At 42.4% G+C, this 71,696-nt stretch overlaps 2 protein-coding genes across 16 annotated transcripts; both read right to left on the reverse strand.

Moving 5' to 3' along the window:
• Positions 1-2,009: 2,009 nt before the first annotated feature.
• On the reverse strand, positions 2,010-49,165 carry tacc2 (transforming, acidic coiled-coil containing protein 2). 13 transcript variants are annotated; one of them, XM_085428469.1, is made up of 26 exons: positions 47,969-48,104; positions 46,496-46,596; positions 45,760-45,828; positions 41,645-41,889; positions 40,214-40,321; positions 32,787-38,873; positions 31,495-32,133; positions 27,614-27,892; positions 16,377-16,483; positions 14,087-15,488; positions 12,402-12,459; positions 12,089-12,296; positions 11,679-11,728; positions 11,406-11,515; positions 10,977-11,130; positions 10,412-10,558; positions 9,981-10,073; positions 9,100-9,159; positions 7,472-7,501; positions 6,698-6,838; positions 6,524-6,600; positions 5,528-5,571; positions 4,017-4,177; positions 3,814-3,920; positions 2,999-3,119; positions 2,010-2,911 (listed from the first exon to the last, which is right to left on the reverse strand). In XM_085428469.1, the coding sequence occupies exons 2-26, from the start codon at positions 46,526-46,528 to the stop codon at positions 2,846-2,848; spliced, it is 10,596 nt and encodes a 3,531-aa protein (XP_085284595.1). In that variant the 5' UTR covers positions 46,529-46,596; positions 47,969-48,104; the 3' UTR covers positions 2,010-2,845. The 13 variants fall into 13 exon arrangements, with proteins under 13 accessions (XP_085284595.1, XP_085284608.1, XP_085284596.1 ...); XM_085428482.1 differs by lacking the exons at positions 45,760-45,828; positions 46,496-46,596; positions 47,969-48,104 and adding an exon at positions 49,040-49,165; XM_085428470.1 differs by lacking the exons at positions 40,214-40,321; positions 41,645-41,889; positions 45,760-45,828; positions 46,496-46,596; positions 47,969-48,104 and having other exon boundaries at positions 14,087-15,485; positions 32,787-38,512.
• Positions 49,166-51,218: 2,053 nt separating this feature from the next.
• On the reverse strand, positions 51,219-57,411 carry nsmce4a (NSE4A component of SMC5/6 complex). 3 transcript variants are annotated; one of them, XM_085428503.1, is made up of 11 exons: positions 57,294-57,411; positions 55,967-56,218; positions 55,782-55,862; positions 55,564-55,694; positions 54,524-54,669; positions 53,050-53,149; positions 52,083-52,173; positions 51,897-51,991; positions 51,763-51,811; positions 51,580-51,665; positions 51,219-51,468 (listed from the first exon to the last, which is right to left on the reverse strand). In XM_085428503.1, exons 1-11 carry the CDS (start codon positions 57,409-57,411, stop codon positions 51,403-51,405), a joined length of 1,215 nt encoding a protein of 404 aa, XP_085284629.1. In that variant the 3' UTR covers positions 51,219-51,402. The 3 variants fall into 3 exon arrangements, with proteins under 3 accessions (XP_085284629.1, XP_085284631.1, XP_085284630.1); XM_085428505.1 differs by having other exon boundaries at positions 55,967-56,193; positions 57,294-57,390; XM_085428504.1 differs by lacking the exon at positions 57,294-57,411 and adding an exon at positions 56,279-56,798 and having other exon boundaries at positions 55,967-56,193.
• Positions 57,412-71,696: the final 14,285 nt, after the last annotated feature.

Genomic DNA, 71,696 nt, shown 5'->3' on the forward strand with positions numbered 1-71,696 from the left:
TGGCCACCATTGGTAAGTTTAAACCCATTTCAGGAGTGCTCAAGCACCACTAAAAATAACCATAACAGTAGCAATAGCATTACATGTTATTATTCTTTTTTTTTTTTTACATCATCTGTGTGCTTCACTAGCAGTGACTTATCATTATTAGAGAAGATTTGTGGTGCAGCAGCAGAAAGAAGAAGATGAAGAGATAATTTCCTGACACAAGTATGCTCAAAACACAGGTTACTGAAACATTAGGAAGCAAAAGGGAAACTTCTTCTGATAACACAGGGTCACTGATGTGACTTTAAAAAGTGCCTGTTTGTATATATTTGCTCTCTAAATAGCACCCAAAACATTAGCTAACATCAGCTAGCTCACCAGAGATTATTAGCTAATTTTAGCTTTCTTAGTCTGCTGGCACTATCACTAGTTGCCAGGCAAGGAGCCGATATTTACTGTCTAGTTTCGTTAAAGTTGCCTATTCTGGTCGAATTAGGCTTCTGTGTTTGATTACAGTACAGCTTCAGATCCAGGTGAGAGCAACTTAGATGGATGTTCCTGTACATGGCCAGCAGCACCCCACATTCAGTTTGAGTGTAGTTCTAAACGTTATTGAGGTTATAAATTCGGTTTCACTTTTACTTTGACCTTTTGGATTACAACACAAAGACAGAGACAGGAAGAGAAGGAGACACAGCAAAATGAAACACAATGGACGTATGGACAGTGGATGCAGTTAAAGTCAAGGTAATAAGTCAAAGTGACGTCATCAAACACACATCCCCAGCCTGCAATTAGAATCATTTAACTTAAATTATTTTTATGGCAATTTATTGATAAATATAATATGTTTATATGTGATTTTAGGTGCAAAAGAGGAGCGTGAAGAGAGTGACGACTGAGAGAAGAACAAAGTGAGCAGATTGCCAGAAGTTAGGAGGAAAAACTAAAGTTTAGCAAAATTAAAATAAAAAAAAATGATGCCCTGTGATGAGCCTGCACAAAGCGAGGGTTTGTATAAACTGGAGAAGCTTGATATAAAAGCAGCTCTCTTACCAGCTTGCTTCTTGTCCAGCGTGCATGGAGTAGCATTGTGATTGTTATGTGTCTGCTGAATGCTACTACTTACTTAATTGCTTTATAATTTGGTGGACTGCCTCTAAATGGTTAAGAGGCTAAAACAATGTTGTGCATCTTTCACCTCTTCCCTGCTTTACTAATTTAAGTATTTTCTCAACTTTCTGGAAAGTTGTAATCAACATGATTGATACTGTGTCTCAGATTTGATAACTATGGGGTCCACAGTTATCAAATCTGTGAGTATTCAATCTGATTTATTCTTAAGCATTACAACAAGTCATTCAACTAATTCTTTTGAATTTGAAAGTAAATTTGTAAAGTGTACATGATTTGAATTGAAGTTCACTATAGTGAAAAGGGTTGGATATGTTTGCATGCAGCATATTCTAATAGTGTTAATTGCAGGGCACTGTATGCATGACATTATGATTGGGGGCTAGTCCTATTCCATGTGCTTTTTGTTTTTTTAGTTAATTTGGGGGAGGTTTGGTTTATGTTTCACGTATAACAGAGCTCACTGGGAATCCAAAATCTCTGCTGTGTCTGCTTACCTACCACCTTACTAAACACTCAAGCCTGACTACTTCACGCTTACCATGTAGATCATGTTTATGACCATGTTTATGAGCACAGTGTAAACTTCTTCTCCTGTTCCCAACATGATAATGTGCCATTTGTCCCTAAATGGCCTCCAGTCACTAGATCTAAATCAGTAGGGCACCTTTGGGATGTGGTGTTATTGGAAGCACATCATGGATGTGCAGCCACCAAATCTGAGGCAACTGTGTGATGTTGTCATGTCAATATGGGCCAAAATCTCTAAAGGGAAAGAAGGGGTACAACATGGTACTATTAAGATGGGTGGATATCACATAGAGGAATATAAAAGATGTAAAAATGGGGGGGAAATGAGAAAAAAGAACCAAATTAAACTCAGCATGCTGTATTGCCATCTTTTATTGCACTTTGTAAGCAGATGCTGTACAGTAGCTGTGCAGAGAAGTTATTCCTCAGTGTGACAAACAACCATTGCAGGACTAGGACAGGTTCATCCAAAATTAAATTACTTCTGGTCACAACTGAACACAGTCACAATTAGTTTGCTTTTTATCAAAATAAAATCCCAAAAATAAAGTTCCACAATTTCATCAAAAAAGCTATGACAAGTATGACAAATATCTACAATGTTATGTGAGGGGAGTGGCTGAAGACAACAGAATAACTATCAAAAATGCACAAGTCTTGTTGTTTCCTACAGTATATACAAACATTAACATTACAAGTTCTTCTTTATCTCTCACATGCAAGAATCTATAGTGATCGCTTGTATTCTCTTAGTGGTGCATCACCATTTTATGGATAACTCTAACAATCTGGTTCTCACCTTCAAAGTCTATCTTTCTCTTTATTAAGAGGAGACAATAACAGGAGTGGGTAAACAGTCTTCTCCCTCAGTGGCTGTCATGGCAACATCATAATAGATAATTTAACCCATAAACAATGCTTGCACTTTCTCATTATCATACACGCACTCGCGCACACAGGCATACTCATTAGTGATATGATAAAACTTGAAAGCAGACCCCCTGATACAGTACGATACACTGAAACATCAAAAATATACAGAGTAATTAGGAGGAAGCCAATCCTGTGGATGATGTATACACATGGTCAGTAGGAAATACAACCCCAAGACCACTTTGGTCTTAGAGGTCCATCAATTTGAGAAGGAGTGCTTCTCTTCATTTTCTGCTTGGCTTCATTGTGATGTGGCCTGCTAACTCTTCCCCATCTTAGCAATTAGTTCATCACAGATCTTTGTTAACTCCTCGATCTCTTTATTCTGTAAAACAGTTAGCAACAAAAAATTATACACTTGGATAACTTTAGAAAATTTTAATTTAATATCTTCTTATATCCTAAAACTGACCTTCTGCTCTAAAGTGCGTTCCAGAGAGTCCACCTTCATCTGCTCCTTCCTCAGACTGGCCTGAGAGGCAGCTTGCTCCTGCTTGGCCTTGGCCCGCACCTGAGCTATCTCTGCGTTGGCCCTGGAGGCACACAAATGATACAAGAAATCACCTCTTCGCAACTCACAAAAGCCTATAAAATCTAAAAAGCAAATAAAAGTCAACAAAGAGTTAATATGGATCATATGTAATCTATAGAAATATGTTTCGATACGAGCCACTGTAAATACTGGTTTAGCTTCAGCTAGCAATGTTAGCTAGACTCATTGCTAGCTAGCTAGCTAGACTTGTTTCCAATTACACTGACTCATATACAAACATAATTCAGCTCAGACAATAAGTTATGCTGTACACAGTTTTTGGTACAGGAAACAGTTTTTGGTACAGGAAAGTACCAATGTTATGGAGACTCACTGCTAGCTAAACTTCAACACTGTTCTCAGTCCCACAAACGCTAGAAATCACATCACATATCGAGAAAAAATAAATAAATAAAATATGACTACAAAGAACTGAAATAAGCATTTAAACCAAAGTATTTGAAGTCAAAAATTTATATTGTTCATGAGCTTTTGTGCTCAGGAAGTAAGAAAAACTGAAATGCACATAGTGAAAAAATTAGCAGCTTTAAAAAGCACCAGCATTTACTTGCATTCACATAAGACACTGCATTACTGTACTACATTTACTGCATTTACAGTGTAGATAGTGTGGTGGCGAAAATAACACAGTTATTGCAGAAAATGTGACATAATAAGAATATGCACAGACTCACCGGTCTAGTTTCTCCTCTGCATGAATTTTCAGGGCTTGATATCGCTGTTCCTCCTTGCGAACCCTTGAAAGATACTCCTGAGCGCATTTCTTCAATACCTCTTCATTCTGTATGTGGGTGACACAAGGGGGCAAGTAAAAAAAATCTGAGATGACCAACCGAGATGTTCATATTGATAAAAACCTGGGAATAAATTGTGTTACTTTGCGAAAGCCCTCCAGCACATCTTTCATCTTCTCATAACGACGGAAGAGATCGGCAAGAGACTTCTCCACAGAGTTAAGGTCGGCCAGTGCCTGGTCCTTCTCCATGATGAGCTGCTGGATGGTGTGATGGGAAAGAGATTTCTCTTTCTGGTCATCCTCTGATGGACACACATAGAGAGGATGCAGATAAAGAGTCTACTAGGTGAAGAAACTGCTGTTATGGGTAAAAATACTGTTAAAAGACCCCAATCAGCACACAAACACACACACACACAAAAGACTTCTCTGACATTTTTCACAATATATCTAAATGTATTTGTGGTAGTATGATTCAACAAGATGTTTTACTGCACTATATGAGGATTTCTGATAAACCAGTGTAGCATGCAAAACACAAAAAGCTGAACAATGAGAAAAGAAAAACAGAGGAGAAACATCAGAGTGGCCTCAAGACCTTTCAGTGTTAAATATCAATGTGCCTACACTATTTCAGCCTACAAATATCCCTTTCATTTCCCATCGATGAGCAACTCGGTTAACTCACCAAATCTGCATGAATGACTTCACAGCCATCGCCAGTCATGGGTGAAGTGCACGTGTTCATGTACAGATTTACAGTGTGTATTACATCTGACTGAATATGTATAATATTGTACTTTACATGAACAATAACAACAACAAAGTCATTTTTTAAAACTCATTAGATTCAGTCCTGTCTCTCTTTTAAAAACTAGTCTCAGCCTACAGGGTGAAAGCCAAACCCCCCCCAAAAACCAAACAAATGAATGAATGGCTCTGAATGAGATGAAGAAATTGAGCACAGCTGCTCCCCTCTCTGATGGACGGATGGAGAGATGCGAGCTGACACAAACAAATGAAAGACAATTCCTCGTTACTCACCTGGCATGCCTGTCAGGGTTATCAAATAGTAAGGGGGGCAAAGATGGGAGCAGAACAGAAAAGAAGGGACTGTGTTAAGTCAAGCTGGGAGGGCAAGACACGTGACAGAGCCGAGTGTTAGACATTAGCAGAGGCAGACTGTTCCTGTGTGCGACAGTGCTTTAATGAGAGTAGGAAAAAGAAAAAGCCGGTCGCAGTGAAAGAAAAAAAATCAAATCTTCGGGGATGTTCAAAGGTGGAAAGGAAGATGTGGGTGAGAGCAGGAATAATGCAGGAGTGTGAGCCTGCGGTGAAATTTAACGAGTCCAGAGAAGCTGAACAAGAGTGGGCAAAGGAGAGTGCTGTCCCCTCCACTGACATGAGGATTCAGTTCACGTCATTCAAATATGAAAGCAAACACAGAGAAAAGCGAAATTTTGCAAAGGACAGAAAAAAAATTCAAATAAGATTCAAATATCTGTGATCAGTAGCACTGGGTAAGGCCTCACAAGGACCTTATAGCAGATCAGTTTGCAAATGAACAAGAGTAAAATAAAGTGGAAGAGTACGGGAAACAAAAATAGCAGCTTTAAAATGAAATTTGCGTGCTTATGGTTACGTGAACTCACCTATCATCTGGGCAATTGTCTTCTCATACTCAGCTACAATTCTCCTGTGGATGAGAAGTTGCAAATCTTCAGTATATGTCACATAAAAAGTCAAAAAAGAAGACTCCTCACATCGAATACCAAGAAGTCTATTTTTTCCAAAAATTCCCATCTCTCCCTCTGACATGTGCAGCCCTGCACCACCCGCCTGTTGCTCGAACCCTTCCAGCAAACACCTGTAAGCTACTTATCGCCGTCCAGGTTTACAGTAAATGCGCCGTATTTAGAGGAAATGGAGAATTTGCTTTGAATTAGCTCCAAAATTTACTGCACAACTTTTCAAAATCAAATTGAATTTCTGTTGTTTGAAGTGTCTCGACACAACTAGTAGAAAAGCAACAGGACCCAGTACGAAGCTTCGTCTTTTTAAAAGCAAGTTTCCAGAGGTAAGAGGATAGATTAGCCATGCCTTCCCCTTAGCCTCTTAGCCTCTCCTTATCCAAAGTCTAATCATTCAAATGAAGTAAGCTCCGACTTATCCACACTAACTGAGCAGCAGACAGCTGACACCCGCCACCTGCTGACACACAGTAAAGTTTCTTTACTGTACATCTTTCCCAAAACCCCAATTGGAAGCTATGAATTTAACCTAGACTGATCATCATGAAACAAGTGTAGCTACTGCTAGTTACGAGCTCAGTTGAGCATAACCTAGGATATTTTCTCACATATAACTTTTTAACAGTAAAACCTCTACATTTACATCACATGATCTCCATCTATTTATCTCTACTCCTTGCCAACAGGACGAGGTGTTGATTTTTTTAAATGGCTATCCAGTCTCCCGTTAATCATGGCCTTGTCTGACACCTTAAGCGAGATAAACCGCTTGAGAGGTTCGGCGGTTGATAATGGGCGGAGTCCGAAACACAGCTAGGTGTTAGATTCATGCTTCAGTGTCTGCGTGTGGGATCCTGGTGTATGAAAGCGATAACAACCCAAGGTGTCTCTTCTTACCTCATCTCCACCACTTCCTGTCGACTGTCTTCATACTTCCTCTGCCACTCCAGCACTTCTTTCTCCTTTGTCACAATCTGAGGATGGAGACAAAATCATTTCATTAAATGTGAGATGCAGACTTAAAGGAACAAACAATGACTTACGGAGGAACAAGAAATATTTTCAGGGCACCTCCTCTCGTGCAATTCCCAAAGAGTGGTCCAGTTCTCTGGGCAAGTGGGGACTCTCCCCTTCGATGTAGCTGGCCGTGGTCCTGGAGTACAGCGAGTTCTTGGACACGCCACTCTCTAGTGAAGATGACACGTCTCTGTGCTGCTTCCGGAAAGCAAAGGAGAGGAGAGAAAGGAACGCAAACATAACCTGTTACCAACGAGGCTGTGGCAACCGCAGGACACCCTCGCCCTCAGGGTCACTCGCACATTCTGGACTGAACCAAACTGCTAGGCAGCGTCAAACTATATCAAAATGTGCCACACAGCAAAAACAATACAAAATGAGGCAAGCCAGGGATGTTCTTGAAGACTTGGTCAGCTGCTACATGATTGGATGAAACAGTCTTCATTGCCACAGTATTAGCCGTGTTATTGGCTGATGCTGGCCCCAGCCGAGCAGTCCTGGTCAACTGCTCATTGAAAGAGCTTGAATGTGATTGGGTCCAAGCAAGACAGAGGGGAAGGTGGGCAGCAGCTGATAGTATACAGGAGAGGGAGGTTAGGGGGGGGGGCAGATTGGGCAGCAAGGGATAGATATGTTAGTCTAATGTTAAAGCATGTTAGAGCATAGTTAACAGGTCTTACCCGTTGTTCCTAGAATCACAGGATTTAACTCATTTTTTTACAGCTACAGAGACTGTAATGTGATGAGGGCTAAGGTGAATCAGAAAATCTTCAGGGTTAATCATTAGAAAGAGTCAGACTTTGGATCTAAAGTATAGACACTACAAACCCAAATGCATCTCCAAGTGTCCGTTGCAACCTATGACAAAATAAATAAAAGCCTCCTCACTTTATCATATTAAAATACAGTTGTTCTAGTACCACGTTTGGGTCCCTGAAAACTCTGAAAAGGATTTAGCTATCCTTGGTAGATAGGGATTACAGGAGGATTTGATGATGGGGGGTCACAGGAGACAAGGAGAGGTCTACCGCTACTTTGGAAAGAGTTAAGTGTTTGGTCCGGCTGTACAGCTAATTGCATTACTTCTCTGAACAGAAACGGTCAAGTACATATAACAACAAACATCAGTCAGATACTGATTAGGTTTTTATCTACCAATACAGAAAGGTTCAGGTTCAGAGACTTTAAGGAAACAAATCAAACCTGTGGTTCTTTGGTAAAGCTGCAGCAAGAATCCGCTAACAAAAAGCCCCTTTTAGTAAATCATCCTGAATCACATGTTAAATAAAGAGCTTTTTTCGTTTAGTAGTACTTCAGGCAAATGTCACAGACTTTTCATTAACAGCACTGACTGTACTGCATGGGACAAAACATGCAGGATTCAGATTTTTAACGATAACCTGCTTTGTATTTGTTTTGCGAGGAAAGACTCACGTCTATAAAGCCTCAATGATGCACCTGAGATACCATGCCAAATGCCATGAACTAAACACTCAAAATGTTCACTGTTGTTTATCTACTGAAGTGAGAGCCAGGTTTCAAGTTGGAGATGAGTTACCATGGTAACCCAACCTCAGCTGAGATGCACAAAGTAATGACTAAAAAATAGAAAAAGGAAAATAAACTGGATTGTTTAATTTCTGCTGCCTTACTCATCACTGAGCAATGTCTGTTATGTTGTGAGATGTGTTTTCTGCTGGCACACTCTAATAATCCTCCAGAAACAGTCTGCACGTCAGGTACTACATGTAATATACTACATGTACTACAGGTAATGCAAAGATGTTTTGGACTGGCTAAAAAACACACACATGATATCAGCATAATAAATAACACATTAGTACGCAATTTCAGACACAGACAAGGTGAGCACACTGAAATCTAACCTCTCTTTACACGAAATGCCTTAATTGTAGATTTAATGCTAACAAAAAAGACCCAAAAACACAAGTCGAAGCCACATCCCCCAAAGAGAGAGGACTGATTATTAGATGCACAAAGGCTACAACAGACATACTACATAGCTGTAACTGCACATAACAGCTCACAAAGAGCTTTTGGTAGGCAGCAAATTAATGGACTCTCTGTAACTTATGGATCTATTAGACTAGACAATCTAGTGGAGTCTGCAAGAATTTGGATGACAGTTTTGGCTTCACAGTCCATTACTAGGAGGCTAAAGTGCTGAATTTCAGCTATAATTGGAGTGCAATTACCTTCAAACTCTATGAATAATAGCGTTTATCGCCCTTATCTTGGTTTTACAAAAAAGTAAGCTATAATTCTTAACCAGTGCAGATGTGAACACCTTTAATCACCTTTAAAGCTTATATTCAGGACATTAATCTGGTCTGCTGACATACTGAGCCATTAAAACTATGTGTTTATAATGAAGTACTTGGACTGCGCTATGGGTGGACGTGAACACATCACAGGGGGAACTATGTTGCGCTTACTTTGAGTAAGGGTGAACCGTTGATATTCCACCGGCGAGTACTGGGTTTCTTGAGACGAGACTGTAAAATGCGTGGGACAACAGAATGAGACATGGAAGGAAAGACGTAGGTGGGAAGTGCGTGCCCTGCTCCAACTCTTGCAAGAGTTTAAGTTCAGCACCTGCCTCAGAATTTGGACCAGCAAATTCCCAGGTACTACTTACCCTGCCTAACGCTGTTTTGTTAGTACTGTTAGTCAAATAGATGGACCAAATCACAAAACAAGAATGTGACCTGGGATTTGGGGAGGTGATCATGAAACGTCAACAGATCTGCACCGTAATATGTAACTCCTCAGCTGCCGAGTCTAATGTGAGACATTCCCAGTCACATTCATGCTGACGTAAGTTTCTCATGAAACAGGCAACATGCATGTTGCCCAACATGCATCACAAAGGCAAGGGACTAAGACACAGCACTTGGTTCCTAAGGCTTAATGGAGCTCGCTGGTAGTCAGGGTGGGAGCTGGGACGCATCAAGCCATGTTAGAGTCCAATGTGGGGACGCGGAAGGTGGCGGGACTGTGGATGCAGCTGTACAGCCACCATGTTGATAAGGCCATGGATTCACAGTCACACTCAAAATGGTGTGTTTAAGGGGAGGGAGAGGCAGGCTGAGACACACTCATGCACACACACACACACACACACACACACACACACACACACACACACACACACACACACACACACACACACACACAGTCACGCACATGTGCATTTCACACACACCTGCGTTTCGCTAATCCCTCATTCAAGATGCATCTTTTGCTCTTGCAAACACACTTGTTCACCCACACACACACTTGCATACAGCAGGTGCAGGCTGACTCAGCGCAGTACCTGGGGGGTTACAGTGGAGAGGGAGGGGCACTGAGAGATGTTTTTGGCTACCTGCAGAGCCTCTATCCTCAGGGCAGCAAGCACCAGCTCCTCCTTGGCCGCACACATTGGGAGGGCCGAATTTCAGTGGTAAGGGAGGAGAGGTTGCAGCCCAAGAATGACAGAGTAAGAGGGAAACACATGAAATTTGAGTTGATCTGCCATCTACATTTTATGCACCAGTAATCTATTTTACCCAGCAAGCTAAAAAAAACCCTGCAACTTATGGAGGAGGAGGAGGAAAAAATGGGAAAATGAAAAGGCAGGATGTAACACAGTGACACAACGGGGAATAATGTTTTGTACAAAAACACACACAGAGACAAATATCAAGGCCCAAATATGGGTCGGCAAATTTATCAAGTAGGGTCTTGTGTGGTTTCTCAACACACCTGCAGTTTTTGGGCGAATGCTGTGGGGTTGGTCTCAGCCAGGTCAGGCTCCAGGTACTGCAGGGGGTCGTCACACTCAGACAGCCTGTCTAACAGGGGCATGGCCAGGGCTGGCGCAAGTGCCTCCACGGGGCCCTGGCTAGGGGGCTTCAAGGGCACCAGGAGGTATAGGCAGAAGGGGAGGGAGGAGGGGGCAGGGGGACAGCATGGCAAAGCAAGCGCTGAGATTTTTTTTTGAGTGGCAGCATTGGGAGGTGGTTTGCTGAATCTGAGCTGGGAACCTAGTGTGACTGACTGGCTTTTCATTATCAGTGACAAGGATTTAATAAGAATCCCTGTGACTGATGGTGTTCACTTTGGAGGGCTGAGTCACAGCCTATGACAAAGCATTTACAGCGTGGCACTGTCTCCCCCTTGTGACTAAACAACAGCATGGTGCAAATGCTCCGAAATCAAAAAACATGACAGTTTCCCCTTAAATGGTAATGACTAGACATGAGTGTAAATTACATTTATGCACAACAAATTACCTGTAATTAAATGTCCGCAAAGGCACTTGACTTACCTGCTCCTCCATCTCGGTGCTCTGTGTTCGACTGAGCACCTCGCTTTCTCTCTTCCTGCCCTTGTCTGCAGCAGAGCCCTCGGGGCCAGGCCGGGAGCTGAGCACCGGTGTCTTCATACCTGCTGTAATCTGGGCCTCCATCTCTTCAAAACTCCTGCACAGAATGAGAAAAACCCAACACGAGATGAGGCGGGGAAAGGCACGGCATGTAATGCATCGCAGATGATGGACGACAGCATTAATGAAAACATTGCTGAAGGAGCTGAAACGAATACATTATACATTATTTGTGGTGTACACTTAGCACACACGAGAATAAGAAAGGGACTTAAAAATGCAGTGTAAAACTCACATAGTATACGTTAACAAAACCATTACGTAGTACAGCAAAGAAACAAAGTTGCAAGCGTAACAAGTAAACTATTTTACCCTGTGCAGGGAGAGCTGGGTTCAGATCCATGCGCACATGTATTTTTGGTTAAGTTGTCAGATACTGAGTCCAACTTCAAGTACAAAGATGGCTTCTTTGCAGACGGAGGCTAAAAGACACACAAGGTTAAAAACAAGAACGAAGACTATCTACTTTTAAAAGCTAAAATATCATATAGCACACAAACAATGTAAAATAAATGCTATAAATACTAAAAGTAGTGACCATAAGACAAGCTCAAATACAATCTCTCTGTAATATTAAATACTCACTGGGGAAGAGGAGCCAATCTTCTCCATGTACTCAATTTCATAGTCTTGTACTGAGAGGGAAAGGCAAAACAAAGCATTAGATACAGTAAACAAAATGAAGAGACGCATCAGTGGTGTGCTGAGCTCTGGTTTGACGAGTTCAGAGGACGAAGCAGGACTGTTTGTTTTCCCATCTCTGACCCAGATGGGGTGAACCAGATAGCCTCTGGGAAGCGTTGGCTCTTGCGTAAGGTCAGAGGGTAGTACAGAATTGGGCCAGCAGACTTATATCGCTGCCACAAGAAAAATCAATAACACAGCAGTATGAATAAAAGCTAAAGTTTCTGATTCATATACAGTATGTAAGGATTTATCCAGACATAAGCTCTGAATTACCGAGAGTTACAGAGAGTCAGACAGTTATGCCTCACCTGGAGTCTCCTTAGGAAGGCTGTTCTCATTAACAAAGGATGTAAGGTCGCACGGTTGAGGAAAGTCTTGCTGGTCAGAGTTTAAATCTCCATCCATGTCGTGCAGGGCTGCCCACTTATGACTGGTGGAGGAGGCTAGTTTCTCCTCATCTGTGGCATGGTCATCCTGCTGGTGAAGGGAGGAAGGTTCATCTGCGGGTATAAGATCCTGCGACACAAAAAAAGGCGGCAGAGAGTGATGACACATGAAAGAGGGAGAAATGCACATAGATAAAGCGGGAGAGCCAAGCGAGATTGCATATCAGATACATACCTGTGATGGGTCAGATAAGGGTGATTTCTTTGGCGACCTCTTCACTCTGAAAGTATTACTGAGGGGATATAAAAAGATCCACCGTCAAACTCTAGAGTCAATCATTATCTGTATTTAATTCTGCATTTGCTGCACATTTATATAGCATTTGTGTAGTCGTAGATGCTAAAATATGAGCTAGTTGGAAAGACTGGATTTTGCATAAAATCATCATTGCAAAAAACATTAATTTGCATAGTTCATTTCCACATGTGCAACAGTGCTGCTTACTGTGTGTGGCTGAAATGGATAGAACAGTAAATGCTTCTGAAGAGGGCTGAATCTATAGTTAGTAACTGGACAGTGAAGAGTAATGGAAAATTAATATTATGTTATGAGCAGCTTGGTTTTCCAGGTTTAGTGATCATGATGATGAGGTAAACAATACTGTAGCTTAATTATTAGAACTTTGCAACAACCTTTAGAAGGAATTATCCAATTTTACACTTACTTACACTGTAAATACATACAGTCACGTGCAAAAACAAGTTTTCACACGGCTCTATGCAGTTTTCTTTTTTCTCAGACTTTATCAGTCTCTCACATTGTTGTGGAGGAATTTTGACCAACCTTTCTTTACAGTGCTGCTTCAGTGATGATCAGTTAATCAGGTGCATTAGCAGCACCTGGCTACTACTTACCCCCTTAATTTTTATCAAAGCAGTAATGATGTACTTAGTTTTTCACAGGACTGCATAGACCCTGTTGTTTTTATGCTCAGTGTTTAATGTGTAATGCATGCCTGAATTAATAAAAGGGTTATGTATCCCTGTAAAAATATATTAAATAGCAGTAGTATCAGATACAGTATGTGGTCTGAGCCAAATTTGCTCTAATTCACATGCAATAAAACATACTGTTGACATTGTACATGTTTTTTATGATATCTGGGTCCTTGATTAAATATTATCACTAAGTTGTAGTTCACTGCATTAAAAGAAAGGTAGCTTCTGGTCCAGCCTGTTTCAAACTGTATGTGATCCTGGCACACGCTGATACACTGTAGCTTTCGTTCTTTCCTCAATAGCAAACAATGAACACCAGAGGGGGCACCAGCACCTTCTTTGTTAAACACTTACAACTGGATACAAATGAACAAAATTATTGCAGATACTTCAGTGTAAAAAAGGAAAGCAAAATAACAAAAAACAAGAGAGTTTTTCACCACTATCCATCCATAAGTCAATAGAAATATAGCATTAATTTACTAACTGGATCTTCTATTGGAGGGATTATGGGTGATTTAAACTGGCATGGATACTCCAGTTAAAATGGGTACGTTTCTGATGAGTTTCAGTGATTTAATAGCGAGCGCAAATGATTTTGATGTTTCTGTTAATAGGGACAACAGGGCAACATGCTGGTTCAAAGAGGGCCAGATTGAATTAGAGGGCAAAAGGGTGGATGGCTGTATTGTCCCTGTACTTACAAAAAACAACATAGAGAAGACACACCCCTGGACTTCCTGTGACATATGAGAATACACAGACACAGGTGACAGACAGACAGACAGACAGACAGACAGAGGACACTGGCAAAACTGGCTAGAGAACCACATACAAACACAGACTAACCTAAAATCCTCACAGACTGATGCAGACTTTTCTGTGAATAGACAATCCTCTGGTAATACAGAGTGAACTTACGATTTGATGGGAGTTTTCTTCTTCTTGGCAGGTTTGTTCTGGTTCTGGTCCTCTAATTCCCCGAGGTTGTCATTTTCAGTATCATTGTCATTGGATGACAGTTCAAATGAGGCAGAAGTCTTAGGAGGGGAATTGGCCAACTTGTTGGAGCTTTTGAAAGGGTCTATGGAGTCATCAAAGTTATAAGGCGGCCTGGATAGTTTGGGGGAGTTGGTGATACTTTTCCTTGAAGTAAATGGATTCAAGTTTGGATCTTCATACTTGTCGAGTTCAAAGGTGTAAGATGCTTTAGTTGCCGGGATTTCATCCTCGTTGCTGTTGTGAGATGCCGGAGGAATGTTGTCCAGCTGCTCTGTCTGTGCTGGAGGCGCCTTTTTCAGCCCCAGCTTTGGTTTCCTCAGAGGCATCTTGGCACCTGGCTTCTTGCCTAGCTTCTTAGGTGGAGGAGAGGCCTGATGTGATGCCTCACCACTTTCCTCGGAGTAGTCAAACTCCAGTCTTAGTGACTGACGCTTGGGTATAATGGGCTGCTCCTCAGGATTCGTGACTGGCTCTCTAATAGGAGCGGGTGGACTGGGGTAATGTGGTTCCTCAGATGGGACGGGGGGACTCTCTAGAGGGGTGGAAATGGGGGCACACACAGGCTCCTTACGACCCAAAACAGGGGAATTGGCAATTTTACTACCTCCGGTTTTAAAGGGGTTGATGTTCTCAAAGTTGTCTGGATCCCATTTGTAGGAGCCACTGGGAGGGATGGGGGTTTCTTCTTTGTCTGCTTGACTTTCAGGGAGGGGTATCTCCTCCTGGCATAAAGGTAAGGCAGGAACAATAAGGCTCTCCTCTTGGGTGGTATGATTGGTCTCCTCTGGCAGGGGAGGAGGAGTCTCAACACGGGTCTTTCTGGCTTTTCGCTGCGTTCCTCCAGGACTCGGTGTTGCAGAGCCTCCTTCAGTTTCCTCCTGAGCCTGGAGAGGGCTGGCTGTTCGAGGTTTCGCCCGCTTCTTAATTTCTGGGGTGCTGCTGGATGAGTCTGGCCTTGGGCTCTCTGGGTTAGAGTTCTGTCTGAGAAGAGGCTTTTTCTTTACAGACCCAGGACGACCTTTCTTGGGCCTGCGGAGTGTCCCTGGGGCACTCTCAGTGCCTACACTGAAAGACTCGGAGTGTGGACGGAAACCTCCTGAAGGTGATCCGTCCAACAGAGCAGAACTATCTAGTTCTCCTCCCTGGAGGCTCAGAGAACGGGTTAGAGTGTGAGTCGTTGATTCTGCAGCAAAAAAGTCAATGTTATATGTACCACTGGCAGCGATGGGCTTGTTTTCATCAAAAGTATTTGACTCAGAATGGCATGGTAGTTCGGCTGCAGTGAAGTCAGATGTAGGATCAGTGATTGAGGTGTCTTCTACTGCAAAAGGAGATTGAAAGATGTGGAACATAAGACAAAGATTTCTAGAGTCTAACTAATCCAACCATTCAGTCGAACATAACATGCTTTTTCTTGCTTGTTTTTTTTTTCGAATCAGTGAAAAATACCAAAGATACAGTTATACATGCATGAAATCATATTTTTGCAAGGTGATTGCCAAAGAATAAAGTACAGTGAAGACCCTATCATTTTATGGGGAGGCGTTTTAGCCTTTTCTTGATAATCTTGTCAAAATTGATGGGATTTATGAATACAGAAAAATATGGTCAGATTTTGATCCACCATACAGTACCATCTGGTAAGCATCTGAATGGCAACAGCTTCATTTTTCAGCACGAAACCTTTGCTAAGAGTTCAGGCTGTGTTGAAAAATAAAGATGGTCATACCAAATATTGACTAAGCTCAGTAGAATTGTAAAAGCTTTATTTATTCCCATCTGTATTTGCACATATTTTAATAAACTGCTGGGCCTATTTCCTGCTTTTCTGAAAAATATAAAGAAATGAGGGGTGAAGTTTTGCACAGTACTGTAGATTATGGTAGAATTTAACTGCTGTGTGATTGTCTTTGTGTGACACTTTAAACTCTAGAGATGGATGTGTTATAAATAATTCAATGAATGTCCCAACTGGACAAAAAGGCATGAAAAAAAAAAACACATAAAAGAGAGAATAAAGTGTCCCCAGAGATGTAGCTCTGAGCGCTGTAGGCTGACACGGCAAAAAAAAAAAAGGCAGATTTAAATTACAACTTCATTCCACTAGGTGGTGTAACAATCCATCCAGTAACAACACTTTTTCAATAGTGAAACAGCTTAAATCGGTATAAAACTAAGCAAAGGTCATGAAATAATTGTCCTGCTGTACCTTTCTCGTCAGATGTTGTTTGCTTTATCTGAGGCTCAGCTGGAGAAACAGCCTTCACTGGAGTTGTAGATTCAGGGGTCTCAAAAGCGCCATCAGAGTCTGAGCTCCTACAATAAAAGATGAGGAAACATTAAGTGAAAGGTGCTGTGAAGCAGGCCGATACCCACTGGACTATAACGACCCATATCAGGCTCATTAACATAAATATCCATCCATCTCAAGAAAAAGGTGAAAGATAATATCATCACGAAGGACAGAATTATTTTCCAGTCGTGCAGCTCTAATGTTATTCTTTATGTCACGGTATGTTGGAGGTATTTTTAATCAGAGGCTACACAGTTTATTACACGCTTGCAGTACATCATGTGGGAACGGCAGTAAGAGTATTTCCTGTCATGTGTGATGGTTTAAAAAATTTAAAAAGCTCCAGGCTATGATGAGTTTATGTTTTCATTTCTAGGTGCTCCAATGAGAATGCTGAATCTGCAGTGAGGTGACAGATAACGACACGCCTGAGACAAAGCATTACCTTACACAGCACACACTAAGACTCAAATATACCAGAAAGCCTCAAGAGCCTTGATGAGATATGACAGCTATAAAATACAGGAAATACACAGGAAATACGGAAACACCTGAATTAAAACAATGAGAAATTAAAGCTTTCTGCGTGCAAATAAAGTCTGTACATCTGATCATTCTCAGCAAAACACACTCAAGTACACAAGTGGCAGCGAAGCTGGAAACATAGCCTGGCTACCCAGCTTAATGCTATGCTGATCAATGGATTATCTGACGGTATATGATTCCGGTCCCCCATCCTGTCTCACCTCTGTCTGACCGGTTCCCTGGCAGCCCTGATCATGCTGTCATGACGTGAGCCCCAGGAGAGACGGCGAAGGAGCCCCAGAGCCGGATCAGCGTCTGGGCTGTTCCCGTCTCCTGCCCCACCCAGCAGAGTGTCCCAGCCCCATCGAGCCCACTGCAGTGGAGACAGAGCCTGCCACGCACTCACTGCCATGGTTGCTGGTGGGTTGCACCTCTCCGCACCAAAGCTACTGCCTGACACACAGGTAGGAGCCCACAGATAGGATCCTGGATGCAGCCTTCCCTCTGCCTTGTCTCTTTCTCTCTGTCGTCTAGTATCCAGATCTCTTTGTCTCTAATCTACAGTCCTTTCATGCTGCTCTTCTTTGTCATCTGTAGCCATATCAGTTTGTCTCCACTCCTGTTCAGTAGGAAATGCTGTCTCCCAATCTAAATGCGACCGCCTGCAGAAGCCCACCTCCAGCAGTACACTATATTCTCTCTCGCTCTCTCTCGCTCTCTCACTCCTCCATCCCTCTACCCCTTCCTCCTTTTTTCCTGAAAATCTTTGCTATAACCACACTGCACAGGTCTAAAACACACCAGCCAGTTAAACCTCATTCTCTTGGATTGTATATTATACTGTACTGCAATAACACCATTTCAACTGGCATGTAATATATGTTACAGCACCCTTTAATCTTTTTCTATTCATACTGTCCATTCCTGCCTGAATTCAACAAATTTTGCTTTTCTTCAAGCAAAGACACACAGAGATTTACCCCCCAGGCAAATTCCAAAGCTTTCAATGGCTGAAATAAATGTGTACCATGAATGAGAAGGGTACATGGGACACCACTTAAGCCTTCAATGTGGTCAATAATAGAAACCAAGCAAGCTAGCAGTAATGTAGCATTACATTACAGCAACAGCAGATACTGCTGTAACAATATCGCATGCATCTAAAACATGAATGTTAATACACCAACAGCATATCAAATATTAGGTGGGCGTAATTAATACTTGTTTTTTTTATCTTAACTCTACAAAGGTGCTGTGATGCCAGATGAGACAGCACATGGTCTAGATGTGAGACAGAGCTGTAATCTCTGTGAGGGCCTAGTGTGTCCCAGCAGGATAAGACGGGTATGCCTACAAATCCATCTGGATCAGTCACTAGTAACTGCTTTGTACATTCAGGTGGTCAGGCAGGCAGTGACACAGACAGCTTCAAGGACAAGGACCCACTTACAGGGAGTAATATGCAAAGAGCAAATAAGCTTACAGACCACCGATCTAGGTTTACTGTACAAAATAAAGCCACTCAGTTAATTCATTGATAAAAAAGAAATTTAGCCGCCTAGTTAATGTTTATAAATTAAAAAAAAAAATCTCAAAAGCTTCTACTTTCCAGATGTATGCAAATAAAGCAAAAAGGCAATAACAAAGTAATTAGGGCTCATTTCAGAGCTCTGTTTATGTCCTTGTGGATAGCATTTTTCATGCAACTGCAAACACAGTGTTGCTATGGTAACTAGAGGTTGCTCGCGCCATATGTTCCACGAATACGGAAGAAAAAAAGCTGTCTGGATCCACGCTGTTGAAAATACACACACAACCTAAAAAGGCCCCCACAGCTGACTGAGTGAAGTATATTATGATACGTGAAATGCTATAAATGCACACTGTAGATCTACACAGAGGTAAGCAGCTGTTGCATCAGCATCCTTTTGTTCAAAGCTCATTAGGAAAAACATGATCAATTTCTATTTACTTTTGCTCTATTACTTAATCCAGTAAATGTCCTTATTGGCCATCATTATTCTAATTTATTCCACTGGCATCTATTCGATCAAACACCGACAGAATTTATATAATTAAATGTGGATATCATGGAAATTAATAAGATGAATAATAATCACCGGGGAATGCCCACTGTGTTCATGCAACCATATCAGCAGCAGCTCCTGTGCTACATAGCAGCTGATGAAACGTAGAAAGAAGATGAGCAGGGTGTGGGAGAGCAGTCGGGAATATGGGGACGAGCGGAGACAAAGAGAGCAGCAGTTAATAGCAGCCTCTCGCAGGCTGAGATGACTGCCTGGAGACAGAAACTCTGCAGCGTGAGGCAGGAAGATGCTGCTTTTCAGACAGCCAGCTGTGTCGCTGCTTCCAACCGAATCCAACGCAGTCTGTCTAAACAGCTTTCAGAGCGCTGGAGGGAGAGCCGCCGGGAGAAACGGGGAGCAGGGTTAAAACCGACACAAAAACAGAATCCGGCTCAAAAGAATAAATTTTAAATTGTAAATTGAGACGAGCAATCATCCGTTTTTTGCAAAAAGAGTAAATCTGCCATTGTCACTAAAGAGAGAAATAAGGAGACATGGAATGAGATGGGGGGGGAAAGAAGAAGGGAGGGAGGACTAGAGGCAGGCTGATGGTCTCCAAGCTGCTGTTTGATTAGCCTTAAAGGATTAGCTGCTGCACACTCCCTCCATCAAATCTTGACTGTCATACATCCCCAAAGCTAAACCTCTACAATTCATTACATCTTTGTTTTCTGCTCCTGATCCAGCGATTTTTTTTCCACTCTCAGCTCTGCACGGGTTTCAGCATCGGGCAGATTTGTGATTTGCTTTTAGCATTTTGGCCAACAAAGAACCTACTTCCCCCCCCCAACAAAAAGGGAAAGAACAGTGTAAAGTAGCAGTAGCAATAATCTTTATCTTAATCTGTTGGATGCTTCATAGCAATTATGAGTGACAAAATAATTATCACCAAAGAAAATGGATAATGAAAAAGGCACAACTTTTACAAAGTGTCTTTTCTAATAAGGTAACGCTGTGTTTTGATCTATACTAGGAACAGAGAAGGAAGAGGAAAATATGGCATCATAATGAAATATAGAGGCATACTATGCCTGTCCTAGATAGTTTAACTACAGAGGCCAACAGAGGGAGCTCCGACACATTTATCCTACTGATGAATGAGTCTGAATATGAAATATTGCATCATAGCCACTGTACGCTACAACCTATTTTCATTTTACAAAAGCACGTGCACAGTTTCTAGGATGGGATTAACAGGGAGCAGCCTGCAGAGGATTTACAGTGGAAAAAAAACAAACAACTATGACATCTGCAAATGATTACTGAACCTGCACTATCAAAATAATCTCTCAAACAGCAGATGGTTTGAAGTTTTCGTCTCTCATCTCCATCCAGGCTGACGTCAACTCTGATCAGCGATCACCTGTAATCTGGGGTCATTTGTCCAAAGTCTCAGAACAAGGAAGCCATTAAGATAGAATGTCAGGCTAAGATAATCTTTATGAGTAATACCACACTTAGCCTAATCTGACCAATGACTGTAAGCAGATGGCGCATTAAAAGGCAACAGGCCAGGCTGACGCCAGTAAAGCAGGCGATCGGCAAGTAGGGGGCTGCAACATCTCTCTCCATTTGGATTATGAGATCAGATGCTTGGTTCGTTCTCCTACCTTGGAAAGCAAAGGTAGGCGAGAGCCAATGCCCCAGTCCTCATTCAGTTAAATTCAATTTTATTTACATAGCAGCAAATCACAAAAACTGTCACCTCTAGATGATTTATACTGTAAGGTAACGACACTACAGTAATAGACAGAAAACCCCCAAAATCAGACGGCACCCTATGAGCAAGTACTTGGCGACAGTGGAAAGAAAAAACTCCCTTTTAATAGGAAGAAACCTCCAGCAGAACCAGGCTCAGGAAGAAGCAGCCATCTGGTATAATCAGTTAAGGATGAAGGGAGAAAGACAGGACATGAGAACCAGAGATTAATAATAACTAATGATTAAAGAGCTTGGACTCTTGTTTTACATTTTAAAATAAAATGTGACTGAAAAGAACTAAAAGTCAGTAATTTGGTCTTTTTTCTTACACTCCGATTAGTAACATATAATGTTTTGATGTGTGAAAGCTTCTTATTAGTGCCTTAAACAGTGTTCCACAACTGATGGAGTAAAGTAGAAGTCGTACTATTAATGGTTGGGAAAGCTCTGCACACCTTTAAGAAAAATAGCTGCTGACTTTTATTACAGCTAGCCTGTGATAAAAGCTCACAGCAGTGAGTTGTGAATATTAATACAAAAGTATCCAGTCCTCCGAGGCCTAGACTTTGTAGGACTTTAAGATGAAAAATGACTTTATTATGCCATTAATCTTTAATTTCTACAGCACACAAACACCAGCGTTCAGTCCATTTCCCTGATCTCTCTCCTCTGTTGCTCCCCCGGGCGCAGTAGTGTGTCTGAGTTATAAATAAAACAAAGCAAAGTGGAGCACTCTTGCTCCGTCTCGCTCCCTCTAACTCCCTTTCTCTCATCCACTGATATTCCCGTGGTAACTCCCTCCCACCCCACACACGCAGCCACACACACACATGCAGCGTGTTCTATTTCAACACAGTCACCACGTCCCACTCCCAGCGCGTCAGACGCGTCCTCCTTCCCAGAGAACGAAACATCACCCCACCAGCTTCCCAGCAGTACTTGCTGCACTGTATTCTGGCTCTGCTGAGCCAGGTCTCATCCGTACTGTAGTCGCAGGCAAAACGATGTGCATTTGCATGCACACGTGCTCCGATTTCCTCATCCTTGTTGACATCACAATAGCAAACAACAAAACAATACTGGCATCCTCAGCTGGCTACACAGGAGCGTTACAGGCTGGAAAGGTTTTGTGGGCAGAATGCATAGGGAAGAGCTAATAGGCTGAAGTGGGAAGGTTTCAAAAACAACAACAACAGAGGAGGGAAACAAAAAAGTGAGCCACAGGGATTGTCTTCAGCCTTCATCTCTCAGCCGTATCAGTGACATAACCAACAATCAGCCCTGTATGCACCTATAGTCACAAGTGACGGCACACTGAGCATTCGTGTGGCATGAAAGACTAAGGCAAAGCCATGAATTCATAGAAAACAAACACACCACATGTCAGTACACCTCAGTTCTCAATGGATCTATGATGTTGTTCTCCTTGTTAATGGGTTTGATCACACCTCTGAACATCTTCAGACGCCACACTGAGCAGCGATGCAAGAGTTAAAGTTAAGTTCACTCACATGTGTTCTTGAGAGGGACAGGGACTCTGTCCTTGCTCCATGGACTCGTTGGCTCCCATCCTCAACTAGCTCAGCACCCCTGCCCCCCCCTGCCTCTTCCTGTTCTCCGGCCACCCTCCACATCCACCTGCTACCCCCAAAACTCCTTCCTCCTTTTGATGGTGATCCTTGCAGAGCAGGCAGGCAGGGAGCCTGTACCGGAGGCTGGTTGAGCGTACAGTGCTGCAGTGCAGAGGATGAGCGAGCTTCTCGCATCAGGAGCAAAACACGGGATGATTAAGGGCTCCTCACTTTATGCACATCATCCCCGATCCTCTACACCTCTACAGACGGGGAATGTTCCTGCTTCACATCTGGCATTAAATAAAGCTACAGGAGGGAACAAAATATCCAAGAGCAGGATGTAAAAGAGGGAATGAAGCAAAACAAAAAGGATGTAAGTGTAATCCTGTTTTCATGCAAGTCTCTCAGAGGTGCCTCTTGTCTCTTTGGTTGCTGAGATCGCTGAGCGGTGTTGCTGCTCTCGCTGCCTCCTCCCCCCTCTTTCCTTCACTCTCTCCCCTGACACCAGCCTCCTGTGCCTTTAAAAAGACAAGCAGCTTTTCTTTTCTTTTTTTCATCTGCTACTGCAACTATGGGGGAGCCAAACAATAGCAGTTTCTCCCCCCAAATCCAGTCTGATTAAGAGACGCTTTCCCCTTCACTCTGTTTGTCCCTCACTCCCGCATTACCAGCACCTTGCAAATTTGGCTCTCTCCTGCCAGGGTCCCTCTGACTCGTGCAATGAGCTGCATAGTGAAAATGTCATTTTTGTGCCTCCTTTTCACACAATGGAAGCTTCCAGCACTCGGCTTAGCCAACCAGAGTGATGCACGGGGTAAACAATAGACTCTGAGAAACTATGCGTGAGTGTGAATGTGTGTTATTCAACTTCAGCTCCACTATAGTCTTCCCTTGAAGACAGTCGAACAGTGCCTCTATGAAAAAAAACACAAATTATAAAAACAAAGAAAAAAATTTTTTTTTAATGCATTTCTGTGTGACATACAAAGAATGGAAATAAGAGTAGAAACAATATATTTCCTACTGACTGTCAATGAGCAATAGGAAAGAGAGGCACTGGAAATATGAGAAGAATAAATCCATTGTAGACTCATGGGAACGTGAGGAATTGAGGACTCACTACAATAACATGAGCCCGAGGGACTGGTAGTCACAGTGAGTTGCTGTATTGAGGTATCAGGTATCTTATCTTTGCCTGGGAGGACAAAAAAAACACAATGAAATGGGGAATCTCCAATTCCGCCCCCAAAACCTAACACAGCATTTGAAAGGGGGAAGTGTTTGCATGTAAACATGGGAGTCCATTAACCCTGATTTTCACAAAGAATATCGATGTGATCTGAGACGGGCATGACAATCGATATTCCACGACCCGAGGGGACAAGCAAACTCAAAACCCACAACTCACAACACAGACCCCTTCTAAAAAATATTGATCGCCCAGTGTTCCCCCAAGATTGGATGCTTTGGAAGGGGGGCAACACGAAAGTGGGTGGAGACTGGGTGTGCTGGGTGGGAGCATGTATAGACAAGTCTCCCCATCTGGCATTATGTGGAACCTTCACTAGGTCTTTTATTGCACTTAGAATAATATGTGATGTTTCATCTGAAGAGTGGAGAGGCTTTACACAAAGACAGAAGCATGGTGAACATGGTCGACACACAAGGTAAAACCAAAAAAAGAGGAGAGAGCCTAGCACATCTGGAAAATGGAAACTAATCTCTGTGCAGAGAAATTAAGTAAAAAAACAAAAGAAGATGTTATTTCTATTCTTTTTCTACTCCTTTTGAGACTTCAGCACATACAAGTTCTAGATGATTCCATATACAGGCTGTAGTATCTAGTGCAGTGCTGTTTGTGGAGTACATGTTCCTGTCATATTGAATGTCTGACATAAACATCCACCTTTTGTCGCAGCTTTAAGGGCCTGGCCTTAAACTTGAGCTTCGACTGCACGCTGAAAAAAATAAAGAAATGAAAAATTCAGCAGACTCAGGCACTGGAAGATATAGCTCTGGCAGATTTATCTGAAAAATTCATAACGCCACTCAAGAAGAATCAGGTCATCACAATCCATATATACAATATACATATGTATATATAGCCTTGTTGAAGTCCTTTCAAAATGAACTTTAGGTGTATTAAAAATCCACAACATACAGCTTTGTCTGCATTAAATATGATTAGAAGAATGCAGGACATGTTGGAAAATAATCATTTAAAGCATAACTAGAATTTTATGATGTAGAAAGCTTCATTATGAAAGGAACTTCAGTGTAGCGGGTCCACATTGAGAGCAAGTAAAGTCTCAAAGTTAAAAAACAAACAAAACCAATTATATATCGAATAATGTGGCACCAAAAAAAAAACTTCATAAGAGACCACAAAAATTTGGCCCTCAGCAGTGAGCTGTAGAACGATCCATGGCTCTGTAAGCAGTAGGGGGCTTTTTGCTTCCATGGGTCACTGGGTCACTGCAAATCAAAGCTGTACTGAGAGTTCGCCTCCTGATTGGAGTGTTCACCTCCGGGTCACAACGCTCCCATCCACTGTGCACGAGGGGTCACCGACAAATATGTTACCAGTGACAAAGCTGTGGCAATAATCGAAAATGGGACACTAACTCCGCATTTGTTCATGTTTGTAGTGTAACTCCTAAGTACAGGGAGACTGGAATAGCTATGCTTTCGTTCCATTAAATCAAGAAGTTCTAGGATACATCTTACAGGAATCTTGACTTTAGATGACGACACATGCTCCTCTGATCCTCCTGCCTTAGAGCTGCTGACTGAGCAGAGTAGTCTCAAGCTTTAATTCTTATATGCCAAGAAAAACCTGCATTCCTCCCATTAATCACTTGTGGGACTGACTCCTCGGGTTGGCACTTACAGTACACTCCTCCACCACACCTTGAGATTCAGTGGGATTTCTTTTTGTTTAAGTAAAAGACGAGAGCAGGCGAGTAAGTGGAGCACCTCAAAATGAAAAAGAAGCTGTTAAATTGGAGCTGAGATAGCCATCAGTCTAGTATCCTGATTACAGTCATGTGGTCACGTAAAATAGCGGCGAGAACACATTTGCCACAAACACATTTCAAAGAAGAGCGTGAGTTGTTTAAATCCTATAATCTTGCTTTGTCCATATTCTGAAATACATGAATTGCCAATTAATGTAACAGCATGGGAGGAGCTTTTGTTTTGAGGGCTTTTGCCAGAATCCCGTCAGCTGTCAGGAACTTACTTCACACAAAAAAGCATGTCTCTAAGATGTGTGGGAGGCTTTAACGGATTAATTATTCAGAATATTTGTTTTGGCTCTGTTGCATTCATCTCAATGTGATATAATTATTACTCTTGAAAATCAATGAGTCATTTATGAAAAAGGGACAAAATATAAGTTTGTTTTTGTTTTTTGACGTATTGGCATTTTCATTACCTCATAGCTATAAAGGTCAATTTTCAATTAAAAATAGTTTTAATACTGCCCAGTGTATAAGTCAAATTAATGTCTAGGAGCAGAGAGGGTGTGGCACATGCACTCTAATACTATAATAACCTGTGTTTAAGAGGTGTTTTTGCAGTGCACATAACTCAAAACGCAATCTACAGATTAAATTTATATATACAGCCGCACTGGCACTGTTGCTGTGCGTGCAGATAAATGGGAAACTCGAGCATCCAATCAGAATATTCAGTCAATGTTGCCGCACTGGTGCTCCACTCCTCTCCAGTTCTATCTAACAGGCCTCTCGGATATAAATAATGTAGCATCAATATGCTCGCCTTGCATTCTCAAAATCAACTCTTAGTGAGGGGTATGCTCACAAAGCTGAACAGTCACACAGTTTACATCTGCCACAACCAAATGTGCAGAAAACAGGTTTGGTCATTTGCTCTAATTGAGCATATGTGCATAATCCGGCACAGGAGAGCTGAGGTGTATTCATGTGTGCTCCAGGTTACTGCAGCATCCAGACGGCAGAGTGCAGACACAGTCTGGCAACACAACATGAAGACTGGACTCTGCAAACCCTCTGCTGGTGGTAAATGACACTGCAACAGGGAAAGTGGCTGAGTCATTCCTTCTAATATAATAAAGTCTATGATACAGTTGCAAAGGCCAAAAGCGGCTGCGGGGGAATGTTTAAATGAATAAACTATACTTGAAACAATAAAATAGTAATCACAGTGTCAAGTAATTCAGTGAGAAAAATAATGTTTCTTAAGTTGAAACAGCCAGTTAAAGGTCAAGATATGTGCTATACCACATTAAAGGACTACTTGGTTAGACTGCACTGCAATAGTAAAAACTGCGGAATGTTTAAGCATCAATAGGTACATTTTGTCTTGGTGTTTCTGCTATTTTCACCATTAACAAGCCACAATTATACAGTATGCATTTGGCTTTCCATGACCACTAAGTTCACATTTTGCAAATCTTATTTTCTTTGAGTCCATGTGGTGGACATGCATAGCAATGGTATACTGTAATTTTGTCAGTGGTGTAATGAGACTGGGTGTTCACATAGCTGTGGTTCTTTATATAGAAAATGTCAACAATGCTGTGTATCATTTATCTATATATGGCCAGCACTGTCAGGAAATATATGTCACAATTTTTCATATAGGAATAAATCAATATTTAAGCAAACACACCTAATGCTTTCTTGCTGACAATTAGATATGACTGATGCCACCTTCATAGTAAATATGAAGCAGGAGCTTGTAGCTAGTTAGCTTAACTTAGCCCGAAGACACAAAATATAACCCAGTTCTCCCCAATCACAAGAAAAAACAACACATTTTATCTTTTTTTTCTTGGTTTGCACAAAGGATAATAGTGTCTTTTTTGATGTGCGTCTACTTCTCACTGGAAAAAAGTGTGCAGCCACCAAAGACATATTCAAGCACACAAAGATATGCAAAGACAGAATATAATAAGAATATTAACCACAATGCTAAAATAGTCCTTTAGCTTTGAATATTTGAACAGGATAGATGATTGATTTTGACTAGTTTTCTGTTTAGTACCTCTAAGAATCAAGACTTGTTAATCAAGTGTGCCAGATGTCAGTTTAATGCTGTAATTTGACCTGAACCTAATGACAGTTAACAGGATAAGGAGAAGACTACTTTTTGTGAAGCACGCTAAAGAGACAAGTGTCAGCAAATCTACGTCAAGGACTGAATGAGAACACACAGTCACATCACCTTTTTACAAGTGCCAAAAAGATGAAGAGGTTCAGGAGCAGCCACATGTTCATACCTTAAAGGGATATGGCAGGGTGCAGAAGCGGGGTAAACATCCTCACAGGGGTCAGCAGAAGATGCAGGAGGGGAGGCAGGGGCTGGGTGAGGAGGACAGGGGGACGCAGGCGGGGTTGGTAGGGCTTCAAGTGTGTGACCCTCTGGAAGTGTGGGGACGGAGGTAGGGAACTCTGCGGTGTCTCGGAAGTGAGTAGGAAGGAGGTGGTGATCGGAGGGTAGTGGTTGAGGAGAGGCGGGGGCCAGGTGACCGCTTTCTACTTTGTCACCGAGGGAGGGCCTGCATGGGAGGGAACACAAAACATCAACAAACAGACCAAAACAAGAAAGCCAAGTTTGGAAATTTGGAGTTCCCACTCAGTTTTTCTCCAAATTCCCATCCAAATGGCCCATGAAGTAAACTCACCACAGAGCAGAGTAAATGTAAGGAGGATCGCTCTGTTCTGTGCCATCACTTAAACCTAGCAGCGACTTGAAAAACAGAAGACTCGCTCCAACCATCCTAAGAACGTTTTGTCACCTCTCTCATCGCTCCCCTTACACGATAGTCCATGCTTGCCCTACGGAGAAGTAGCCCACTTGAGGGAGTGCGGCTCTGTCATCATCGGCCACCTGGTGGAGTGGATTTGGCACTGATCCAGGCCCTGCTTATCAGGAGTGGTAGGCTCTTCTAATCTGACAGGCAAGGCGATGGACGCCCTTGCAGCTGTTCCCCACTTGGGGCATGCCTCCTGTTTAGTGCTAAAAATATCCCAGTAGTCGCTTCTGGAAAATAGAGCTTCACAATGCCTCCATAAAGTAAAGCACATGTATCGTGTGCTTACGCTCAACCATCTGCTGAGCTGCACTTTTTAAATGCCCCTGCCAGCTCGTGTCAGACTGAAACAGAGCTCAGTTATTCGCCCTCTCTCTCCGCAGCAAAGCCTGAACTTAATAGCATTTAATGAGGGTGTGTGCTTTTCTTAAGGGCGCAGCAAGTTACAGGTTACATTTAACAATGTGGTTATTATCATTCCACTACAAAGCAGGGAATTTTCTAATTGATGCAAGGCCACTGCATACATGATTTTTAATGTTCTCTGAGTTCAAATCAGATTTTTTTTCTGTTTTTAATTTGGTCCCATTCCTCTCTTTTTTTTTACCCACAATTAGAAACTTACACCAGAAGGCCAAAGCTATACATGTGCCAGCATCTGCGGCCAACTTGACACATGCAGTTTGAAAATAGAAGCATAAAAGTGTCATAAAGCTCACTGCTGCCTCCGAAGATGGACAAAAGCAGTCCTGGGGGGCATGAAGACAAAAACATTTTGTATTTTCTGACTCGCTGCCTTCTAAATGTAGCTAATATCAGCTGACCCGCTCAGGTTAACAGCTGGCGATTTCCAGCCGGGTTCTGCCTCCAGATCCAACGTGCATGAAGTAACAGAGGCTTCTCCTTCCAGAGTGGGATGAACAAATTAGATGGAGCACATGTGCTCATTTACAGCCAGACATCAAACAGCTTAGTTCTACTGTTGGCATTAACACCTGGAGTCTGCTCAATACAGAGTTTACTGTAAGTAATTCAGCTGTGCGCATTACTCAAAGGCACCTCACGGGCAGTTCAAAGAGAGCACAGATATGACAATTCTCAGAAAAAAGCACCGATCCTCTAACGCCCATGCTCATGACTTTGCCAACTACAGCATTCACGCCAAACACACGCACACAAGTTGAAAGCGACCAACAAGAAATAACAAGACACAAAGTCCAGAGAGTGTGTTTAATGAGTGTTTATAAGGATGACTGTTTAAGAACACACGAATGCGCGTTTCATAATCATTAGCCAATGCTGAGCTTAAAGTATTATTAGGCAGGCATGAAAGTGGGTTTTTTTTTTACTCCACTTGTGCCGGCACAGGCAAATGAACCTACTATTACCATGGCAACACATCTATTTACAGTACAATGTGGGTTATAGGACATCCTACCTCTGTTTTGAGAAATATCCCACATTCTGGGCTAAAGAGTCACAGCTGTTTTCCTGCGTTCCTCAACAGAAAAAAACTAGCTGTGCTGCTTTTTAGAAAAAAAAAATTTATATGATACTTTTATGTAATGCAGTCACGAGCCCTCAATGTTTCCTGGAAGACCCAAAAACATTTATTAAATCACAGAGCTATGATTTAGACTGGATTTATGGACAACTTTGATTGTTAGTGTTGATCTTTACCATTACTGAGGAGATTTCCAAGGAAGCATAACGTGTTCTAACCTGTTTTTTCTTTTAACATGGGAGGAGGTGCACCTTTCATTTCACAACTTAGTTCTGGAAAAGCCTTCTCTTCCCTTCGTCTCTCTCTGCTCTTCCCTCCCCTCCACCCATCTGGTGAGGTCAGCAGAGGCAGAGCATAATTAGAACTAGTTACCTACAGACCATCTGCTGCATCCACCTGGAAGGACGTACGCAAACACGCACACACATGCACACATAAAACTACCAGAGCTACTGTTTGTCAACTCACCCAGATTTCAGCCATCACACGACTTCAGAGGTTACAGTAATTACAGTAAGCGATGGAAATGACCTGAACTCCAAAACAGCGGAGCCGATGACCGCACGTCCCAGTCCTCCTCTCCTCTCTCTTTGACTCTCGGACTAACTCTGTCAAACAAACTCGCACCGCAGCACATGCTCGAGTGTTTCTCTGAACCCTGGCTTTTGTTCCACTCTGTCTGGTCTGTGCAAATGACTTCAGTGGGGCTGAGTGCCTGCCCAAATTCCTCCCACTACAAGCTTCAGTTCACAAAGCCGCACAGACTGAGTAGGACTGACAGCTCGGACAGCCTTCGGGGGCGGAGAGAAAAAAAACACAATGTACACACAGACACACACACACACACGCGTATCATATCATATATCATATGCTGTCACGTTTGTTTCTGTGGCACATGTACGCAACAGTAACTGTATCTTTTGATGAAACCTCAGGGAAATAACATTCTTCCTTTTTCCTGCTCTGAACAATGCTGTGTGGATCCAACAGCAGTGATGGGACAAGTGTTGAGACTGACAGGCAGCAAGTGCTAATCTGGCATGTGGGATGGCTCCACGGCATGTGGTCGGAGACAGTGACAAATAAGGGAATTTGAGTTAATGAAGATAGGCCGAAAGGGATGGATCCCACGGAGAGGTAAATGGAAAAGCATTGTGCTTTTACCTAATTCTAGTGAGAAATCTGGCTTTTCGCTAAAGGAATTAGTCAGTCCAACTTGTGCTGCTGAAATGCTTACATTAACACTGACTGATACACTGCTTTACAGCGCTTATTTAACTTGGAAATTTCAACAACTACATATAAATCAGTATACATCTGAGATTCGTATTAGTTCGTAGGCACTGTTAAACCTCTGTAGAGAGAACAGTCACCCAGACACCGTTGAAGTGTCTGAAAGCCAAAACAAATCCACCAAGGTTGTTTTCCAAGCACACGGAAATCAGTTTTAAATGTGTGGCACGCACAGCTGACCTGTAAAGCACATGTCCCCCAAAGCTCCCTATTTTACACACATCTTCGCTCCAATGAAATGCATCTGATAGATCAGTACAAAGGAAATGTTATGACAAAATCTCCTTTGTTTGAATTATAAATGATCTCCAGTTGGGAAATCACTAAACCACAAAAACTTCAGATCAGCTGGGGGTTAAATGGACGTCTTTTCTTGAATCCAGACCCCGAATGCGGTGTGAAGAAGAGCGAGTCTGTTGGTTAAAGGAGTTTCTAAGGAAACATTAGTTGGCTGTTTTACTTAAAGCGGTGAAATGTGTTTCCACTGGAAACTGTGGGCATCAATTCAAAAATATGACAAGCATGTGATACAGACAGTAAAAACACTCACCCACTGTCCCGTAGCTCTGCAGCCGGATCCTGAACAGCCTCTGTCGCTGCAGTTTCCTCAGCTAGGACTTCAGCTGGCTCCACGGGCTGGATGTCTAAAGGTTTTTCCACTAGCTCCACTGGCAGCTCGCTGACCGGCTTCTCCTCTGACTGTGGGGACTCTGTAGTCGGCTTTGTTGTTTCTTGTTCTTCATACTTTGCTGGTTCTACGAGCTCATTATCATTAGCTGTTGGTTCTGGGATCTCATCTGTCCTTTCTCTTGCCTGTTCCTCATTCACTACTTCTGTTGAAGTAACTTGCTTCCTTTTTGGTTCTTGAACCTCATCTGGATGCTCTTCTTCTTCTTTCTTGGCTGCTTCTGGAAGCTCTGCCTTTGTCGTTTCTTCTTCTTCTACTTTTATACTCTGCGGTGGTTTGGAAAGCTCTGCTATCTCATGTGCTGATTCTAGGAGATCTCCTGCCTTTTTTAAAGGTCTGGGAAGGTCTACTGGCTTCTTCACAAGATTCACAGGTGGGATCTCTGCTGTCTCCTCCGCTGCTAGTTCTGGTGGTGGGGTCTTCTCCTGTCTCACGGGAGCTGCTATCTCCTCAGTCGGAGTGAGAAACTCTTGTTCAGGAGACTCCAGAGATGGAAAGGGTCTGAGAAAAAAACAACAGAAGAAGAGAAGAGGTGGGGGGTTTGTTGTTTAGTTTATAGCACATGCTCAAGGAATTACTCACAAATCAAAAATGTGTGTGTGAGCAAGAGGATGTGTGTGGGTGAAGTGCTCTAGGTATGTTGTTGTATTGTGTTGAGCAGTGTGTTTTGTGTAAGAAAGGCTCATTCTTGCCCCGGGGACCAGGGACGATGTCACGGCTGATGTCACTCTTTGAATATAAAGGGCTGCATTACTTCCATTAGACTCCAACAGGCACAGTCATCTGACCCGAGCTCGAGTTAATACAAAGTGCAGCTCTGTGTTTACCTCCTCATTCATATTCATTGTCACACTGCTCTCTGTAATATCCCTTCAAACAAGCCTTGAACATGGTGCTACTTGAATGCTAAGTTAGGGGAACAAAATGCCAGAAATCTTTGGTAAAAGACACAAAAAAAAAATGTAGCTGTTTGTCCAGTTCATAATTCGTTCCTTTCCTCTTTCTATTTTCTTTGCCTTTTCACGCTGAGCTTTAACATGCAACATGATACATCTGTATCACTGTGAGGTTCTGACTGCGCTGCTCTGATCTGCAGTTCCTAACATATTTGGCTCATATGATCATTTTAAATAAGCACACGCTCTTTCGTTTACCTTAAGGCATCCACTGGGTTCACTTGTTCGCTTTGAGAATGGGATGCAGCTTCCCTGAGCGCTTTTATCCAGTTTGTGTCTGCTTCAGCAGCTTCTACTTGTTCAGCAGGAGGGCGGCGGGCTGGAGCTCTATCGAGTGATTCTGATTCGCACCGAGAGGCAGCAGCAGTGGGTTTAACCACAGTGTCATCTGGGGGCTTTGACAGTGGCACCACATCTTGTGGTTTCTCTGAGTGGGTAAGAGTTTCGAAATCTTCTAGGCATTTTGATGAAACAACAGATGGGCCTGTGTCCACGTCCGCAGTCATTTTTTCTGTTGCATCACTGTCACTTTCCCTTGCCTTACAAGGACCGGTGTTGCCATCAGAGTGACAAACAGCAACCTCCGTGCTAATCTGTGCCTCCCCACTTTGGGAGTTGCCTAAAACGGTGATTGATCCCGAGCCCATTTCTTTATCACTTCCTGCTAAATGCACAACCCCCTGCTTTCCCAAAGCCCCACCATCTATGACTTTTATCCAATTTTGTTCCTCACCCTGCTCGCTAACATTCCCTTCATCCAAGGCTTCTTTATCTTCCTTTGTCATCTCCTCAACATCAGGCCCTTTTATGGGTGTTTGTTCTATTGGGCTGTTTTGTGTGGCTGAGGTTTTATTGGGCCTTTGCAGCCCATGAGGCCTGGACACTGTATCCTGACTTTCACACGCAACGCTTTCACTACCGGTGCTTTTTAGAGCCACAGCAGCACTGAAATCCTCTCCTCCAGTTTCTGGATGCGCGGCAGGATCTGGCAGAGAGCTGCATGTGTGCATAGAAATTTCACCAGCCTGGTTTGTACTTGGTGAAAAATCTGCATGAATAGCATCACTAGCTGTGCTATCTTTAGTTAAAATGGGAATATGAAAAGATGAGCTTTCGTGTTCCTGTGAAACAGGCTCAACAGATACAACCAGATTCTCTGACAGCTCGGATTTTCTACTCTGCTCTTGACAGACAGCTGATAGATCACATTTTTGCTGATCTTTATCACTCAGATCACTCACAAACCCAGTGTCTGGCATTAAATCTCTACCTGACCCCTCTAACCCTGGGCTTTCATTCTCATCTGTCTCCTGACTTGTCTCACTTACATGAGAGTAACCCGCTGCTATCCCTGCATCAGGTGAAGCATTTCTCCCATCAATTTCATTTGAATCAAGGGAAGATGGCAACCTATGAACCTCTAGTGAAGCATCCTCGCCTTTCACTGACTTTATCACTCCTTCATTGCTCATGCTGGCATCACCTGCTAACTCATCCTTGCTTCCTGACTGACAAATATCCCCAGCAGAGCTGTCTCCTTCCTCTGGGGCTCCTTTTACTCCCTTAACCAGTGTCTGGGTCTGATCGTTAGCCTTTTCTCCGCCCTCTAGACAGCCACCTGACATTGCCTCTGTGGGATGTCTGGATCCCAGATACTGTTGATGGTGCTCCTGTTGCTGAGCAAAACAATTTGGATCTGGTGTGGACTGTGATTGGCCAAGAGCTGCACCCAAATCTGGTGCAGAGTCAGAGCTGCATTCCAGCGCTGCTGTCGGAATTTGGCGCAAACTGGAATCATAAACAGTCAGAGGTTCGCTACTAGACTCTAAGTCAGCACGCAGCACGTCCTCGGATGATCCCGGAAATCTGCTGGGAGATGAGGAACAAGTTTCAGTCTCGCTTTTGGATTCAAAAGTGTTCTTTATTTCTTTTTCCTTCTTCACATCCTTTAATGACAATTCACTCTTTTGTCCCATATATGCGTGTGGTGGCTGCAGGGCTCCAATTTCTTCTATAGTCTCTTTATCTGCTTCATTATTCTGTTGTGGCATTGTGCCTGTCTTTCCTGTCTGTTGCTTGCTGCTGTCTGCTGCTTCCTTTTGATTATCCATTGCTGCCTCTTTAGCTTGTTTCTTTTGCTCTTCAAACAACATGGCGGTCTGATCTCCCATTGTGTGGTTTTCTTTCACATTGTCCCCTTTAATTGTATCATAAACCTCGTTGGCGGGCAGGTCGGAGTTAAATGGGTAGCTGACATTTGTGATGTCATCCCTAATGGAGGCTTCACAAATAATAGGTTTAATGCCAGCAGAGTCTGGCACTGTTTGAGATAGAGGAATTACATTAGCAGGTTTATTTCTTGTCACTGCATCGCTGGGAGGCTGAGGTGGAATCGGATTTTCCTCTTGTGATAACTGACTATTTACATTACTGGTAGCAGCAGACTCTTTAGTATCAAAATTTAAATTCTCCAATTTTGGCAAGACCTCATTAGCGTTAACATAGACATCGCCGATCTCAGCATGCTGTGCTAATGAAGTGTGTGTCACTTCTCGGCTCTTATGGGCATCCACCTCTCTGGAGTCACTGCTGCTGTCACCATCAGCACTGCAGTTATATGCCTTTTCAGAGACAGATGCATCAGAGTCGGTAACGAACTCTAGGTGACTCAACATTGGGCCAGGAGGCTGCAGCTCAAAAGCAGGATTACTGACACACTGCCCGATAAACGTGCTTGACTCGTCAGACGCCGTCACTTCTGAAGTCACCCACGCGTCCTTTGTGGGATCGGCAGAGCCGGTGGGGGACTTGGGCCCTTCCCCAGCCTTCGTAATATCTGGGTTAACTGGCTCGTTAGGAGGTTTTTCACCTAATTGCATAACAGGCTGATCAGCTGGGTCACAATGCTTCATCTGCAGAGGAGCTGCGCAAGTCAAGGTCACAGGTTCAGATGTTGAACTTGTGTCAACACCACTTAAAGGTGCACAGTTATGCTGGTTCCCTTTGTTTTCTTCAAGAATGACAGGAGTAGCACTTAAAGGTGATTCCTGAGGCTGGTCAATGTCAGCTGTACCTTTAGACTCTGCCACCACCTTCTTAATCTCCTCCTCCTCCTTGGGCAAACACACAATTGCAGCATCTTTCTGTGTCTCCGCCTCTGCCTTTGCTGTGACCAGTTCAAATGTCAGATGATTTGACTCAGAGATGGCACTTCCTGGTGGTTGTAAAACATCAAAGCACCCTTTATTACCAGTCTGAGTCTCCTCAGCAGGACGTGGAAGCTGTTGTGAGCTGTTCACCGACTGTGAATCTACAGTGTTTGTCTTCAAACTGTCACTATGTGATTGATCTGTGGCAATGTTCTCCTTTGTTTCTTTAGTCCTCGTGTCCCCTTTAGCCAAACAGACATCTTTCTGTGCCTCTGAAAACGCAGCTGCTTCATCCTTGGTAGGAGCTGGATTCATAGGGATGTCTGGCTTCTTTGAGTTGAGAAAGTCTGTGAAAGTATAGCTGGCCTCAAAAACAGGATGACGCAACTGCTCGTGAACAGTCAGCGGGGGTAAAGACGCACAGTCCAGGGCTGGCACCGGCATGGTCTTGAGATCCACGGAGGAACTGCCCATTTCCTTCTCTGCATCCATGAAGTGAACTCTGTTACCTCCACTCCTGCCACATAGATACACACCGACTTCAGACATAGCGGTGCTACCACTGTTGCTCTGGCTATAGGCTTCGACTTGAAGCTTGGCTGCACTTTCGACTGTCTCTGCTTCTGTTGTGCTACTAGGCTGAACCTGTTGATTGTTGCTCGCTTGTTGCTTAACTGGGATTTGCTCTGAAGTGATCAAATGCTGGCGTGAGGTTAAAGACGGGAAGACTCGACTGTAGTTTGTCTCTGTGACGGATGACTCCTCGAAAGTGCGTCCCAGAGCCAGCCCTTCCTCTGACACTAACTTCTGATCGAGATCGGCCCGTCTGCCTCCGCTTGTTTTACTGTAGCTCTGCTCAGCGTCAAGGAGGAGAGGTGAAATTGTTGCGCCACGGTGCTCCCGGCGGGGTCGACAGAGACGCTCCTCTTCGGTGCAGATGCTCTCAGTGATGGTAGCGATCGACTCCCTCCAGCTCTGTGATTTCAGCTGTGACTCGGCAACATCGGTGGGCGGACACCTTTCAGTCTGAGCAGATGACAGCCCACTAGCAGAGCCTTCTGGCTGGCTGAATGAACTGTGCTCTCTCACCAGCCCTCCTTTCTCTACCACCTCCTCTCCTCCTCCCTCTCCTTCTCTCTTTGATCCCGCGGCAATGTGATCCTGACAATCAGAACCAGTAAGTAGCCCAAGGGGAGAAGTATTGATAAAAGCCTCTAAGCACTGTGGCTCCTTTTCTGCATCTCCCTCTTCGGCCGGTGACAGCTCTCTGCGCGAACTCCGAGCGGTCGCCTCTCTCGGTGCCTTGATTTCGCTCTCGGCCGAGTTGTGTGGCATTTTGCTGGTGCAGCTTTCCTCAGCTGCAGCCGGTCCCTCTTTGGCTGACAATGCAAGTGAGCATTTTGCCTGGGAACAGATTAACGCGAGCCGAGAAGGGCTGCCCAGGACTTCGTCCCTCTCTCCGTCTGCAGAAATGAGGCACTTTTCTGTCCCTCTCTCCTCTACTCCTTCCTCACTCTCTGCAACTGCTCTAGCAGCTACTCTCTCCACTAAATCACACCTCACGCTTTCTCCCTCTCCCTCGCTTTCTATCACTTCTGGCAGTGTGGGTGTTGTCAGTGGCAACGCAGTAACCACCGCTAAAGCCTCTTCAAGGACGCTCTCCATGCAACTCTCTCCCACACAAGTTCGGCTGTTGGAGAGTGGGACGTGATTCTCGGGTGTGAGTATTTTTGCTTCTGTAACTGAAGCCTGGCATGTTTGTGTATCTGATCTCTTATCACTAGAAGCAGCTTGATTGATCGCTGTATTTTGGACATGTGTCATGGGTATATTTTGGTTGCTGGTTTCACCTCCGGTTACATGTTGCCCCCACTGCAGGCTTTCATTGGAGCTTTTATTTATGCTGCTTAGGGGATCATTATGGTTGTCTGATTGATGAGGCTTCTGCAAAAGAGCCCGCATGGGTGCAGGTGAACAGGCTGAGGGAGTAAGATGATCCTGACTGCTATGAGGAGATGATAGTAGGGAGCTGGATGTGGGTTTTCCTTCAAGCTGCTCCTTGTAATCAAGCCTGTTGTCAGGGTGTTGCCCACAAATCACAGGACCTGAAGGTGAATCGGTGGGATTTCCAGCATTTATGACTTCATTTTCAGATTGCACTGCTGTGCGTGCCTCCTGCCCAGTTTCCGGGCTTTTCTCCATCTTTTTCTTTTTCCTGTGTCTCTTTTTCTTTGCCTCTTTGTTCTGGGCGGCCTGTTTATCACCAGCTGAACTCTGCTTGTATGGGTCTGATTCCTGCTCCACAGTGTGCTTGCCTGCTCCTGTCTGTCCTTTTGATTGCAGCTCTGGTAATGCGTCTCTATCCCTTAAACGAGGGCTACGCTCTGATGTTTCCATAGCTGAATTACCTACCTTTGTTTCAAAACAAACACCAGCACTGAAATCATCACTTAGATTTTCTTCTTTGTCTGTCTTTGCCTCCGTGTCTTTCTTCCTAATCACTACATCAGAGTCTACAGTGCTACTCCCCCCCACAGATGCACTGGAATTAGCATTTCCCTGTCTTAGATCGTTTGTATGATCACTAAACACAGCCTGTTTTGGTTGTTCTCCAGCTGAATATGTTGGCATTTCTAATTGTATTTGCGTGGGTGCTTCCTTCTCTTCATCTGTCTTAATTTCTTTTTCTGCTTTCAGGTTTTCAGTCTCTGCTGTCCCATCATTATTCACAGTGCCTAGTATGTAATCCCTAAAACTAAACACAACTGTATCCTTCTGACTGTCTGCTGTCTCACTGTTTCCATGTGCATTCCTGTTTCCATGGCCCCCGTTGCTATGTCCTAGCTGGACAACGATTGGAGGTGGAGACGATGACTCACTGGACTTGTTAGCCATCACTTTTCCGGTTGTATTCCCTTCATTGCACCACGTCCCGGGCTCGGGGCTGCAAGGCTGAGTGGGAGTGACTATGCCCAGTGACACCAGTTGTTCTTCACATTCTTGGAAGGCCTCTTGGAGTTCCCGGTCTAAGAATGTGGATGGGGAAGGGGCCAGGGGTCTGTTACCCGGGTAAGGTGTGGCAGCAGGCTGAGTTAAGAGCTGGACATCTGCGACAAGTGGGTCGCAGCCGTGAGGCCTGAGGCAAGGGTAGGGTGACAGAGTTAGGAGTACACAGAAACAGCTGCCCAGTAGAAGGCCATGCTCTGACACAGCACTCTGTGACATGCACAGATGACACACAACTGCACCCGGGATGCCTTTTCTAAGATACAGATTCTCTTACAAGAAATAATATCAGCCGTTTATAAGAATACAAGACGGATGTTAATGGACATGCACTCCAAAATTCATTGCAGTAAGTAGCATTTGTGCAGTTTTACTCACCTATTTCAAACCCTGCTGCAACACGCCTTCAGCATCTCAGTTTTTTGGTATGATTTTCTTATTTTCAGTGTGTATCAAAAGCTTAAAAGCCTAGCGAAATTTATCATCTAATTAAAATGATTTAATTTCTTATTGGAACTATAAATTATTTACTGTAGTCTCATCATACATTAGTTTGATTATATATAATGAGAAATAGTGTCAAGTCATTCATCCTGATTACAGTGATGGGTAGTTTCTGGGTTATTGGAAACAGTTTTATAGCCTAAATAATTTAGCATTCGTGCTACTTTAATGCCATTCATCTGCACCTGCTGAGTCACTGCTAAAACATTACCTGCATTAAAGGAAAATGAGGGACCATTTTAATCTTTCACGCTGTCTGACTACAGAGAATAACCATCATTATTAAGCTATAATCGTCATAGCATAGTCCGTTCAAGTTTCGTTATTTTAACGCATTCTTTTCTAAAGAAGTTCCGATAAAGCGAGTAGGAATATCACCGAGGATCACTACGAGGGATTGGTTAACACAGTCACACATGACTTCTGCATAAAGACTCTGCCAGATCCTTGTAAACACAGCGTCTGTCCTCACATGTTCACTTGGCAGTCTCTGCTAAAGGGTGGAGAAGCAAAACAGACTAAACTGTGTGCAGGTGTCCAGTTTTACTACGCAACAAAGCAGGAACTCTGCTTTTTCAAATGATTTGTCCTTTCTGAAGTTTTGATATTTCTAGTTATTCAAAGCTTTTCACTTGTTTTACCTGTACATTTTTACAAATTCACATCAAGCAATGATACTTATACTTCTGGTTGACAGAAGACATCAAAGCATCAGAAGAATTAGTGCATTTAACTTTAGATAAAAGCAGGCAACACTGACCACATCAGACCATGTTAAGGCGTGATTGCTGCAGAGCCACAGCAATCATACCCATCACGCTCGAGCATAAGTTAGAAACATTAGATCACCCTGCCAACTTCTTGTTCCTCTCCATGCTCCCTAATTTCACTCTTTATCACCACGCCTTCTGCTGACAGCACAGAGGACAGCCGTCTAGCCATCATCATGCTGAACCTATGAGGTACCTTGTATCTTGAAACAGCAATGGTTGACTGACTTCTATGTGATGCTGCAGACCCGCCAGCAGGGGGTTCACCTGTTCACATTTCCTGTCACCTGAGCTGGTTTTAGCTCTGCTAACACAAACCCACACACACATATGCAGACATATTCACACATGAAGCAAATCAACAACAGGTTTGCTTTCACTCTGACTAAATAAACTGTTACAAGTGTGTTTCCTCACAGCCATAAAAAAAAGTAATATTTAACGTATTATACAGTATTATTAGTGTATGCACATACTGGCCACTTTATTAGTTACTCCTTGCTAGTCTAGGTTGGACCCCTTTTCCCTTTATATGTAAAAAAATGTAACGATGAAGGAAATACATGGAAACTGCAGATGTTCCAGCTAACAGAGCATTCTGATCGGGTATATATTTAACTGTCTATTATTACACAGACAATTAAAGCTCTAAGGGCAAACTGAATCTACATTTAATATTTATTATGAGAAGTATTAGGAACAACTAATGGACAGTTCTGGCAATATAAGAAAATATGTTAACATGTCAGCTTATTTTGATATTTTTCCCAAACTTCTATCCTTTTTTTCGGAGATATATGTTTTCAGTATTGCTCACTTTAAACTAGAAAAAGAGAAACTTGAGAAAAACCAGAAAGTTATGACAAAAAAATATCCCAAACACACGAATCTGTTCAAGTCGTGAGAAGGAGAAAAAGGAAAATTCATTTTTCAGGCCTTTAAAATCACCTGCGGTACACAAAGCCAGCAAAAAAATGCGTGGGTAGTCATTTATGAGGCCTATTTGTCACTAATGGAAAAAGAAGAATACTTACTTTTATCGGCAAGTAGACAAAGAAACCAAACAATTGTAGCCGTTTACATTCCTCAGTACTAAAGAGTCTTTCTAGAATGAGTCTTTCTTCATTTTGTGATCGTCACTGATGTTTATGATGACATTGACAAAACTGCCAGGTTTAATCTTGCACTATCAATTCTGCCACCAGCACTAAGAATCAGCTCTGTCTCAATGATTTTTTGCCACTTGTAGCAGCAAATCAAACCTGATAATCCTCATCTGATTATGCATGATAAAGCCAAAAACAAATTGCCAGAGCATTACCTCAATTCTTAAGTCAGAGTAGTTAAAAGGACCTCTGTAAATCGGCATAACTTGGAACCATCCCAAAATGGTTGTGGTGTTACAAGTACAGTCTGTGTTTGGGCGCAGATCTGTTATGTAACGCCACCAGATGTCACCAATTATATAAAAGATTCAATTTAAGGGGGAAGATTTTGTTTAGGGTGAGTGCAGGGCTTCAGGTTAGAGGAGTAGTGATTATGGTTAGAGTTGGAGTAAGTATCCAGGAAGTTATGTCTTCTGAAGTGTAAAAGTCTGTGTGTATGTGTGTGTAACCCCTCCACTTACCCCAGTGAGGACTCCCAGATGTTGAGCTCGCTGCTGAAATCTAAACTGGGCAGCAGGTCGTGAGGAAACTCAAGCTCCTCCTTGTCCTCCTGGTCTGCGGCCGTGCCTCGGCTCTCCTCCACCCCGGTGATGACTGGGATGTCTGGCAGCACGGGCTGAGACAGCAGGCTGTGCTGGCTGGTGGAAACCTCGGTCAGTAGCGCTCCGTCGTCCCTCTGGGTCGAACTCTCGGCTCGAGCTTCAGCCTGCAGGAACGGTGAAGGATACCAGTGAGCTACACGAGGGAGTCTGCCACACAACACACACACACACGTGTATACTTAAGCAAGTGTGATCATGTCGCGGGCAAACACGGGAACACCCACAAATTAATGCTCAAAGCCAGACATCACATGAGCAGATAACTCCACCCATGTGTTTGTTTGTTATAATGTAAAGGCCACACTGGCTGAACTACGTCCTTCCACTCAGACGTCTTATCTGATACGTCTCTCAACGTGCTTTTCTTATGCTATTAAAAGATTATTTCCAGTATTAAATCCTAGCATTTATCCCGGCTCACTGCAGTTTAATCTCTGCAGCTTTGTTTACACCCCACATTTGAGCATGTCCTCTGAATGGGACAAAAAACAACTAATGAATTGAAAAATATTGTCATCAGAAGTACTTTCCACCTCACAAACACCTCTGAGGAAATACAAATGTATTTTTTCCCAAGGTGTTGAAATAATAATCATTAAAGCCAAACCAGTTTTGCTGGATGGTGACAAGCATAATTAAGCAGCACAGACAAGAGCAGGTATTTTGGATGATATCTTCTGCTTCAGATGTGTCTTTATCTGAGCCAATCATTTTTCCAAGCAACCTGAAATACAGTAAATGAAATAATCTGAACTCTCATCTGCTTTTTATTTCCTGATTGTTCAACAGTCAGTTGGAAAGGATATAGCCACAGCCACAGCACTCGCTATGAGGACAATAACAGCCTCACGGTGCACAACACTCAGCTAAGCTGCAATGCAATAGAGCTGGGGTGCTCTTGTCTGTGGATGGAGGTGGAGAGTCGGAGGTTATTTTTCTTATTTCTTTTCATTTGTTTCGCGTGTCCAGATTTAGAGATCTAACACAGCCCTGCCTGTTATATTTAGTGTTTCCTTTTTTACACAGAGATCCTGATTTTAGCCAGTGAGTTGATTTCACGTGTGAGTATGGATACAGCCACACAGTGGTAATGATATCCTTTGAGGATCTGCTGAGATTCAGTATTAAAGCACATTGATTATTTATGAATCACTCATAGCTGGCGTGCAGGCATTGCAAGCAGAAACGAAGGTTAAATCAATTCAATGCAGCACTTACACGAGAGCAAGTTTGACCTTATATACACTTGCTTTAGCGTCTTCACTCATATGATGTGATTACAGTAATGCTGCAAACTATTTCAAGCCAGAAACAAAAAAATATATTCAAGACCGACTAGAAAAACACCAACTTACGCTGGAGCTTCGCTTTAGCGCTGTATTTCCTTAATGTGGAAACTGGAGACACATTAACAAATAAATTTGGGCTGCAGGCTCTGAGTCACTGGCCTCACCTGTGTGACCACAAAGAGCCTCCTTTGTGGGACATGTTAAGCACAGAATGTGCTTGCATGAACACACACAAAAATTGTGTGCTAGACTTTTAAAAGACATTTGCACAAGAATGGTGTCATGCCGTCTTAGTTTATTTTTAAATGTTCTAATTTAGATTCTTTTTTTTCTCGTTGTAGCAAGAAACCCAGCTACACAACTGGCTGCAGAAGAGAAGATAAAACATTAAAAGAAACCGGATGCAAAAAAAAAAGGCCTGCTGCAGGTATGAGTGTCACTCTGAATGTCTGTGATCTCCCTGCTGCTCCTATTTTCTGGATTAATGTTATATAATCAGGTGTTAAAACAGTTCCTTCACTCCTTAACAGTGATGCACGCTGGGATCAGCACAGTCATGAGAAAACTGTATGTTGCCATGTGTCGAGTTTCCTGTTTCCTGCCTGTCATGCAAAAGACAGAAAACATACAACCCGTACCTTTTCTCAAATGAGAGAATGACGAGGAAAAGCACGCCAAAGTTTACAGCAAACACTCATTCAACATTTCTTAAAAGGTCAAGAAGGTGGAAAATCACACCTGCTCTTTGTTTGTTCGATCCCTACGCAGAAAGCACCTTTTGTTAATATTTAACCCACAGGAACTAAACGAAAAGCCACAGTGAGAGACAGCGAGGCTGACTGGCTATTACTGCCTGTGCAGCAAATACTCTCTATTCAAAACGTCAATGCTCGAGCCCTGAAAAAAAGCCTTAATGCTTCACACATGACTGCTGTAAACATGAAAGAGGAGTGCTGAAGAAGGAACAGGTCCCCTCTTCACCCACAGACACACAAAACCGACTCAACATATCCACTCCATCCACCCTCCTGTATAAAACACACCTTTGATTGCACGTCCTACGAGCTTTATCTCATTTCATCTCTCTTGCACTTACCCAGCAGTGTGCTCCACTGTCCTGAAGGTGACTCTACAGTGCAGTGCAGCTTCTCTGCTACCCTTATACTATGCTCACACTGTGCAGGCAGGCTCTGCAGGGCTCTGTGTTTTGAAGGAGGGCAGTCGAGAACACAAACATGCTGCAACACATGCTGCTGACGCTCCCGCTCCTCCTCTCCTGTACTTCCTTCTCCTCCTCTCCACAGCCCTGTCCTCTTTGTAGAGTCACTGCCGCTCCCCCTTTAAATTTCCATGAGCCTCCTCTGTTTCTTCCAGTGTGTGTATGTGTGTGTGTGGTCTCTAGAAACACTACACTACCAAACCTGCTGCTGCTGCTGAGACTGACTAACTTGACTTGTGCTGGCCTCGTGGAAGTGCTGAGCATTCTCCTCCCCCTCTACTGTAAACTCTTTCCACTCAGCTCTCCTTCTGTCTCCTCCTCCTAGTCTAAGAACTTTCCCTCTTTTCTTTTCTTTCCTTCCCTATTCACCTCCTCCCCCTTTCTCTTGCTGCTGTGTCTTGTGGTTGGTAGCAGTGACAGTGCCTCTGCAGGTGAATGCTGGGAATTGGGCCAAGAGTCAGGCCTGCAGTGACCCCCAAAGAGAGGATCAGGTTACGCTCTAGGAAGCTGTGGTTACACGTAAACGTGGGCATGTATGCCCTTTAGAGCCACAGCTCACCCCGCTGTCAATCAATTAAGTTTCTGGATAAGAAACTTAACAACAGCTCCATAAGAAGCCGTCTCACGGATAAACTATTCCACAGAAGGCAAAACAAGAATTTAATAAAAACTCAATCAACAGACTCATTTTAAAACTCTGACTGACATAAGACTAGAGTTTAATAATAATGAAAATATAAAAATAACAACCAAGAAGAATCTGATTTGGCCTAATTTTATAAAACAAAAATTACTAATTGTGCTGTAATGTTATTTTGTGTATAGCCACATTTCTTATGCAAAGCAGAATTATGAAACCACGCCTCAAATTATCGTGAACAAATTGAAATTTTATATCAAATCTTTAAAATGATAAATGCTATGATATTCTTGCTTTTCTTTTTTCATTTTCTCTGTCTTTTTCATCTAATATTACACTCTATTGAAAACATGTTAAATAATGTTTATATGCATAAACGTTCATTACATTGTTCATTGCACATCACACAATAATAGTTGAGTAGTTTAAAAAAAACTTATGAATGTGCACCACAATTTCTTCCTGCATTGACCGCAGCTTCCTGCTTTAAATATGACCTTTCGATGAGGTTCACGTGCGTCATCACCACATGATTAAACATACTGATATGACAGTTCACTGTTTTTAAAGGTTTTACCATGGAAAAAAAAACAACTTTCACCTTTCACATGGCATGAATGGGTTATGGTGACTTGATCATGATGAAAGTTGCTACGAACAGGCACAGTTTGAGTGGTAATACCCCACCCCAAAACAAAAAAAACAAAAAAGCAAAAACAAGAACAAAAGCCACAGCCATCCGTTCCTGTGAGCACTACAAATATCGTACCCACACACAAGCTAATATTATCAAAGTGGCAGTCACACGTACACACACACATTGTACCTGCACGGAGTCATTTTGACTTTCCTTAGGTGGCAACAGAACAACATTTTCTGCAGCGCCCTCTTCTGGCTGTAACGAGGGAATGAAATGGTTCACAAAGAGATTTTTAAAGGAACAACTTTACATTAGATAGAAGCAGTTGCATGCAGAGTGCACTGAAAACAACTCGCCACTATTTTTTTTAAGAGGAGTAGCATGTTAAGCTCAGTCAGTCTGTGAGTACTTAGTGCTGGAGCATATAGCTCATGAGTCAAATGTTTAAATTAATCCTATTAGGTTAATCCAGAATTCCACTTCTGAAGTCCTTCAGTCACATTTTAAATTCCCGTTTTTCTATAGGTGTCCTTCTTCTGGTATGTTTGTCTTTGTTATTAGAAGTGCACAACAGCAACATTGCAATAATGAGACACGCAACGGCCTTCTAAACATCATAAAGGCATGAATTATTATTAGGGTGTGTAGCAATGGGCATAGATTAAGACACATGCTGTGAGTCATTAAATAACACATCTGATCTTTATCGTTATCGCAGCTTTACGAGGGTAAATCACAAAATAAGACAAGCCATGTTATCTTATCTAAATGCTCATTAGACAAGCCTCAGCATTTAAAGCCCGTGTATTTCACCGAAGCAAAAAGTTAGTAATCATGCGACTGTGTTAGTTAAAAGAGCTCAAGGTGTGCATAGCAGCAAGTAGAGATCCTAGCTATCCAACGTCTGCAAGCTTGCCCTTACCAATGTCTCAGTCGTGCTGCTCTCGTTCCCCATGGCTTACCCAGCTGCAGGGCCACAACTGCCCAGAGCAACAGCCTCTCACATCAGCTGGCTGTAAGAAACTAGCAACAGAGACACCATCAGCGTACAGCAAGGTCAACAAGGAGACCTGGAGTCTGAACAGCCGTCCCTCAGTAGTCACAGACTCCTGCGTCACAGGATTAAAAGTCTTTGGTATGAGGTTAAACTTCTGTGGAGTGAGGGGGAATTGTAAGTGTGTGTTGTTTTAGAGATTAGGGACGTCTGATGCAAGAACCTTACACCAAGACCAAAGTGCAGGTTTCAAGTCTGCTGATGTGGCCTTAAATGTGGGAAAGCTGGAGCTTCGTTGGTAGAAGGACAGTTGAATTATTTTTTTTAATTGTTCTAAACATGAAATGTGTATTAGTTAGATTAATCTCCAGCTGCAGTAACTTTGTATAACCTCGTGTCTAAAAGACATGAAACAAACGGACTCCCAGCATCAGAGCATCCATGCATCAGCACATTGGAGGATACATCAGATGCAGAAATATTCTCTCACAATCATCTCCCTGTCTCGTGAGGATACTTTTGTGTTGTCTGTAATGCAGCTGAGCCGTGAAAGGGAAAGGCCCGTTAATGCATTCCCTGTATGACTGCAGGGACTGCGTGGTAGCTCTGTTTAGTCAGAAAGCACTGACCTGAATATGCAAGACTTTATAAATAGATATTTGCCCTGTTCACTGCTGTTGACGTTTATTACAGTCTTATGCACAATTTTGTCACACAAACTAGATTTCCAAAAGAACGCAGAGGCCGTATAGTCCATCCGTGCAGTCAAAGCATGGCCTGAAATCATTTTTTGTCTCACATTTTTACATTAAAACAAAAGACAAAATGGACATCCTATCCTCACATATTAAATCACACCTATTCTGTGCTGCGGCAGCTTATCGGCCCTGCTCGCCTGCTTGCTATTTGTGTGATTGGGGTGTAATTTCAGCCCCTATAGTGACACGTGTGCACTTTAAGTGGCAGCAGTGTTTCGGGGCTTTTTGGCAGCCCAGAAAGCACTGAGGGGAAATCATGTGATTAGGCTGTTGCCAGGTCTCTTCTCACCTCATCACGGCCTGACCATCACTCAACGTGAGTAATCTTTTAAGTTCACGGGTTTGGCTCAGAGCCATGAATGTCTTTGGTCAGACAAATATGAGTTTGTCCATCAGCGGGTAAACAAACCGCCAAACTAAACAACACAACACGTAATTTCTCAGAACTTTGCAAAGCATTGATGTGCATATAAAGTTGATACATTTGTGATTAAACCCATATTCACCATCACACCACCAGTAACCGTAAACACTCACACTTAATCGAATACAGTCACACTAATCTCAGTACAGGTTTTAACAATGTCACCGTAATATAATCCAAAGTTTTAACACAGCTGCAACTCACCAAAAAACTACTCACCACGCCAAACAAAAGTCTTTTTTCTGCTACAGTGTGTGCCCCCCAGCTTTGACAAACCCCTCCAACCTGTGTTTACTGTCAGACTCAAGGCCAGTGTTTCTGTCCTGTCTTCTGAGGAGCCCCGGTTCCTCTGTTGCTATTTTTTGCACTGGACGCAGGACAGGGACAGAAGTTGGGACAGGATCAAGGGAGGGAGGGAGGGGAGGAGACCGAACTGGAGCTGGGGAAGCCATGTCTGCTCAGGGAGTCAGTGGGCCGAGGGATTGTAAACAAAGACACACGTTATGGAGAGGAGGACGGCATGTCAGACCTCACTTGTCACATAAGAGGCTGCAGATGGCGTTAAAGTGTCCAAACCACCTGTAGCATCCTTTAATATCTACACCTTAACATCTACTGATCCCCTCGATTTCAGTCTGGTGGTCCTCTTTTAAGTCCGACACCTCCCTGTAGATTTCCCTGTGACTGACGTGTAAGGACAACACCAACACACTCACACAGCAACCTGACAGATGGGAAGAATAACAAACAGGAGCCCCAGTTACAGATTTGACAACAGAGAGGCTTTAAATGTTTTTTGGATCCTCTCATCTGCCATCTTCAAAGGCTATTTTCAGCCAAGCGCCCCAGTGTGTGCTGATAGCATCATCCCTATAAATAACAGTACACGCATTGTTCACCAAACACACTTGTTATAGATTTTCTTTATTTGTAGGCTATGGACTAAATGAATCTGCAGATGTAAACAATCCCTTCTCTTGTCAGTCTGTCTCCCATCTTTCCTCGACTACGATCAGCCTCACACTCTCACGTTTATACTCAGCTCCTCCTTTCCCTACTCCCTGATCTGTCTCTGCAGCTCCTTTTTTACTGCTGACATCGCCCCTCCTCCAACACTTGAATGCACCTTCCCTCTCCCCGCTTTCTCCTCAGTAAAGACTCAGCACTTGACCAGTAAAACCTGCTATGGTTCTTCTCCCATGCTATCCCCTGCTCAGTCCCACAGACATGGATGCAATGCTGCAGCCAGTCTCTGACAGCCCCACAGTTTTCCACCTCTCCTCTGTTTACCTTGCCGTGTGGGATTCCGATGCAGCTCCCCATCTTGTATTCCATGTCCTCCTCTGGTGAAGTGACTCTGGCACTACACGGCTGGCAAAGCACCTTTCTGCAGAACTGCATCGTTGTTAGTCAGACTCAGCATTGCCAAAGCAGGAAGATCTCTGCAGGAGCTACAGAGTGAGGGTGTGCACGCCTCTGTGTCTGTGTGAGTGTGTCCCTCAACGACTAATAAACGCTCTGCATTGCATTGCCCATGGTGTCCCTCTGACATATATTTTCAAGCCATTGTTATATAAAATCTACATTACATAAGGAGTCCAACCTAAATCAAATCAGAGTGAAAAAAGGGAGCCACTCTTTCCAGTCTTAATGCAGCCTCACTCTACATCAGTGCACAGGGTGAGCAGACTGAAGCACTGCTTTGGAGAGAAAAAAGCTCAGAGTGGGAGAGAGGAAGAGATGGGAGGCAGCACGAAGTGTGCCTGTCTCTTTAAAAGAACCAAGATGATGCTGGTACATCATCATGATGGGTATGTTTGATAGTATCAGTGCATTCAGCCAAATGAATTCGATCATACTGATATTCACTCAGCCAATATGGAATAACAAAGAAACCCAATAGCAAAACAGAATAAAGAACTTTTATCTTTTAGCTGTTTATCGATTTAGCTGTTTATTGTTTAACTCAACCTTTTTGTTACATTTTTGTAGCATAGTAACAGGGATATATCTATACCTGATGAGTTCCTGACATCTACAGAGAGGAGGTCAGAGGCTGCTCCCTGTTATGCTTCTGGAGGTATTTTGCAGGCATTGTTTGGGTCCCTTTTCTCCTTAAAAAGAGGCATAAAGGCAGATTCTACAAAGTTGTTTTGAGATATCACCTTTATCCTATGATGAATCATTCTTCTCCTGAAGGGAGTGGTCTCTTCTGTGATGAAAACCTCCTCTCCAAACTTGGAGGATCAATAGAAAAGCATTGTGTCTGGCCTGTTTTGGCCTGGGTTGTGTCTAATGTAGCATGACTTTCCACTGTAAGGAATCTAATTATACAAACAAGCAAAAAACAGACTGGTCTTGGACATACTGAAGCCTAAATTGTTCCCGGTGCCAGGCCAGGGCTTTGAATGGCTGCTTGTGCGTGAGTATGTGTATAAATACACTGTGAAGTGATATAGAACCTCTAAGGTTAAAAAATATGTAAGGGTAGGTTGGCCAAAACATCAGTATGCAGTCTAATATCACTAAGATAACATTTTGGCTCCTTAAAAATGAGCAACTCACAAAATTTCCAGTTGAGACAACCATGCATCATAAATACAGGCAGATAAAAGATTCTGACATGGTCCAGGGATCAGACCAGCTGCAGAAACCGGCACTCCAGTGATCACGCTTCATAGTAGGTTTACATGAAGAAAACCAGTGTAAAAAGAAACCTGACTTTCCCTTTCCCTTGATTCGCACAAGACTTAAGACTCCTATGTCATGGACAGACTAATCCGTCATAGGAAATTATGGGATATGAACAAAATATCAAAACAATCCTTACTGCAAACTTTCTTGCACTAACGATATACAGTTCTGTGAAAAATAAATTAGCTGCAAGTAGAACTGCTGTCAGCAGCAACTTAAAGCAATCACTATCTATGTGACTTCATCAGTCTTTCACATTGTTATGGAACAACTTTAGCCCATTTGTCTTTATGTTGCTTCACTTTATTGAGGTTTGCAGGCATTTGCACTGCTTTTTTTAAGGTCTCGCCACAGCATTTCAGTCAGCTTGAGGTCTGGACTTTGACTCGATCATTGCCACACTTCCATTCTTCTCTTTTACAGCCTTTCTGTTGCATACTTGCTGCTTGCTTGGGATCATTGTCCTATTACATTACCCATGTTGGTTAAATCTTAACTGTTGTACAGATGACCTCACAATGAAGTTCAAGGTCAACTGAGTAAATCCAAGGTACCCAAGCCATGTGTCTGCTAACCAAGCCGAAATAAAAATCTTCCACCACCATGGCGAGTTAGTGTGAGATGTTTGTGCTAATATCCGGTTTGATCATTGCCAGTCATGGAACCTTCATTTCTACCAATGTGTTATGTCAAAGCTCAGATTATCAGAAGCATATTATGTTAAGGCTTTTGTGTATCAATATTCAAGAGTTGCAATAAAATAATTTTAAAAAACTTTTATTCATTTCTTTTTTATTATTCAAACTTAAAACACAGTAAAAAATAAACAAATGTGCAATAGAACGATTATTATACATTGACCTCAACTGATAAAACTGTAACACATCACTTGAATTTTATTAAGTAAAACGTTTAAGAACAATGTTTAGGTTTTTCAGTGGGGAAGATGGTGTAGTCTGTCAGTCATTCTGTGTGTTTGGAGGCCGAATAATTGAATCTTTGATGTCGAAGGCATCTATGAGCTCCTGAGAAGGACAAAGCAAACTTTACAATTAATATCACAGGCACAAAACAAAATCTTGATTGTAGCTACCGTGCTTTTAATTAATGTGCACTTCAGGCCAAAACCTGCTAACCTTCCATATCTTTGGGCTGATAGAGAGGATACACTGTTTACGGCTGGTGGAACCTCCGGCTTCCACCTCCCCCTCCTCTACAGGAGCTGAAACATGAAAACATTGTTTTATTTCATTATTTACCTCAAGGGATTTTCTATGCTATCCCCCAGTCAGAACAGTACAAGTGTCACATCATCTCACCTATACATGGCAATTTCTCTTCATCAAGATACATTCTTGCCAGTCCATCCTGAAACACAAATGAAACTGTCATGCCCGTTTATGGTCACCAGGAGGCACTGGAGTTCACTTTAAATCTTTAGTAAATTCCTTACTCTGATCAGAAAAGAAGTGTGAAAGATGTTCTCCACTGTCCGGGAAAAGGAGCTGGGGTCAATGACGAACTCGTAATATGATATTGGTGAGGTTGCTGTGATAGAAGGAGAGGGGAAAAAAGTACACGTGAGCAACTAATAGTTTACACAGCCATGCGATGTCTCTGAGGTCGACTTCAAACTCACGATCATCTTGGTAATAACTCTTCAGGTACCCCAGAATCCTTTCCACTTCTTTTTCTGTCGCTTCTTGTTGCGACTCTTCCATTTTCTTCAGCTAAAAGACATTTAATGACACACCGAATAAGTGGGATAGGTCCACAAAATTAAAAAAATAAATTTAAAAATCTGTTGATTTCATTTGTAAGAAATACAATTAGATAATAAAAAGTCAAGATATGCACTGAAAGATGAAGATTACAGTGAAGGGGCCTCTCTAACATGTAAGGGAAAGTTATTCCATAATTTAAAGCAGCGACAGAAAAGGCCCTGTCCCCCTAACATTCCTTGTGGATCTCAGTACTTCCAGGAGCAGCTGGTCAGCTGACTTGAGAGTGTGTAGGGGTGAAGAAGCTCAGAGAGGTACGGTGGGGTAAGATTGTGAAAAGATTAAAGTTGAACTTTAAAATATACGATCAGCCAGTAAGTAAGGCCAGGAGAGGGGTTATATGCTCTGTTTTACAAGTTCCTGTTAACATTCGTGCAGCCGCATTTTGAACCAGCTGCAGGCGCAAGAGTAGCGACTCACTGACTCCCACATAAAGAGAGTTGCAGTAATCCAGATGGGATGAAATAAAAGCATGGATCACTGTTTCAAAGTGCTGCCTAGAAAGAAAAAAAATTGACTGTTGCCAATCGCCTTAAATGATGAAAACTAGACTTAACGACCGCTCTGATTTACCGTCTAATTTAACATCACTGTCCAACTTCAAATCAAGATCACTAATAATAGCTTTAAAATAAACTTCCAGGGGTTCCAAATCAACAGAAGAAGATTCACAGGGATCATTTGGTCCAAATACCAACATTGTGGTGGATAATGTGGCGAAACTTTGTGTATGTGTGGAAAATGGAAACAGGGACGGGGTGGCTACTACATTTATCTTAAACTACATGTAGGTAACAGCAGCCATGGAAGTGTCATTTCAGTTACCTGAGTAGGCATTATCCTTTTGGCTTCTTTGCTGGGTGCTTTTCTTTGCCGTTCTATCCTTTGTTTTGGGGGAGGTGGTTCTGCATAGAACGAGCCCATCCTGCAAAGAACCAGAGGGATGAGAAATTAAAAAAAAACCGAAAATCAGAAAACGTATCCACATAAAACCACTGTGTTATTCCATCTTATGCCATAATTTGACAATGCGCCTTCTGTTTAGAACTTCTCATATGTAAAATCCACAGGTGAGGTTGCGTTGATGACATTTTGCTCACATTGTTGAGAGTTGTCCACCATATTGGACATGACACCGCCACCAGGGAGGGAAAAATGTGTCTTCCCTGACTGATTGGTGAGTGGTAGGTTGAATCAGCCATAAAGAGGGTGCCACACCAAAAGCCTCCTTGTGATCATTTTAGTCCTGCAGATTGCTTTGTAGTTTCCATGGAAGACACCAACTTGTCTGCAAACACTCACCAACTAACTCCATCGCGGTAGTAAAAAAATGACCACTCGGAGAGTTGCTGGCAAGTGTCTACAGAAAAGCTTCCTGCATGCAATCTACAGGCAGCTGGAGCAATCTGCCAGTGAAAAACAATTAAAAGAAGGATATTTGTGCAGAACAGCAGACCTCTTTGTGTCCAATTTCACCATGTGACGGGCAGCAACCATTCACCAGCTGGTCAGGAAATACACATCTCTCTCCATCACGACTGCTGGTTGCCAGGGGGTTGCTGACTGTGTGACTGGGACCTTATTCACGTCATCGTACAGCATCATATTCTCAAAATAGCATCACATGACTGCAAAAGCCAGAGTATGACTGAGTAAGCATTACCCTGCTGCAGTATAATTTTGGTGCCACATCATACCATCCATAATATACCAGCATAAATTTTTATGCGATATAAAAGTGTCGCAACCTGATGTGAGTGGTACAACAGTGTCATGCGTTTACATTTCCCAGCAGGCACAACAATGACACAATCCCAGACTGCATAAACAACAGCCAAGAAATTCCAACACCACAAAATACTTTGTAAAATATGCAAGAAATCTCCTCCTGTTAAAGGTAGAAACAACAAACTTGTTTTGCCAATTGAGACAAAAGTACAAAGTTGAGTATACCCAGGCTATGACAGCAAACGACACAACCTGGCATCACTCAAGCACTTGTTATTTGCACTCCATGAGACAGGAGGAGCAAACGGTGGAAGAGAAAAAAAAAATAAGAGAAAGGAAGGTTTTTAGGAAACGACAAAGAGCTGTTCAAGGACGCTTTGATTGCTGGCAGCAAATCTGGAACCACTTATTCTACTTTTATGGACTGGCAGAAGACCACGTGCGCTTGTCGAAAGAAAATTTCTGTGTTATTAATTTGCTTCTTCACAGAACATCAGTCTATTTTTAGTTGGCAGGCAAAGATCCTGGCACTGCAGTCCCAGCTAGTAAACAGACTTTCTAAATCACTCACATGTAGTGGAAAGAGGGTGCTGTCCTAAAGCAGCACTCTGCTCTCCTGGCCAATCGGTGCCAGGCGTCCTGTGGCAGGTAGCCATTAGCGGTGTTCTGCTGCTCGTCTTCATCATCTTCTAGTCGGTTCAGACCCATGAAAGACAACTGTAGAGAAACATAGACATGACCACTGCAGTATGTGATGCTTTGGAAGTTGTGTTAAAATCGCACATTTTCCTACATTTATTAGTATTTGTGTCTGTATAACTCACTTAAATGAGCAGGAAAAAAACTAGTACAAAGCTGCTATAGCTACCGCGTTATCATAAAGAAACATAGGGCTGTGCCATATGACTCATATCCCAATATAAGACATTTCTCATCCACCATTTTCTGTAAATTCTGTGAATCTCAAGCAACTCGACTTGTGTGAAGTGTTTTCACTTTTCAGTTGGAGTCAAGTGTTTGGGCAGTACATTAAACTATATATTTTTAGATACAAGTTGTAACGGCCACCATTTCCTTTGTATTTCTTACAAGCCGTGTGGCGGGTAAAAGCCTGTTCTAATGTTTGAGTCTAAGGTTTATTTTTTTGCTTCTCATCCGTAAACTCTCTCCATACTCTTTCTGCTGGTATTCTCTGTGCCTGCATCCACACGATGACCATCCAAACAATTAAGAAAATATTGCCATAAACAGTGTATTTTGTGATACCACAAAACAAATGATAGCGTATAATATGAAACGATAGATGTTTTCATTTCATCATCTGATATATTTCAATCATATCACACAGCCCTACAGACAGATATTTAACAATTCATGATTACTGGGGTTTGTCTGGCCATCATATGAGTCCACTAAACAAACTCCTGTCAGCTTTGTTTTGCCCTCCTTGCCTTTTTTTAACCATACATAACTTAAGGTAAAAGAAAAGCATGTGCAGCTCGAGTTACAAATCCAGACAGAAATACTGCAACTGTACAAAACTGCAAGGTCTGTATGGACCACTCGTGCAAGGTGACTGAAGGACAGACATGATACAGTAATCATACTCACGAGATGCTCAGCAAAAGCAGTGGGATCGAAAGCGGTTCCCTCGGAGAACAGCTGGCTGGCTTTCTCCTTCCCCAGGTCTGTAGCCACAACAAGGAGCTGTGCATCCAGGGCTGCTTCTCTCGCTTGTCGAACTGCCACCAAAACCCAACCAAAAAAATGTAAAGTATAAAGGATTGATCTGCTGGCATGTGTTATTCATTTACATGTATCAGACCTACCATCTTTAAAAAGTTTGTTTGCTTCCTCTAAAACCTCTGTTAGTTTGTTGTTTGAAGGGCTCAGCATATCTTCCCTGTTCTCTGAAAAACAAAACAAGAAGAAAAGCACATCAAGGATTTGTTTGTAATACATACAAATCAACAACTTTGGCCATCCCCAAACCTGCTGGCCTGTAGTCACTCACGTTGTACTGAGCTGATGAGGTCTCTGTATTTGCTCCTTATTTCTCTCCTCAGGCCCTGGTCATTGTCGTCATCTTGCAGGTCGGCTGGGCCGATGTCACTGCCACCCTCGTCCCCGTCACTTTGCTGCTGGTCTGCTTTCCTTCGGCCCGCTGAGCCATTATGCCGGGGAGCTTCCTCGTCACCACCGCCTTTGGATCTCTTCATCTTCACTCTCGCACTAGTTCGGCTGTGTTTTGTGAAAGGGAAGCAGGCTGACGGAAATCAAACATAAACAAAGCGCGTTTCTATCGATGAACAGGACTAATTATTACCTTCTAAAACAAGTCTTGGAGACAGGGTACAGAAACGGTCTGTTTACGGCTTCGGTTGTCAAGATGCTCGATGTTTTATTGGTACATATACCTAACGTAGCCACACCGTTTTTCTCAAAGTTTAGCCAAAGACACATAAAAAATCAAGATAAAAATCCGCATACGCTAGTGCTTACATGTGGTAAACCCAGCCCAAATATAATATAAAATGCGGATTAGCAAATCTTACCATACAGTTGCTTTTTGAAAAAGACTACTATGTCATGTTAGCTTTAACAGGTCAGTTAACAAAACAGAACCCTCTCATGCCTGCATACGCGAACGCGGAAGTCCTGCAAAGTTATATATCTCGCGTTACTCGTGTACATCTTTGGTGTTCAACGTTAGCCGACGTTAGCTAGCAAAAGCAATAGCCGCTTAGCTTAGCTCAACTGTTGGACGTTTGACTGTCACGGCCAAATAACGTCTTGGTTAAAAGCAAATACACAGCCTGTTGTGAGTGTCACAAATCCACCCGTGCGCAGTTTTTTTTTTTTTTATTATAATTGCTTCAACGTACCTGTGAGTAGTGATGGGACGTTCTGTATCGAGGCTTCGGAGCGTGTGTCGAGTAATGGAGGGGGCGTTTCCGCGAAGCGCGTATCGAGGCTTGCTTCATTTATGGGAGGAGCTGAAAATGATGACGTCCGAAGCCTCGCTGCCCGGCTGTACCACGTGACTGGTTCATGAAGCGGTTCGAACTTTGCCGCAAATAATCATTTTCCATACTGCCAGCATAAATATACACAGTATACTGCCATCACTACACTATAGGTGTTTTACACACTCCTTTTGTTGTTGACATTTACAGGCTGTGTGCAAAATGCCACACTCTTCAAATTCATGCCAGCTATTATTTTTACGTCCAGTAGGTGTCCTGCTAGAGCAAATGAAGCTTCATGAAGCTTCGCGTTGGGGTGAACCAATTGGATGAAAAGCTTCAGTGCTTCATGGGGCTTCATCTGCCCATCACTACCTGTGAGGCAAACGGACACAAGGCGCGCCAATTGGGTGTCAGCGAAATCGTCATGAAAGTCTAGACTTCTTCTTCTTCTAAATTTGATTGACGGTTGGTAAACAACTGAATGGCGCATTACCGCCACCAACTGGTATGAAGTGTGAACTGGAACGTCCCCCCCCCCCCCCCCCAAAAAAAAAACAAACCCCAAAACAAAAAACAAAAAAACAACAACAAAACAACAACTAAAATCCTCCCAAACAATTTACCCTCTTTTAAAAACTGGAATAAGGCCTGATAACCTTTACTTCTAGAGTCCTTTTGCAGTAAATAAATAAGATCTAGTTTCATTTTTATCTTACTGAGATTTTGGGTCAGTTATCATCTCTCCACCTGCACTTCTGACAGTGTAAGATGACATGTTCTATCGTTTCGTCTTCTCCACAGTTGTCACATTTCCCTGTTTTATCTTTCCTTATCAAAGTGTAGTGTTCACACCAGTATGTCCAAATCCTATTCTCGATATGACCACCTCCTTATTTCTCCTTTCCTTTGAATGTTGTACATACACTGCCCCTTCCTTTCTATGGCGTTATTTTTGTGCCACTATTCTGAGCGCACGTAAAAAAAAAATGCAGGTGCAAGTGTTGCATTTTGAGGAGAAATTTATTTTGAGCGAAGAAAAGGTAAATTTGAGTGAACTAAATTCATTGCTGCGTGCAAAAAATGTATTTCAGTGTTTGCTATTATCTAAACACACACACAATAGCAGCCCCTGTCGCTCAGTTTTTGCACTTGTGCTTGTGTTGCTTGCGCTCTCAACATTTCTGCCTGTGCGCGCTCAACTCTTTCTGTACACCGTTATATTTGTGCCACAAAACCAGCCAATCACAGACTTGGATGCAAAAAAAATCTGATTGCCTGTTTTGTTTTTTTGTTTTGTTTTTTTGCAATGCATTTATTGAATAACAAAAACACGGCACAGTGCAGACGTCACAAACAGACAAGTGCAGATGACATAAAGGAGCACAAAAAAGGACAAATCTGATTGCCTGTTCTGGTCTGCAATCAGCTCGAAATGACGAAATGCAATATCCCAGAATCCATTTCGTCCAAAAACTCAAATGAGGCAGTGGCGGAGGAACACAGAGTGGCGGAGTTTGAAATATTACTCTTTCTGGGTCACAAAATAAACTTTTTTCTTTTTACTTTTGTAAAGTAACCTAAAATTATTATTGCCTCAAAGGGATTTAGTATTTTGCAAGATTGTTATTTACATACTTATTTGTATAACACTTTTAACAAAATACTCGTGTTACCTTGTTTTGTCTAATTCATACTGGCTGCAAGATTTACCCACGGTGGTACCACAGGGGCTGTGCCAAGAAGCCCCGCAAGACCAAAAAAAACCCCATTTGTTTGTGAAGCATGCTGGTCAGAAAGTTAGGGTCGCTGTCAATTTTTCAATGTTTTTGAAATGTTTCTTGTTTTGTATCGTTGTCTCCTATAATATTTATTGGTTGTTTATTTGTTTATTAATTCATTAATTTATGTTCGTGTTGCTGTGTGTTTCTGTGTTGTTCACAACATTAGAGTTCAGCTTTGATTGCAATTTGTTTGTAGGATTATTCAATTATTTTGTGTTTCCTAACATGTTAGCATAGTTACTGTATGCAAAGAATTAATATATATGTTGTTCCATGGTTTACTGGTGTTGAGCTTCCGCTGTACCCCCTGTTTCTGGTCTATTTGTTAGTTTATTTTAACTGGTGGTTTCTTCTTTAATTGGGTGTAATTGTTATTTGTTTTTGGTTTTCGTTTCAATTAATAAGTGCTGTATTGGAATGACATTTTTATTACCGTTGTTTTGAGCTGCTGACCGTCTTCTACCGCTGCTCCATTGAAAGTGTGCTGACATATTGCATCGGTGTGTGGTTCTCCAGCTGCACCACAGCACACAGAAAGGCACTCCAGAGGGTCATCAACATGGCCCAAAAAATCATTGGACATCCTCTTCCCTCCCTGAAGGACCTGTACAGCACTCGCTGTCTCAAGAGGGCACGCAGCATCCTACGGGACTGCACACACCCAGGACACCGGGTGTTTAAGCTGCTGCCGTCTGGCAGGAGGTTCAGGCTGCTGAGGTCCCGAACAAATAGACTCAAGGACAGCTTTTACAACAGGGCAATAGCCCTGATCAATGTAAATAGCTGACCTGACTGGATACCTCCCTGGACTTTTTAGGGGGAGGTAACAATGTTTAAAACGATAACAATAATATTTATATTTATAACAAGGTGCAATAATAATTAATGTGCAATAATAACAGTGTGCAATACACATACACTTATTCTTCTTTTTTATACTAAGTTAATATACTGTGTTGTGTTGTTTGTTACGTTGTGATGTGTCATATCGTGTCGTGTTGTGTTATATGTAGTGCCGACGTAGGACAGTTTTTCCAATTTCATTGTACTACTGTACTATGTATGACTGTGCAATGACAATAAAGAGTTATCTTATCTTATCTTGTCTTTCCTATTACTTGGTGTTCCTAATCCTTTTTTTGTATTATTTTTGAATTACAACATTTTTGAAATTTGACTTTTTATGCACAGGTTGAAAATGACATATTATCGGTATTAATGTTCTTTTAAAAGTTATTCAGCAGTTCTTGGAGAGTGTTTGGGATATAATATGTCACATGTAACCCTTCTGGATGATATCCAACAAGTTTGAAGCAGAAATATTGTTTCAGTGACAAGTTATAGTCCACAATCACTTTTTGGCAGGTTGAAAATTGCATATTGTCAGTTTTATTGTTCCCTTAATGGTAATTTAGCAGTTCTGAGGGACTGTTTGAGATGTAATATTTGACATATGACTGTTATGGCCCTGGCCATAATCTGTTTTGGTGGTTGTTTTGGTGGTTGTTTTCTTTGTCTGTGCCTTTAAGTCTTTGCAGGTCCCTGAGTGGATGAGCAGACGGCTGCCGATTGGTCTGCCGATCATGGGTCGCATTCAAAATCCCTCACCAGCAGTTGTCCTGGGGCAGCCACTGACAGGAGCAGCAGCAGACCTGACCCTGGCCCTGGCCTCCAAAACCTGAGACATTTGTGCGACCTTCTGAGTTCTGTATATAGTGTGTACATTAGTTTTCATTGTAAATAGCACATTGTAAATAGCACTGGAACAGAAGGGGTGAGCTGCCTTATTGTTTTCCTTGCACTGTTTTCTCCTGTTTATTTCAGTTAGGGAGTTAGGTGTAGCGCTTGTCTTTTGTTTGATGTTTGATTTCACATAGGGTTTAGATAGCACCTCCTCCTGACTTAGCTTGTTTTGTTTGTTATTTTGGCCTTTGTTCACCCCGGAGCTTCATTTTTGCAGTGTAGAAAAATAAACCACCATTCACTAAGAGATTGGTTTTCCCTCTGTGTATGGTTTTGGGGACCAGGGCGGGGCAATTTTCCAAACCTATGTTGCATCCCTGTACCCCTAGACTGGGGCGTAACAATGACCCTTCTGAATGACATGCACCAAGTTTGAAGCAGAAATAGTATTTCAGTGACAAGTTATAGTCCACAGTCACTTTTTGGCAAGTCGAAAATGGCATATTATGGGTATTAATGGTCCTTTAATAGTTATTGAACAGTCCTTAGAGATTGTTTGAGATATAATGTGTCACATGTAACCCTTTTGGATGATACCCAACAAGTTTGATGCAGAAATATTGTTTCAGTGACAAGATATAGTCCACAATCACTTTTTGGCAGGCTGAAAATGGCATATTATCGGTATTAATGTTCTTTTAAAAGTTATTCAGCAGTTCTTGGAGAGTGTTTGGGATATAATATGTCACGTGTAACCCTTCTGGATGATATCCAACAATTTTGAAGCAGAAACATTTTTTCAGTGACAAGATATAGGCGGCAATCACTTTTTGGCAGGTTGGAAATTGCATATTATCAGTTTTATTGTTCCTGAACAAGTTATTCAGCAGTTCTTGGAGAGTTTTTGGGATATAATATATCACATGTAACCCTTCTGGAATATATCCAACAAGTTTGAAGCCGAAATATTGTTTCAGTGACAGGTTATAGGCCACAATCATTTTTTGGTAGCGCTAAAATGCCATGTTCAGTCGTTATTCTGAACAAACAAGAAAGAGTCATGGTGATACTGGCACAATAGGTCTTTATTGTTTTAACTACTATTCGACAGTCTTATAACAAATATGAACAACAAGAGTAGACATCAGGGCTGGACTGGGACAAAAAATCAGCCCGGGCATTTTGACTAGAGACCGGCCCACCAGGTATTATAGGAAAAACCATAAAGCCTTTGAATGAAAACAAACGTCGTTGTGACAGTGATGTACACTGTCTTGTTGGTACATATGTATCAATCTAATAAACTTAAACCTACACCATCCTCCCTATTCTGGTATTCTAAGCAGTACTTAGCCGAAACCCAAAGACTGCTTGGTTGAGTTAACTTCCTGAACTATCTACAACATATGGTGGAAACCTGAAATTAAGACAGAGAAGACTAGAGGTGAGACATGACCATTACTGAATATTAAAAATAATAAATGACAGATTTAGTGATATTTTCATAAACTATTTATTTACCACATCAATAAACAGCATGGCAGGGCAAAATATTTTTTCTAACATGGCAACCTTTTAAAAGTGAAAGGAGACAGAAAGACAGGTGAGAAAGAATAAAACTTAACTGACTTTTCGATGGCATTTTACACAAAGTACTAGTACAGTATCTAGAAAATGTGGGAAAATACTGGCATCATGTACAGTACTTTCTTCTGAAGAAATTATGTTGGGACCCTGAAAAAAACTTACTATGTACAATAATGGATTTCTATAAATTTGACATCAGATGAAAACTTTGGTTGTAAGATTCGGATAATTATTTGTTGAAAGCTAGAAATTTTAAATGAGAATAAGAAAGAAAAGTATTTCTTTGTGCCCCCTTTCCCTGTTAATGCTCTACCTGGCCCCATGGCAAAACTTTGCTAGACCCGCCCCTGCACAGTTACCAGCTGTCAGCTACATAGAAAAGGTGTAAGTTGTCTCTCAGAAACAGTTCATGGCTTTCCTTCAACCCATTCATGTCACCTAAAAGGTAAACCTGTTTCTCCATCACCTGTTCAGCGCTGATGATTCAGTAAGGACATCTCCTGGTTTCATCTTCATGTTTCCCTCTCACCAGATAACCAAACCGATATCATGGCCAGCAGCTTTTACAGCTGTGGCTCCAACAAACATCAGCTGTTACTAGAAAGTGATATTAAATAAATTCTAACAACAGCTTATCAAGTTTAAAGGCGCTTCTGCTGTTTAACGCGACCTCCGCTAGTTTCCTCTTTCTGGCGCAAAGCGGGAGATAATATAGGAGTATCAGTATAGGAAGACAGATTGGACTCTACTCCCCCCCCCCCCCCCCCCCCACCCACGCACACTCTCCAACAAGGAAACACTCTCTGAACCAAGAACTGAAAACATTCCTGACTTGCATTGCAATTGCACACACCTGCTGCTATATATATATTTTTAGTATTTCTTTTAGCACTATTTATATTATTATATTACTATTTATTACCTTATTGTTAGGGCTGTTTTTGTTGTGCATCTGCACCTTATTGTTGTCAATGTCTACGCATGGGACAGTGTAAAACGTAATTTCAATTCCTTTGTATGGCAAGTACATTTGAAGAAATTGACAAATAACAGTATTCTATTCTATAAACAAGCAAGAGAGAAACGCCGATCAGCTGATCATTGATCAGTTTCATGATTGAAGTAGCAGCAGGAGAGGGAGAACGAGAGAAGAAGAGGCAGCTGTGCAGCAAAGACACAGAATAACTCCAGCTTTTTGTCTTTTTTTTTATTGTAGCTGAAGTACGGGACAAATCGCTTTTATTTTCAGCTCAATACAAAACGCATAATATTAACTCTGAATACCAGAGGATTCTGTTTTTTATGGCACGGTTGGCTCTACTAACTAACCATATGAATAAAATAAAGTTCACCAGTAACATCATAGCACCCACCCAACTGTACAGAAACTCCATCATGCTAGCTAGTACACAGTACGAGTTATTGTAACTGACTGTAAAAAGTTAGCACAAGGAAAATAAACTCCACCTAAACTTGGTCTGACCCAGATAGACTGCAGGTCATAACTTCTTACCTGAAGCTCATTTCACCTGACAGTCGGACTGGCGGCCGCCTTGCGTCTCTCCACCTCCAGTCCTTTCCCCCATCCACCTGCTGGCCTCCACCACTTGCTAATTTTACTGAATCTGTGAAAGCTCCACCATAGCCACTACCAAACAACGGAGTTAGGTGTGACATGTGCTGCTGGCCCACAGAACCAGGTGAGTATGCTGTCCATGTGCTCTGCAACAATGAGGACATCCAACACTCTCAGTTAAGATTAGTTTTCACGATTGTTGCCTCAAGACCTGAGATCATGGTGGTGGGCTTGTGATGGACACACTTTTCATGGCTGAAAGCTCTCCTGTAGAGGCTAAGCCTAGGCTTGAAGCCACTGGGGTGTTCGTTGGCAGGGGTGACGCGATGTCACTGGTATGCATGAACTGATTAAACTTGATACAGTCCAATAACTCCAGCCTTACTCATCTTGTCCTTCAGATTCTTTATTTCCAGGATTGAACAGCAGCACAGCGGACACAAACTGTTTGCTTCCTCCCGATCAACAACACACCTGCCGCTAATTACGTGTGTCGACCTTAAATATCTTCACAAACTCAAAATGTGACCTCTAGCACCAAACGTTTGCTACAGTTCTTGGTGTCAGAGGTGACACACAAGGTATCGGGTTTCCGGTGCAATTACTTTTTCATATAGGACCAAGTATGTTTGGATAGCTTTTTCCCCTTGAAAACTGCCGTTTAATATTAGACATTCTTGTCTAATATTAAAATTTATTGATCTGAAACGTGTAAGTGTGACGAATATGGAATAAGATACGAAATGAGAAAGGAGGCAAATATTTTTTCACAGCGCTATAGTCTGTAAATGATCTTTTGGCTATAGTAGATCTTTGACTTGTTCCTTTTTTAATTGTTTGTTTAAAATAGTTTTCTCTAGGTTAAGGCGTACGGTCCAGGCCTACAGAGCAGTGGTCTGGCTGTTGGAAAACCCAGTGAACTCACAGTTGATGCCAAGCAAGGAGGAAAAGCTCCTCTGAAAATTATAGCCCAGGTATATCTGGCTTTGTATATGATCACAAATATGTTAAATATATTGTATGTACCGTATTTTTCGGACTATGAGTCGCACTTAAAATCCTTTAATTATCTCAAAAATCGACAGTGCGCCTTATGTATGAATTCTGGTTGTGCTTACTGACCTTGAACCGATTTTATGTAATACACGGCGCTTAAAAATCTGTCAAAAAATGTTTTAGTACGACTTTGGTAAGCTACGAAGTCGCACCGCTTGATGGATTGTCGGAGCATTACGGCTACGTAGTCAGGAGCCTGGCGGAGTGATACGTACTGTGCTGCAACATAATATTACTGTATTGTGTGTGGATCATGACCCCAAAATGCCACCTGTTAAGAGACATGCTGACGAAGCAGATTTCAAACTCAAGGCTGTCAGTCACGCAGTAGAACATGAGAATAGAGCAGCTGCGAGAGATTTCAACATGAATGAATCAATGGTACGGAAGTGGAGGAAGCAAGAAGAAAGAGTTGAGTAAAGTTTGACTTATCTGGCTGTTTTGTTTCGCTTAATGCGTTTTATAGTCCAGTGCGCCTCATGTATGAAACCAGACCTGTTCATCGACAGTGCGCCTTATGGTCCGAAAAATACAGTGTGTTAAATCTGATTGAACTATAATCCCTTGTCTTCTGCACAGGATGGTGAAGTCAATTCTGTGGATGTCCAGGTTAAGGATAATAGCAGCCTGTGAAGCCTGTGAAGCACACTGTGATGGTCTCCTGGGGAGACGCTAACATCCCTGAGAGTCCATTCAGGGTGAGTATGCACTCACACACTCTCTCACTTTCACTCTGGCATGCAAGGTTTGCCTTTTCTTCTCACTGAAAAGTCTCTTGAGTTTTGGTGTTTGTGCCCACAGATGAATATCAGAGCAGGCTGTCATCCAAACAAGGTGAAGGTCTCTGACCCTGGAGTGGCAAAGACGGGCCTGAAAGCCTTCCAGCCAACATACTTCACTGAAGGCGGGCTCTGCTGCAGATATTCCACTGGACATAGGCGAGCTTGACCTCAGCCAGCTGACAGCCCCTCTTACAACACCCTCAGGCCCAGAGGAGCCCTGCCTGCTGAAGATGCTGCGTAACGCTCACATTGGTGAGTGTCCGTCTGATAAGTGAGAAGTTTGCTAAACAACGAGACTCATCAGAATCCAAATACTTTATTAACCCTTAAGTAAAAGACAGAGGGGGAAAGTAATAAAAGTTAAAGCGTGGAGAAAGAAGCAGGAGCAACTGAAACGGGCTGCATGCACACACAAGAATAAGCGTTGTTAACATCTGTTTTGTCGGTCTGTCTTAGGAATCTCGTTTGTTCCCAGGGAGATTGGTGAGCACCTTGTTAACATCAAGAAGAACGCCCGTCATGTTCCCAGCAGCCCAATTGCTGTTATGATCAAGCAGTCAGGGATTGGTGACGTGTGCGTGTGCGTGGACCGTGGCTGACCAAAGCCAGGACTTTTCAGCCTTGAGAGTTCATCATTGATGCAGGTATATGCTCAGTGAAAGCATAAATACTGTGATATTTTTCTTTTTAAACATTCAAATAGAATATAATATGAGAATTTCGATGTGAAATTTTACCTTTAAGTGACTAGTACTTTGAGAACTGCCATCAATTACACAATGAAGTTCATTTACATACAGGTTCTTGTATTAGTAATGCTATATTGTACATAGAGACAGAATATGACATGAAGGGCTTCTGACCACAGAAAAGTAAAAGGTAACTGGGCCTAAAGACTAACGGGAGAGAAACACGCTTTCTGTGATTCTATTTGTGTTTTTGTGCTAATCTTGGATATCTTAGGTTGTCTCATTACTGTCATATATGTCCTGTCATTAAAACACTGGCTTCTAACAACTAACAGTGTCTCGAAAATAATTTAATAAATAAACAAATAATATGGATGCATGACTTTTAACTTGTCTATTTTTTAGGCTGAACACTGCTGCTAATGTCACTTAGGTAAATGGTTTCAGGCTCTCCCCTCCTGAGTTTGACAAACGTTCAGGATCAGAAAATGTGTGACTCACAGGTGCTGTAGCGTATGGCCACAGCTTCACTCTGAGCTCCATCTCCATAGAGTGCAGACAGTGATATCTCATACTCCTTAAGACACAGGACAACAGTTTATTGAGATATTGTATTTTTTTTACTTCATAATATGTACTCCAACAATCCAATAGTTCTTCCCCACCTGTCTCAGGTCGCCTCCACTTAGTGAGGTAAGAAACATCATCATCAGCTGCAGCTTCCCAGCGCACTGTCATGTCACTGTCTGAGAAATTAGTTACCCTAAGGTCAGAAGGAGGAGGCACCTTCACTAGAAGATTCGTGCAAATTTGATATATTTGACTTCTCTGTTTTTTTCTCTCTGAATTATTTTTGAAAAGGAAAAATAATAATTTGAATGTGAAGCAAAACATGTATGGTGCTCGGTAAAGATGACACACCGACCCACTCCTTTTTTGTTTTTGTTTTTTGTTTGAGAAAGTTTGTTTTCATATTAAATAGTGTCAGTGACGTCATTCTACCCGACTACCACAGGTAAAGAAAAGCCTGAATCTGTAGATCTTTTTCTTTTCTTTTTGTCTAAAACACAAGAAATAAAAAAGGCAAAAAAGCCAGGGAAACATAGGAAATAATGTTTTGTCAGGCAATGACTTGTTGGCACAAGAAGAGTGGTCGTTGGTAGCCATGACAACAAGGAGGTGTGTTTGTTGCTGGCAGGTAAATGAAAAAAAGCAAAGCAAAGAAAAAAAGTCAGGGGAAGCCCAGGCTACGAGGGGTCATCCCTTGGAATTTTCACTCCAAGATCGCCCGCCTGGACCTCCCCCTAGCAGGTGAACATACAGAGGGAAGTGAGCCGAGGGCTCGAACCCGGGCCTGTATGTTGCTAGCCTGCTAGCCCGCCACATGTGGCCACATGACGGGCGAAGAGAATGGGGCAAATTGTTCTATTTAAAGAGCACTACGCGCACATCGTGCGATCAGCCTTTTCCATTAGCTGGAGACCACACATTTTTGCACTCAAAAATAGCGGCGGGGCCTCAGTCTGTCTGTGGGGCATCGGGTATACCGGCCATTTGCCCGGTGGGCCGATGCTAATTTTGCCTTTTAAATGGCCCAATGTTTTGTTGTTGTTGTTGTTGTTGTCTTTTTTTCCTAACTGTGTAAACAGTGAAAGGTGGCGGATTGGACAGATGCTGGCAGACGTGTAAAAATAACTCAGTTGTTTGGTAGTGGCTATGGTGGAGCTTTCACACATTCAGTCAAATTAGCAAGTGGTGGAGGCCAGCAGGTGGATGGGGGAAAGGACTGGAGGTGGAGAGACCCAAGGCGGCCGACTGTCAGGTGAAATGAGCTTCAGGTAAGAAGTTATGACCTGCAGTCTATCTGGGTCAAACCAAGTTTAGGTGGAGTTTATTTTCCTTGTGCTAACTTTTTACAGTCAGTTACAATAACTCGTACTGTGTACTAGCTAGCATGATGGAGTTTCTGTACAGTTGGGTGGGTGCTATGATGTTACTGGTGAACTTTATTTTATTCATATGGTTAGTTAGTAGAGCCAACCGTGCCATAAAAAACAGAATCCTCTGGTATTCAGAGTTAATATTATGCGTTTTGTATTGAGCTGAAAATAAACGCGATTTGTCCCGTACTTCAGCTACAATAAAAAAAAAGACAAAAAGCTGGAGTTATTCTGTGTCTTTGCTGCACAGCTGCCTCTTCTTCTCTCGTTCTCCCTCTCCTGCTGCTACTTCAATCATGAAACTGATCAATGATCAGCTGATCGGCGTTTCTGCCACAAGTCCCGTCTCTCTTGCTTGTTTATCTCCCGCTTTGCGCCAGAAAGAGGAAACTAGCAGAGGTCGTGTTAAACAGCAGAAGCGCCTTTAAACTTGATAAGCTGTTGTTAGAATTTATTTAATTCGGTGCAATTACTTTTTCATATAGGACCAAGTATGTTTGGATAGCTTTTTCCCCTTGAAAACTGCCGTTTAATATTAGACATTCTTGTCTAATATTAACATTTATTGATCTGAAACGTGTAAGTGTGACAAATATGGAACAAGATACGAAATCAGAAAGGAGGTAAATATTTTTTCACAGCGCTATAGTCTGTAAATGATCTTTTGGCTATAGTAGATCTTTGACTTGTTCCTTTTTTAATTGTTTGTTTAAAATAGTTTTCTCTAGGTTAAGGCGTACGGTCCAGGCCTACAGAGCAGTGGTCTGGCTGTTGGAAAACCCAGTGAACTCACAGTTGATGCCAAGCAAGGAGGAAAAGCTCCTCTGAAAATTATAGCCCAGGTATATCTGGCTTTGTATATGATCACAAATATGTTAAATATATTGTATGTACCGTATTTTTCGGACTATGAGTCGCACTTAAAATCCTTTAATTATCTCTCAAAAATCGACAGTGCGCCTTATGTATGAATTCTGGTTGTGCTTATTGACCTTGAACCGATTTTATGTAATACACGGCGCTTAAAAATCTGTCAAAAAATGTTTTAGTACGACTTTGGTAAGCTATGAAGTCGCACCGCTTGATGGATTGTCGGAGCATTACGGCTACGTAGTCAGGAGCCTGGCGGAGTGATACGTACTGTGCTGCAACATAATATTACTGTATTGTGTGTGGATCATGACCCCAAAATGCCACCTGTTAAGAGACATGCTGACGAAGCGGATTTCAAACTCAAGGCTGTCAGTCACGCAGTAGAACATGAGAATAGAGCAGCTGCGAGAGATTTCAACATGAATGAATCAATGGTACGGAAGTGGAGGAAGCAAGAAGAAAGAGTTGAGTAAAGTTTGACTTATCTGGCTGTTTTGTTTCGCTTAATGCGTTTTATAGTCCAGTGCGCCTCATGTATGAAACCAGACCTGTTCATCGACAGTGCGCCTTATGGTCCGAAAAATACAGTGTGTTAAATCTGATTGAACTATAATCCCTTGTCTTCTGCACAGGATGGTGAAGTCAATTCTGTGGATGTCCAGGTTAAGGATAATAGCAACAGCACATACACCTGCACCCCACGTAAGCCTGTGAAGCACACTGTGATGGTCTCCTGGGGAGACGCTAACATCCCTGAGAGTCCATTCAGGGTGAGTATGCACTCACACACTCTCTCACTTTCACTCTGGCATGCAAGGTTTGCCTTTTCTTCTCACTGAAAAGTCTCTTGAGTTTTGGTGTTTGTGCCCACAGATGAATATCAGAGCAGGCTGTCATCCAAACAAGGTGAAGGTCTCTGACCCTGGAGTGGCAAAGACGGGCCTGAAAGCCTTCCAGCCAACATACTTCACTGAAGGCGGGCTCTGCTGCAGATATTCCACTGGACATAGGCGAGCTTGACCTCAGCCAGCTGACAGCCCCTCTTACAACACCCTCAGGCCCAGAGGAGCCCTGCCTGCTGAAGATGCTGCGTAACGCTCACATTGGTGAGTGTCCGTCTGATAAGTGAGAAGTTTGCTAAACAATGAGACTCATCAGAATCCAAATACTTTATTAACCCTTAAGTAAAAGACAGAGGGGGAAAGTAATAAAAGTTAAAGCGTGGAGAAAGAAGCAGGAGCAACTGAAACGGGCTGCATGCACACACAAGAATAAGCGTTGTTAACATCTGTTTTGTCGGTCTGTCTTAGGAATCTCGTTTGTTCCCGGGGAGATTGGTGAGCACCTTGTTAACATCAAGAAGAACGCCCGTCATGTTCCCAGCAGCCCAATTGCTGTTATGATCAAGCAGTCAGGGATTGGTGACGTGTGCGTGTGCGTGGACCGTGGCTGACCAAAGCCAGGACTTTTCAGCCTTGAGAGTTCATCATTGATGCAGGTATATGCTCAGTGAAAGCATAAATACTGTGATATTTTTCTTTTTAAACATTCAAATAGAATATAATATGAGAATTTCGATGTGAAATTTAACCTTTAAGTGACTAGTACTTTGAGAACTGCCATCAATTACACAATGAAGTTCATTTACATACAGGTTCTTGTATTAGTAATGCTATATTGTACATAGAGACAGAATATGACATGAAGGGCTACTGACCACAGAAAAGTAAAAGGTAACTGGGCCTAAAGACTAACGGGAGAGAAACACGCTTTCTGTGATTCTATTTGTGCTTTTGTGGTAATCTTGGATATCTTAGGTTGTCTCATTACTGTCATATATGTCCTGTCATTAAAACACTGGCTTCTAACAACTAACAGTGTCTCGAAAATAATTTAATAAATAAACAAATAATATGGATGCATGACTTTTAACTTGTCTATTTTTTAGGCTGAACACTGCTGCTAATGTCACTTAGGTAAATGGTTTCAGGCTCTCCCCTCCTGAGTTTGACAAACGTTCAGGATCAGAAAATGTGTGACTCACAGGTGCTGTAGCGTATGGCCACAGCTTCACTCTGAGCTCCATCTCCATAGAGTGCAGACAGTGATATCTCATACTCCTTAAGACACAGGACAACAGTTTATTGAGATATTGTATTTTTTTTACTTCATAATATGTACCCCAACAATCCAATAGTTCTTCCCCACCTGTCTCAGGTCGCCTCCACTTAGTGAGGTAAGAAACATCATCATCAGCTGCAGCTTCCCAGCGCACTGTCATGTCACTGTCTGAGAAATTAGTTACCCTAAGGTCAGAAGGAGGAGGCACCTTCACTAGAAGATTCGTGCAAATTTGATATATTTGACTTCTCTGTTTTTTTTCTCTCTGAATTATTTTTGAAAAGGAAAAATAATAATTTGAATGTGAAGCAAAACATGTATGGTGCTCGGTAAAGATGACACACCGACCCACTCCTTTTTTGTTTTTGTTTTTTGTTTGAGAAAGTTTGTTTTCATATTAAAGCAGTGTCAGTGACGTCATTCTACCCGACTACCACAGGTAAAGAAAAGCCTGAATCTGTAGATCTTTTTCTTTTCTTTTTGTCTAAAACACAAGAAATAAAAAAGGCAAAAAAGCCAGGGAAACATAGGAAATAATGTTTTGTCAGGCAATGACTTGTTGGCACAAGAAGAGTGGTCGTTGGTAGCCATGACAACAAGGAGGTGTGTTTGTTGCTGGCAGGTAAATGAAAAAAAGCAAAGCAAAGAAAAAAAGTCAGGGGAAGCCCAGGCTACGAGGGGTCATCC

This window comes from Rhamphochromis longiceps, linkage group LG13 (genome assembly GCF_057381845.1).
Source record: "Rhamphochromis longiceps isolate RC_006_pf linkage group LG13, R_longiceps_female_GT1.1, whole genome shotgun sequence".
Lineage (NCBI taxonomy): Eukaryota > Metazoa > Chordata > Actinopteri > Cichliformes > Cichlidae > Rhamphochromis > Rhamphochromis longiceps.

What these genes read in the sequence shown, in the direction of transcription:
- tacc2 (XM_085428482.1), bottom strand. Translation starts at nt 49,150, where the DNA reads ATGCAGTTCTGCAGAAAGGTGCTTTGCCAGCCGTGTAGTGCCAGAGTC. An exon ending in CCCTGCCATATCCCTTTAAG is followed by an intron (nt 16,484 to 27,613) that starts GTATGAACATGT and finishes CTTTTATTGTAG; the next exon opens with GAGCTCAGACTCTGATGGCG. An exon ending in AAGAAAACTCCCATCAAATC is followed by an intron (nt 12,460 to 14,086) that starts GTAAGTTCACTC and finishes ATATCCCCTCAG; the next exon opens with TAATACTTTCAGAGTGAAGA.
- nsmce4a (XM_085428503.1), bottom strand. Translation starts at nt 57,411, where the DNA reads ATGCGCCATTCAGTTGTTTACCAACCGTCAATCAAATTTAGAAGAAGA. An exon ending in CCTCATCAGCTCAGTACAAC is followed by an intron (nt 55,863 to 55,966) that starts GTGAGTGACTAC and finishes TTTGTTTTTCAG; the next exon opens with AGAACAGGGAAGATATGCTG. An exon ending in GAGTTATTACCAAGATGATC is followed by an intron (nt 51,992 to 52,082) that starts GTGAGTTTGAAG and finishes CTTCTATCACAG; the next exon opens with CAACCTCACCAATATCATAT.